At 34.8% G+C, this 72,089-nt stretch overlaps 4 protein-coding genes and 1 pseudogene across 7 annotated transcripts; 4 read left to right on the top strand and 1 right to left on the bottom strand.

The window, feature by feature from the left end:
- Positions 1 to 569: 569 nt before the first annotated feature.
- LOC148570209 (uncharacterized) lies at positions 570 to 2,075 on the top strand (annotated as a pseudogene).
- Positions 2,076 to 7,431: 5,356 nt separating this feature from the next.
- Positions 7,432 to 12,685, top strand: LOC107630041 (cold-responsive protein kinase 1). The gene is made up of 7 exons (XM_016333061.3): positions 7,432 to 7,669; positions 8,466 to 8,563; positions 8,744 to 8,859; positions 8,939 to 9,149; positions 9,410 to 9,647; positions 10,472 to 10,622; positions 11,899 to 12,685. Exons 2-7 carry the CDS (start codon positions 8,491 to 8,493, stop codon positions 12,256 to 12,258), a joined length of 1,149 nt encoding a protein of 382 aa, XP_016188547.1. The 5' UTR covers positions 7,432 to 7,669; positions 8,466 to 8,490; the 3' UTR covers positions 12,259 to 12,685.
- Positions 12,686 to 14,645: 1,960 nt separating this feature from the next.
- On the bottom strand, positions 14,646 to 15,272 carry LOC148570208 (serine/threonine-protein phosphatase 7 long form homolog). Its single transcript, XM_088506905.1, has one exon. It carries the CDS (start codon positions 15,270 to 15,272, stop codon positions 14,646 to 14,648), a length of 627 nt encoding a protein of 208 aa, XP_088363031.1.
- A 12,514-nt stretch (positions 15,273 to 27,786) lies between these two features.
- Positions 27,787 to 38,323, top strand: LOC107630042 (interactor of constitutive active ROPs protein). Its single transcript, XM_016333062.3, has 10 exons — positions 27,787 to 28,330; positions 30,510 to 30,578; positions 31,771 to 31,824; positions 31,954 to 32,017; positions 32,150 to 32,224; positions 33,247 to 33,504; positions 34,169 to 34,214; positions 34,304 to 34,382; positions 34,477 to 34,609; positions 38,033 to 38,323. The coding sequence occupies exons 1-9, from the start codon at positions 28,031 to 28,033 to the stop codon at positions 34,567 to 34,569; spliced, it is 1,038 nt and encodes a 345-aa protein (XP_016188548.1). The 5' UTR covers positions 27,787 to 28,030; the 3' UTR covers positions 34,570 to 34,609; positions 38,033 to 38,323.
- Positions 38,324 to 40,807: 2,484 nt separating this feature from the next.
- Positions 40,808 to 46,930, top strand: HEI10 (RING/U-box superfamily protein). Of its 4 annotated transcripts, none has more exons than XM_021118617.2 (11): positions 40,808 to 40,934; positions 41,151 to 41,203; positions 41,323 to 41,364; positions 42,325 to 42,439; positions 42,582 to 42,654; positions 42,948 to 42,993; positions 43,124 to 43,154; positions 45,581 to 45,836; positions 45,914 to 46,077; positions 46,207 to 46,477; positions 46,551 to 46,930. In XM_021118617.2, the coding sequence occupies exons 4-11, from the start codon at positions 42,370 to 42,372 to the stop codon at positions 46,555 to 46,557; spliced, it is 918 nt and encodes a 305-aa protein (XP_020974276.1). In that variant the 5' UTR covers positions 40,808 to 40,934; positions 41,151 to 41,203; positions 41,323 to 41,364; positions 42,325 to 42,369; the 3' UTR covers positions 46,558 to 46,930. The 4 variants fall into 4 exon arrangements, with proteins under 4 accessions (XP_020974276.1, XP_020974274.1, XP_088365604.1 ...); XM_021118615.2 differs by having other exon boundaries at positions 41,151 to 41,216; XM_088509478.1 differs by having other exon boundaries at positions 41,151 to 41,364; positions 46,234 to 46,477.
- Positions 46,931 to 72,089: the final 25,159 nt, after the last annotated feature.

Here is a 72,089-nt window from a genome sequence, read left to right as displayed (position 1 = left end):
TCTGCAGGCGGTTCATTGCACAAGAAGAAGACACCAGAGGAGACTATTGAGCTGATTGAATTAGTTGCAAGCAACCAATATCTCTACTCATCTAATAGGAATCCTGTGAACTCTGAGACCTCTCAAAAGAGAGGTGTGTTGGAAGTAGAAGCTGTTAATGCTCTTCTTGCTCAGAACAAGCTGATGTCTCAGCAAATAAATCTACTTACTCAACAGATGGGTGGCATGCAAGTCTCAGCTATCATCACCCAAAATCCACCACAGGAAGTCTCCTATGACATGGCAGGTAACTTTATGCAAAATGATAATTATGATTATGCTCAACCTTCTTCTGAACAGGTGAATTACATGGGGAGTGGTCCTAGAAATCCCAACAATGATCCATATTCTAAGACATACAACCAGGGATGGAGGAATCACCAAAACTTTGGTGGAGGGACCAACCTCAGAGACCTCAGAACTTCAACAATAGTTCTCAGGGCAGTTTCCAGCAGAACAATGATTTGGAAGCAATATTGACAGGTTTTAGACAGGAAACCAGAGCATCCATCAAAAACCTGGAGATTCAAATGGGTCAATTAGCCACAAAGGTTAATGAAATTGATCAGAGGACCACTAATAGCCTTCCTGGTAACACAATTCCAAATCCAAGAGAGGAATGCAAGGCTATCACCGTAATAAGTGAACAAGTGGCAAGTGCGGAAGCACAATTTATGCAGGAAACCAAGGCCTCCATTAGAAACTTAGAGGTGCTAGTGGGCCAACTGAGCAAGTAAATACTTGAGAGGTCTGCAAGTACATTTCAAGGTGATACAGTGGTGAACCCAGGAGAAGATTGCAAGGCTATTCAATTGAGAAGTGGTAAAGTAGCTGGCTCTGAGACCAAGGCCAATGAAGAGCTAGTTGAAAAGGAAGCTCCAGATGAGAAGAAGGAAGAAGTAGAGCACGCCCCTCCAAAGCGTGCAGACAACACATTCCCAGACTCTCTTGACACTTATCCTACACTGCCAAAGGCTCCTGAGTACAAGCCTAAGATGCCGTATCCTCAGAGACTTCAAAAGGAGACCAAGGACAAGCAGTTTTCAAAGTTCTTGGAAATCTTCAGAAAGTTACAAATCAATATTCCTTTTGCTGAGGTTTTGGAGCAAATGCCTATCTATGTCAAGTTCATGAAGGAGCTGTTGTCAAAGAAAAAGCGTTTAAAGGGAGATGAGACAGTAGTCCTGACTAAGAAATGTAGTGCTGTCATTCAGAATAACTTGCCAAGGAAGATGCCAGATCCAGGGAGCTTTCAAATTCCATGCACCATTGGGAGCACAACCTTTGAGAAAGTCCTATGTGATCTAAGGGCAAGCATAAATCTAATGCCCTTATCTGTGATGAAGAAGCTGCAAATCCAAGAGGCACAACCCACAAAAATAGCATTACAGATGACAGACAAATCTATGAAGCCTGCATACGGATTAGTGGAAAACATCTTGGTTAAAGTGGGTAAGTTCTTCCTCCCAGCAGACTTTGTGATTCTTGACACAGGGGAGGATGAGAATGCCTCTATAATTCTAGGAAGACCATTTCTAGCCACTGGAAGAGCTCTGATTGATGTAGAAGTGGGTGAATTAGTGCTTAGAGTGCATAATGAGCAACTGGTCTTTCATGTCTTCAAAGATGTACATTCAACAGGTGAAGAAGAAAGGTGCATGCAGGCTGAGCTTATTGATCCAAACCTTCAAGAACCCCCTGATGATGCACAGCAGAATTTGCAACTCAAACCTCCTGTGGTGACAACCGATAAAATTCCGCTTGACATCAAACCAAAGTTTGGTGTTGAAACTGCATCATCCACCAAGGAGGAGGTCCCCAAAAAGAAAAAAATACCCAAAGGATGGAGAAACAAAAAGATCCCCACTGAAGGTTTCTCCCCAGGAATGAAGGTGGTGTTGACCAGCAATCCAGCAAGGGTTTATACAGTAATCAAAATCCTCTCTCTGGAGCATATTGAGCTACGTTATGGAGACACAGGAAAGAAGTTCAAAGTAAGGGGTGAAGAGCTGAGCCCCTATGATCCTCCTCCTTAGAGGAGCTGACCGTCAAGCTAGTGACGATAAAGAAGCGCTTGTCAGGAGGCAACCCGATAAATTCGTATCCTTAGCTATTTTTCGTAGTAGTAGTTTTCTTAGTTATATTATTTTATTTTTTTGAGTTCTTACTAATTTTCTGATCATGCAGCTATGTTCTTCCAGGAACCGAACACCTCAAGCTATATTTCAAAAAAAAAAAAGCATCCGACGCGCCAGCGTCGCTGACGCGAACGTGTCATCTAGGGGTGCGAGAAAAAATAAAAAGTTACAGAGAGTTGCGGGGAGTGGCGCCAGAATGGAGCCTTTCGCACAAACGATCCCACGCGTTCGCGTCGTTTGTGATTTTCGTCATTCACGCGGTCGCGTCACCGACGCGATCGCGTGACCTGCAAATTCGACGTAACAGAGCATTTTGGGCAGAGAGTTGTGCCAGCTTAGGGCAAGAAGTGTGCTAAACGCACAAATTTGGTCACGCGAACGCGTGATTGATGCGTTCACGTCAGTTACACATATGGCCATCCACGCGATCGCGTGCCTGACACTAACGCGTCATTATGAAGAATGCGCAACGCACGCGATCGCGTCATTGACGCGAACGCGTCGCTTGCGCTGCCCAGTTTTCTTTCTCTCTCTCTCTCCCAATCCTAATTCTCTCTTATTTTCTTATCCTTTTATTTTTTTCTTTCATTTTAATATTTGTCTCTTCTATTTTCAGTTCTTATTTTCTTGAGGACAAGCAAACCTTTAAGTTTGGTGTTGACGCTGCACTTATAGGTTTTCTAGTACAAAAGGGAGGTGAATCATCTTCGCGAAGGAGCACAACCTGAAGAATAAAGCGACCGCTAGGATAATTAAGGTGGTTGAGTTCCTTTCATTTTTTATTCCTCCCCTCTTTTTCTATGTTATGTTCCGGTTTCCTGTTATTTTGCTTTGTTTGTTGCATGATCCTTTATTAGTTAGAATCCTAGGATTAGTTTAGTTTTCCTATTGCTTTAATTCTGAAAAGATGTCTCATGTATTACTCACTGAGCTTAAATAAAAAAAATATAGGAGTAATATATTGCATGAGAGAGTGGGTCTATATTGAATAATAGTCTTATTTACTTAAATGTGGTGGTATTTTCTGTGATTATGAATGCATGACATGAACAGTGCATATTTTTTGATAGTGAAGCTTATGAATGTTAAAATTGTTGGCTCCTGAAAGAATGAAGAAAAAGAAAAATGTTATTGATAATCTGAAAAATCATAAAATTGATTCTTGAAGCAAGAAAAAACAGTGAAAAACACAAAGCTTGCAAAAAAAAAACAAAAAAAACAAAAGAAAAAAAATTAAAATAAAATAAAGAAAAAAAACAAGTAGAAAAAGCCAATAACCCTTTAAACTAAAAGGCAAAGGGTAAAAAAAAAAAGGATCCAAGACTTTGAGCATTAATGGATAGGAGGGCCCAAAGGAATAAAATCCTGGCCTAAGCGGCTAAATCAAGCTGTCCCTAACCATGTGCTTGTGGCGTGAAGGTGTCAAGTAAAAAACTTGAGACTGAGCGGTTAAAGTCGTGATCCAAAGCAAAAAGAGTGTGCTTAAGAACTCTGGGCACCTCTAACTGGGGACTCTAGCAAAGCTGAGTCACAATCTGAAAAGGTTCACCCAGTTATGTGTCTGTGGCATTTATGTATCCGGTGGTAATACTGGAAAATAAAATGCTTAGGGTCACAGCCAAGACTCATAAGGTAGCTGTATTCAAGAATCAACATACTGAACTAGGAGAATCAATAACACTATCTGAATTCTGAGTTCCTATGGATGCCAATCATTCTGAACTTCAAAGGATAAAGTGAGATGCCAAAACTGTTCAGGATTGCAGTTGTAAACCCCACTATAAGAAGAGACGTGAGCTTAATCGAACTCTCATTCTCATGCAAATTCACATCCTAAGCTTATATTATTGTTGGTTGCTTGAGGACAAGCAACAGTTTAAGTTTGGTGTTGTGATGCGTGAGTATCTTCTCTATCTTTTCCTAGTGAATTTGCATCTAATTTGTTGAGTTTAATTAAGAATTAATTATATTTTAGCCACTATGGATGCTATTTTGAGTTTTGTGCAATTTTATTTAATTTAGGTAGCATTCGGATGGATTTGATAAAGTTTTTGCAGAGAAAGAGAAGAAGCCAAGGAGATGACCAGCGAATACCGACGCGGACGCATGGCTCACGCGACCGCGCGGAATGGAGGAAATCGCAATGACGCGATCGCGTGCCTAACGCGATCGCGTGGACTGGAATCTGCACAAATGACGTGAACGCGTGGACGACGCGGACGCGTCACATGCGCCACATGCAGAAAATGCAGAAAAACGCTGGGGGCGATTTCTGGGCTGTTTTAACTCAATTTTCAGCCCAAAAACACATATTAGAAGCTGCAGAATGGACGGAACAAGTGGTCCCCACCCATTAACTGAAGATCTGTTAATTAATTCAAATTGAAATTCAAATCTTAAATTAGTAAAAGATATTATTTTAAGTTTAATTTTAAATATTAGATTTTAAATTTATTAGGATTAGTTATAAAAAGGGATCTGATGCCATCAAATTGTAACTCTGTACATTTGGACCTGAATCCTTATTTTCTCTTTTCCATGAGCAACTAAACCTCCACTGTTAAGGTTAGGAGCTCTGTCTATTTCTATGGATTAATTTTATTGCTTTTACTATTTTAATTTATGTATGGATTTATAATTTAAGAATTGTTTTCGCTCTTTATTTCATGAATTTGGGTGGAACGGAAGTATGACCCTCTTTCTATTTGAGTTCTTGTAAAACTTGGAAAAGCTCTTTACCTGAACAACAGCTTGAAAACTGCTTCTCCTAAATTTTAATTATCTGAATTCAATAGGATACGTGACATATAATCCTTTTACCTCTTGGATAATTAGAGTTTTTGTGGCATATAAACTAGAAATTGATTATCACCCTCTAATTGGAATTAATTGACCAAGGAATTGACAGTTAATGAATTTTAGAGGAGACTAGGAAGGTCTAAGGAATTAGGGTCTAGTCACATACAGTTTGCCATAAATTAAATCCTGCATAATTAAATTAGTTAGTAAGAAAAGTTAATCCGAAAAAATAGATAACTCTGAACCCTTAACTATCTTTATCTCCATATTTTATTCCCAATTTATTTATCTGCCTGTCTTTAATTTTTTTTTATATTGTTTAATGTCTTTTGAACTCCCAAACATTATTTTCTGTTTGTCTAACTAATCCTATCAAACGCTATTGTTGCTTAATCCATCAATCCTCGTGGGATCGACCCTTACTCACGTAAGATATTACTTGGTACGACCCGGTGCACTTGCCGGTTAGTAAGTGTGGTTGTAAATTACCGCACCAAAGGGGTGGTATAAGATGTGGGCAGCTCGGGGAGGACATGAACTCCATATACGTCATGCATTTGACATGCCCCTATCATAGTAGTATTTGAGATGGTACTTTTAATGAGCGCACATAGATTTAGTTGGTTAGAGCGACTAGCAATTGGTGGTTGGAGCAGTTGTGCTAGATGATCTCCCGATCCAACACATGGATACTCCAAATTTCCATCAGCCAAAGGATTGAAAGCTTCTCCAAGTGCGGCCTCTGAGAGGGAGAGGGAGACGAGGTATAGCTCGTCCTAGGCATTGGGCTACAATGGCTGGTCATGACAGAACTTCTGTGAGCCCACCAGCAGGTGTACACGAGGTACATCAAGAACAACACGATGAGCAAGTGGTTAGAGTGCTTTCAGGACTCGTCCTTCTAATATTTCTTCTAACCGCCCCCACTTAAAATGGTTCATTAACAGTATCTACAGAAGTTCTTCCACCCAAGTCGACTAGAAAAATAAATAATTCCAACAGATAGACATTTGTTCAACAGTTGTGCTAGGTCCTAATAATACTTATGTCCTTGTCATCATGTAGCCGATACCTAATTCACAAAAACCTAAAATCTTATCAAAACCGTCATCAAATTAAAAAAATAACAAAATAATAATAACAATTGTAATATTCTATAATGCATGGACACTGACACGGACACAGGACACGACACGACACGGGACATGTGGACACGCGAATTTAAAATTCTTATAAGACACGGGGACACAACATATATATAAAATATAAAGTTCTTTTAGATAAATTGTAATGATATTTTAGTATTTTATTGATATTAAATATAAATTAATTTTTTAATTATTTTTAATATTTTTTAATTATATAAAGTATTTAAAATATATTTTCTTTTAATAATTAATAATATATGCTATTTCTAAACTGATTTTAAGAATACATGTTAAGAATAAGACCAGACACACTGATACGTGATGATATTTAGGTATGTCCAAGCGTGTTCGGAGAATAATTTTTTATTTTTCATTAAGACACTGTTGGATACAGAAGACACGCGTATCGAACGAGTGTTGATGTGTATCGTGTCCGAAATGTGTCCAATACGGAGACATGACAAATCAAAGAAGTGTCTGTGCTTCATAGATAATATATTGGTATCCATTTCAGACGGATATTTGTAGTAGATTTTTTTCACTCTCTTGGTGTGAGACCTATAGAATGCAATATCAAATTCTTCAATGTTGTTAGACTTTTGACTTTAGGTGACATATATGCAAATAGTGGTTGAACAAAACTAAATACGATAGATCATTCTTCATCATATACTATTTCACCATCATAATAAATGGATAACAATGAAATTCCAAATATTATATAGAGTAAACTGAAGATCAAAATAAAGAGAGAAAGAAGAGTTACTAGTAGTGATTTTGGTTCCCAACCGGTCTCGGTGGAATTTTATTGAGGAGGCCACTTAAAGTTTGCCGAGAAAAATGGCGAACCTTGTGAAAATGACAAGGTTCGCCAAAGAGAGCGACAAACTTACTTCTAACGGAAAAAAAAAAAAAGATAGCTTTCAAAATATAAAGTTAGAATAATTTTTATTTGAAAATAAATATTTTTTATTTTATAAAAAAATTCCAACTTTACATTAAAAAAAGTATATGTGAATTTTCATCATCATTTAATGGTTTATCCATAATACTATAACTAATAAAGTTATAAAATATAACCCAATATAATTAAAAAATAAATCCTCTCAATTTTTTTTAATAATTAAAAGAACAAAATATAATATCTAATTTTTTTTAATATTTTTTTTATCTTATTTATAAAATTAACAAAAATTACACTCTTATATATATATATATATATATATATATATATATATATATATATATATATATATATATTTTTTTTTTTTTACTTGTAAAATTAACAAAGTACTCTTTCAATTATTTTCATTCTCCCGTAATTAACCAACTTTGGATGTTTGCATTGGAATCTAGTCAAATGGAGGGACGTTAACGTGATTCACATCACAGACACGTCTCCTCATACGCCCTCCGTTGACTATTAATTATTCACAGATAGCACACTCTCTTGACCAATTTCATCTCTGTCATCTTTCTGCTTCCTCCTTTCTTTCTTTATCTTTGTATCTCTACTACCCATTCTTCTTTCAATCAGCTTCTAAGGTTTGTTTCAATCTTTTCGCCCACTTTATTATGCTCCTTTCTCTTTCTTTGTTTATTCCTAGTCACTGATCAATTGTGGATTTTGTTGCTTGTCTCCCTTACTTTTACAGCTCATCTTTCTGTTATTCGTTTTTTTTTTTTCATCATTAACTGTTTTGTAATGTTCTACTTTCTTTTTATTTATTTTTCCTTTTTTTTTTGTGTTGTTTCCAATTATCATTTAGTGTTAGTGACTAATGCCAATCATAAGAATAGTTTCTATTTTTATATTGCGGTCTTTTAAGGAACAATATTTTGTGGAAAATATTCGGAATTGAAATTATTAGTTCGAGATAACTAGAATTGCCGTGGCGTGAAAAAAAAAATTGCATAAATTGACTTCATAACTCAAGAGAGTTTGTGGCTTTTATCAATTTCATTGGTATTCTCTTGTTTTGTATTTAATAGTAATTTTTATTTGTTTTATACATAATGGGTCATGCTCACATCTTATAAAAAATGTTGAAACTATTTTCTATATACACATTGGTCAGATCAGTTAAATTCGCATATCTTGAAATGGAATATATGATTCTGATCTCAGCCTAAGTAACCAAATAGTAGATTCTGCTTCTTTTTCAACATTTTTATTTTGGTACTTTCTTTCAATTTCATTCAAGCGTCCCTGAGAATGTTTGAACTTTGAACCATGAAATATTTATTCTGCTCTGCTGACACTAGAAATTTCAGGATTATTTTTCACTTGTCCAACTTTATACTGCTTAAAGAATTTGACGCTGTTTTATGATTCAAACAGGTGATATTGGGTATTGCATTCTGTCATGACCTGTTTACCTTTCATATTTGGTAGGAAGACAACTTCGGCACCAAAACGAGATCCAGATATTGATGAAGGTAACTCGGCTACATGTTAAAGTAGATAAGAGTAGATAATACGAACTTGAGTTTGTTTAAATTTGTTAAATTTGATTAATATTATATTGGATATGGTTGTAGACAAGAATTATGACATTTGATATATTCCAAGGAGCAAAAATCCAGTTACAGATTTTAACTGAATACATTTGTGAACAGAACTTTCAGGCATTCAAAATGTGAGATTATATTCCTACAAGGAACTAAAACTTGCCTCTGACAATTTCAGTCCAAGCAATAAAATTGGGGAGGGTGGTTTTGGTTCTGTCTACAAGGTAAAGCTAATCCGCTATCATGTACTACTTGCATCACCATGTCAATTTGCATTTTTTTTTCACTTTCTGATATTTTCAGGGATTGTTAAAAGATGGAAAAGTTGCAGCTATAAAAGTTCTGTCAGATGAATCAAGACAAGGGGTGAAGGAATTCTTGACAGAGATTAACGTGTTCTCGGAAATACAGCATGAAAATTTGGTTGAGTTATATGGTTGTTGTGTGGAAGGAAATCAGAGAATATTAGTCTACAATTACCTTGAGAACAACAGTCTTGCACAAACCCTTCTAGGTAAAATTTTTATTTTCATGTCTATTGTTGTTTTATTTCTCGATGATTAGTTTCGAACTTGGGAGATGATAGCTAGTGCCACCTCTCAATCAATGTAACTCAATTTGCTCCATTTTTTTCTTTACCGAGTTTTCCTTGGAATGATGAAAGGATTTGTTTTATTGCTATAGTAGAACTTCAATTTTTTATGCTAGCTAGTCTTTGTTTCGTAAACCTTACCCTTATTCTTTTTCGATAAACAATTTTCGTTTTACTTGAAGGTGGAGGTCACAGTAATACCTATTTTAATTGGCGAACTCGAACTCGGATATGCGTTGGGGTGGCTCGAGGTCTTGCCTTTCTTCATGAGGAAGTAACACCACATATTGTTCATAGGGATATAAAAGCAAGTAATATTCTCCTCGACAAGGACCTCTCACCCAAGATTTCAGATTTCGGTCTTGCAAAGCTTATTCCTTCGTACATGACTCATGTCAGCACACGAGTAGCGGGAACAATGTAGGTATTCTAATAAGGCTTGTACAGAAAGTTATATTAGTTTTATTTTCTATTGATAATGCAGTAGCAAGACTTGATCTTTCTTCATCCACATCAATTTCTCAATTTGCACTGGTGTTATCTTTCTAGTCAATGCAACTTTAACACTATTTGACATATGCACTAATTAAAGTTTATAATTTATATCATATTTTCTTTGCTCAATGTTTTCATGGTATCATAATAAACTGCTTTGACTTAGTCAATGTTGTGCATGAATTTGTAGTTTGAGAACTGACATAAAAGTTGGCTGTTGTCAGAAACCACAACCAGAAAATGGATGAAACTTAATGTATGATTGTGTTAACACGTGCAAGATGAACCAGTGTGGTTCATATTAGAAAGATGAAAGAACAGAGCAAGCATGAAATTGAAAAGCTTCCTGCATATTGTAGAGGCTTAAATTCTTCAAAAACAACTCGAAAATATAGCCTCCCGTATCACTCTGTACAGCTAAGCAAAATTAGTTGAATTTACAAATATGTGTCAACACGTTTTTCCACTTTGTCCCTTTCTCTGGAGTGTGGGGCTTCTTAACTGCTGGTATTAATTTCATGTATCACTCAGAATATGATTGAGATCATTAACGCCGATGCTAAACTGAATTGTTTTTACAGGAGGCATGCATATTTTCTTCAGAATGTTATTTTATATAATGTTCATTTCATTCATTGATTACCTTTCCTGTACTGGCTTGAAATCTTTGCTTTCCCTGTCTAAATATTTCTGTTATCTCTCTTCAACAAATTATTTTTATGAATTTATGGCTGTTTGCATTATTTCAGAGGTTATTTGGCACCGGAGTATGCAATCAGGGGGCAGCTGACACGGAAAGCAGATATTTACAGTTTTGGTGTCCTCATTGTGGAGATAGTCAGTGGGAGAAGTAATACAAACACACTGTTACCGAAAGGGAATCAGTATATTCTTGAAACGGTATGTATGTGCTATATGTTTGTAGTTTTTACTTGTGCATGTGCTTGAATATACATTGTAAGAGGGGAATAAAACCAAATAATTTATTGTCTTCATATCATACAAATCATGAAAGTTATGTTACTCTTGCCGGTAAGATAATGATTCTAACATCACTGCCGGCTTCATAGAAACATTTATTGACATATTGGACCCATTATATTCAGCTGCATTGTGACCTGAAACTCATATTATATGAAAGATGATGATTGAACATAGTAATGCAGAGATAGGAAAAATAGAGAAAGAAGGGTATAATATTGATAAGTGGAAAATCTCAGAATAAGCCAAAATGTTCAAGAGCCAAGTACAGAGCACTCAGTAGCTCTCCCACTCAAATGGCCCCCATATGGCCTTCAGCTCACCTAAGTTTGTTACGCTCTAGCCCGCATGGCCTTGAGGAGACATTCCCTATTTTACCCTTTTCTTTTTTCCTTACATACGCTTTCAATCTTTGCCTTGCTGTTCCCTATCAGATGACGACGAGAACTATGCCCTTCCGTATTAACAAGTAACAATCACTTTGTTTCTTCAACTGTCATCTGTTTGAACTATTAAATATAAAATCATTCAGTGTCTTTGGTTAATAGCATATTAGCATGAGTATTTTTCGAGGAGTGGTTCATGTTGTATTGTGTTTGTTCAGTTTGACTTGAAGTTAAAAGCAGTTGGCAAGTAACTTTCTCCCTAACTAGTGGCCAAACCTAAGTTCGAGCCTCTAGTATGGAGGAATCATTATTTGGAGATCTATGCCTCCTACAAAAATCTATAATACTCAAAACAGAATTGCTTCTGATAAAATACTTGTTGTTTCGACAAAATAGTAGTTTCTTTTGCTGCGGGGATATAAAGAATGATCTTAATGATCTTAAATTATGACTGAAATTAAAGTGCTGACATATTAAAAGCTTTATAAAACGTGAGTTGTTGCAATTTGTCTGAGTCATAGGGCTAAATATATCAAAGTTTTTTTTGTAGAATATATTGAAGAGTGCTATGGGGCCAGCAGGTTTTGTGATTTGTAGCCATCAATTAGCCATCATTAGTATTTTTAATGGTGTGAGATTACATCTAATAGTGTGAGACTGCTTACATTTCTTTTGCTGGTAAAGTGCTGGCCAGATTTTAATAAAAGCGATTCTCATATATACTTTTCAGCCTGACATCCTTAGAAATTGCATTGCATGTAACATGGGAACTTTAAGGCCGACTCTAACTCAAGATTCATTCCTTACAGACATGGGAACTTTACGAGCGAAGGGAATTGATAGAGCTGGTGGATATATCACTAAACGGGGAATTTGACGCCGAGGAGGCTTGTAAGTTTCTCAAGATTGGCCTTCTTTGCACTCAGAGTAATCCGAAGATTCGACCATCCATGTCCTGTGTTGTCAAGATGCTCACAGGAGAAATGGATGTCGATGAAAGTAACCTAACAAAACCAGGCTTGATTTCAGATTTTATGGACCTTAATATTAGAGAACAAAATAGCAATGATATAAAGACTTCGTCTTCAAGTAAAGATACCACTATATCACTACCTGCTTCAGGTGCGGAAAATACAACGGTCACTGTGAATTATGATCAAAGCTTTTAAGCATGGGTCCTCTTTGATTGGAATTTGGAACTTTGATTCAATATACCTGAGCCACGTTCTCACGTGTAAATTTTGTAACGGTTCCAGTGTTCTTGTGTTTCTTCTTCCGTACAATTTTTGGTGACTAGGATATTTTGCCAAGTGCTATATTGTAATTTGTAAGGTAAAAATTCAGGTGCAGTTAACTTCACGTGAAGTTGATAATTAAGAGTGGTTAAATGAAAATTTAGTTAAATTAGTCAAATCATTTAACCGCTCTCAATTATTAATTTCACTTCAAGTTAACTGCACCTAAATTTTCACCAATTTGTAAATATGTATGTTCTATGTTGTAATTCGTTGATCTAATTGAATATTTTTTCAACTTTTATATTTGGTGTAAATCTTGTCTTAATTATATAAAAAAAAATATTGGGTGATCGGGTAATATTTGCAATCAAATCCAACCAACTACTTCTAATCATATTTTACCATCTTTTACTTGTGACTTGTGAGTTTTGAGTTTTGATTTACCACATCTTTTCATTCTCCTTTTTCTATGTTGTCTCCTTTTCCATCTCTTTTTTCTTTTTTTTTTTTCTTTTTTTTCCTTCCTACACTTTCTTTCCTTTTTATTTCTTTTCTTGTTATTGTTTTTTATAATTTTAATAAAAAAGAAAAATAGAGAAAAGACAAAAATGAAAAAAATAAATTAAAAAATACATAAATTTTTTTAGGTAAATATATAAATTTTTTATGAAAAAACAGGAAAAAAAATTAGAAGAAAAATGGTAAAAAAAATATTTCGACAGAGAAAACAATTTTTTTCAAGAAAATTAAAAAAGTTGTGGATCATAAATTTTGTATTCAGGAGAAGGTAGACTAACCTAATGTAACATATTATTTTTCCCATTTATTCTTTCATGGCACTTTATCATTTTTTCTTGGTATTCTTTTTTTTTTCTTGGTAAAACAAGTGAAATTTTTTACTATAAACATAGCTTGGAAAGAAATACAGACAAAAAAAACTTATAAGAAAAAGAAGCACAAAACATATTTAAAAAAACATATAAATTAAAAAAATAGAAATTTGTAGATGAAAATAAATGAATTTACATTTAGTGTGAAGGTAGACAAACTTCATGTAACAATTTTTTTTTCCTCTATCTCTTTATGGTTTTTTATTTATTTATTTACTTTTTCTTTTCTCTTAGGTTAAACACATGAAACTTTTGATAGTAAAATAGAAAATATGTTAACTATAAATATAATAACCCAATTTTTAGATTTTTTTCTTATTAGAATTCACAAAAAGTGTGTATCACGGTTTGTAGCTGAGTTTTTTAAATATTATGAAAAGGTGTGTGTTTTTCTTTAATATTTTTCTTTAGGTGAGTTTAACACTGCTATGGGAGAAAAGAAATTTTTTGTCCGAAGATACAAAACGGCGGAGACGTTTTGTAAGTGATTTAAATTTTTTTAATGAATAAAACCAAAATGACATGCCGTTTTGTTAGAAATAAATAATTAAAAAAATAAGCAAAGCTGAAAACGGGCGTTGCCGTTTTGTCTAGGGGGCAAAATTTTTTTAATTTAAAAATAGAAAACGGCGGTGCCGTTTTGTGTTGAAACAAATTTTACCGTTGAGAATGGTCAAAATGGTGGTGACATTTAGTACAAGTATGAATAAAAAAAATTTAAATTAGCTATATAAGATATGCTAGTGTTATGCGAGAAACACGTTGAGTAGAGTAGAAAGTGAACAACACAAAGTTATTTGCCTTCAAATTTCTAGAGAGCTTAGAGCTCTTTCTTCTTTAACAGTTGAATTTGTTCTTACTTCTTTAGCTACTGAAGTTGTTCTTCATTCTTTAGCAGTTGAAGTTGTTCTGCATTTGTTGAGTGAAATAAGTTGTGGGTAAATGTAACAAGTGTATAAAATGAAGAGTTATGTTAGTTTAAGAATATATTTCAATGGCCAGATTTTATATGATACACATGAGGGTGTGAGTTTCTTGTGTGAGAATCCATATGTTATTATTGTTCCTCTTTCAATAACATATGAAGGACTTAAGAGTGTACTCTGTCAGAGTGTAGGTCAGCAAGGCCTGGAGTGACCAAATATTTTATATAGACAACCTGTATTAGTATTTGGTGGTTTCGTTCAATTTCAAGTAATGCACGTGGCTGATGAAGCTAGTATACAAGGAATGTTTTTGACCTACCATCAAACTAGAGCACGAGCCTCACAGAGTTCAAAGAAATTGAAGATATTGATTTTCCGGAACCCAATATAGACTGGATGGGTTATAATACCGAAAGTGATGAAGAGTTTGAAGATAATTATGAAGTTGTTGGTCCAACTGAAGATGTAGAAGAAGATGATATATCAGTTGAGGGAGATGTTGCTAATGTACTAGTGGATCAACATTCATCGGGAGAGCAAGTGGAAAGCTAGTATCCATCGGCAGTGGTCCTATTGATGTTATTCGTAACCATGCCCATACAAGGAGCAATGGCATAGGACCATCAATGTCCTTGCAATCATACCTAGATGCCCGACATAAGAATTGATACATGTGTGAAAGGCAAGTTGAACCCCAACTAAACTTGTGAATATGAGAAAAGTCACGAAGTAACGGCAAATACTTCCAGTGCACACTGATTCCAGACTTGTCACTAAATAACATTGTTCCAAATAGATACATTATGTGACATTTTACATAAATTTTCCTACTTACTGCGTCAGTCAAATGTTGGTGTCGCTTTAGAGTGCGGAACCATGCTAGCTTGACTCCGCTTCCTCTATGGTCATTCGGGCCAGGAGCAATACCAAATTGGGTCATGCACTCGTTCTCTAACCCACTTGTTCTGTGGTCAGTTGATCCAGTAACTGGCAAGTCGTGAGTTCGGAGTCCAAAAATCATGGCGACGTCCTCCAACGTAATCGTGCACTTGCCGTGTGGAAGATGAAACGTGTGCGTCTCAAGCCGCCACCTTTCAACTAGTGCATCTATAGTTGGACCGTGAGACATTATTCTTCCAATCTGAGATATATGATAGAATCCGCTCTCTCTGAGTTGTTCTTCCACCCTAGCATCATATGAGTCTATTTGGTGTAAGTGTCTAGTGTGCAAATTTCTTGAACCCTGAAAACAAAAATAATAACTAACCGTCAATAACCAGAACTAGTCAATATTACTAAACTAATACTCGGTTTAGTAACAAATATAATTAATAATTACTAAAAATCCAAATAATTTATAATTACTAATTGAATTATTAATTATTAAGTATAACAGTAAACACAAAAATTACTTACATATACAGGATGTTAAAGATATTCTGAAATATTCTCGTAAGCACGTGTAATAACAATAATATAAAAAGAAATTACTTATATTTTTCTTTTTTCTTTTTTACTAAAAACAATAATAATAATAACTCTTAATCTATTTACTAAACACATATCCTAATAATTACTAATTATCCAATCTAAATATATTTCCATTATTTTTCAATATATATTGCAAAAATGTCTAAAATTACTAACATACTAAAATTTAATAACAATGATTTTGTTTTTCAATAATTAATTGAAATAAAAAAACATAACAGTATATATATATATATATATATATATATATATATATATATATAATTAATAATAATTCAATTTTATTATTAAAAACTTCACACACTACACATATAAATTAACTAAAAATTTAAACTAATAAAAACTGAAACACCTAATATTTTATATAAAAAAATTTAAAAAATAACCCATGCTCATTAAATAATAATTAAGGCTATATATTTTAGTTAAATTTTAACCTAAAAACCTAAATCACTAAAAAATTATATCCGAATTGAATAAATAATTCTGTTTTGAAATCAATTATTTTAAATAAAACTAAAATTATTAAAATTTTTTTCTAATAAATTATTTAAAATATATCTAAAATTACTAAAAACGTCTGTTTTTCAAAAAAATAAAAATTAAAACAAAACTAAACTAAAATTTTAAAGCGGCCTTTTTCTCACATAAATTATATAAAATCAAACTAAAATTAATAAAAATCTGTTTTTTTTAAATTAATTAAACAAAATTAAAATTAAAAAATATATATTAACATTCAACGAATAATATACATTAACGATAATTTATCAACGCTAACAATTAATACTATGGATTGAAGAAGAAAGAATGAAGGAAGAAGAGAATTGGCGTTTTCATCAACATGTGAGAAGAGAGAGGACCTGTCACGTGTTGATCATGCACAACAAAACGTCAATGACGTTTTGATCAACACGTCAGTGACGTTCTCCATATAACGGCGTTGACGTCTTCTTTGCGGCATTTGACAGCTCCCATAGCGCTGTTAAACTCTCCTGTTCGGTCATTTTGGTGGGTAACACCACTTTTGGCCCAATATTAAAAAAAAAAGTTTACAGTTTGTCTCAATTTAACAAGTTAGGTCTGAATAAAAAATAAAAAATAATATTATAATAATATTTTATTGATAAAAAAAATGCCAAAAGTAGTCTTTTAGACAATATAATTATTGGGCCAAAATTTTACTGGTATGAAATTTTTACTAATATTCTTTGCTCTAATAAACTGTATCAAAATATTTAAAAAATATCTTAGAATTAAAATAATTTATCATATCAATGTCATAAACACTGGTATATAAAATAATTGATCAGATAAAATAAAAACCTGTATTCAAATAATCACGACTCGTAATAATTATCTCTTAGAAGATATTTTGAGCTAAACTTTATCCTCTTCTCTCAAAAAGTTCAAGCATCCTCTCTGGCTCCACTATCTTCATTCAATTTTCATCTTATCACCAAGAACATGAGAGGGAAAAAAAAAAAAAAAGGCCAAATTACACACATCCATGCCAAGCTTCATTCATGAAGGATTCAAGGCTATAATCCAAATTTCACACTGGTTAATCAATTCCTGTCTTTCTCGTCTTCACATCCGTACCAATGTCTTCAAGATTTGTGAACAAAATCTCCTCTTTTCCTCTCATTAAAGGTTTGGCTATAATGGTTCATAAAGAATAATAAACAGAATAATCCATTTAAAATTTTCTTTATTCAGAACGTGCCTTTAGGAGCTTCAAGGAATTAATAATCATAAGTTTGAAGCTCTTTCACTATAAGAAAAATGTTGATTATCATTAAATTTATAGGAGCATTAACGAAGATAATTTGCCGATAAACTTATTACTATCAAAATAAGCCGATAACAAAACTCTCGCTGGTAACTAGTTACCGACGGATCAAATTTTGTAATCTGACGATAATTATCAACATATTTTTATGACGGATTGTGCGAAGAGGGTGGCCAAAGAAGTATTTGGATACCAGTGAAAATGTTCTGCCGGTAATTTTGATACCACACTGTATTGTTTTGCGTTGATTTACCATCGGATTTTTTCACCGATAAATTCGATAGTAAATTTAATTATTTTTCTTATTTTTAAATTTTTAAACACAATTAGTCAAATCCTAAATAATGGAAATCAAATAAGGATTTTATTAAATATCAAGAATACGTACAAAATAAAAAGTTAAATAAATAATATACAATTAAATAAAGTAAAATAAAACTCTAATTACTAGGAATCCTGATAATCGTCGTTATCATCACCTTGGTCCTGCTGAGGTGGCAGTCTAAGTAGTGATGTCGGTGTCCCTCTAGCAGCGCTGCTACCATCAATGAGCATTTGCTCTTGGTATACCGTCATTTGTTGCCGCATCTGCTGAATCTACTCCAGCTTCACAGTTCGCATAAATCCAACCATTCTCTTATTCCTCAAGTCCTCAATTGACAATCAAAACTCAATTAATTTCACCAAATATCATAAACATAATATCAAATTAAAAAAAATACCCAAATAACTAACAATAATAGTTGTTGGAAATGCCTAATCAAATCTCTTTCTCTTTCATTTGTTTGATTTTATTATTATTACTTTATCGATATGTAATTTATTATTTTGATATTTGATTAAATTGATTTAAAGATTGGAATGATCTCTTTTATTGTAAATTTCTTTCAATTTTAGAATTAGTAAACTACTAATTTAGACATCAAAAGATTAGATAACATTGATAATTTAGTCCAAAAATAATAAATACATCATTCATTCCTAAAAAAATATTTCAAAATATTTTAAAATCTAAGTAACAAAAATAGGTCATTTTAAGACATTCTGTCAAATAATGTTCATATTTAATTATGTGTACATTTATTTTTTATTTAAGGACTAAATTATTAATATTAGATTGACGGGTTACTCATTCTAACATAAAATTAAAATTGAAATTTAGAATACTAAAAATAAGAATTTGAAGGTAAAATAAGTTAGGGTTTAAGGATTACCTAGAGATAGTGGCGGCATAGAGGACTTCTCCAGCGTGGTGCAGCACGAATGGTGCGGCGGCAGTGATGACAACCTACCTGGAGGGAGGGAGCAAGGATGCGTTTAGGGTTTCCTTTAACTAAAATTGAAAAAAAATAATATGGAGAGAGAGGAGGACAACCTACCTGGAAGAAGGAGCAGCAGCAGCAGCAGAGCAAATGGCGCGACACAGCTCCTCACGCAACGCAATGAGTTCCAGTCGAATCCACGAAGTCCTTGGAGGCTATTGGTGGTGGCCAGCACTGGCATAGGTGACTGTCGGAGGTGGTTGGCGTTGTGTGTGTGTGTGTGAGAGAGAGAGATGTTGTTTTGAAATGAAGGGGGAAGGAACATGGTTTGAATTTAGGACATATTTACCGTCGGATGTAACACCCTATCACACTAATCTTTACCTCATGTCGTAAAGGAAAAGGTGATAACGCGTCACGATAGTTCTAAAACTCATAATATAGTATATAATCAAGAAATAGTATAACTAGAAGCTTGATGAAAGAAATAAAGGATCAAAGACTCATAGAATAGAGATACAAAGTACGAAGCGTTCACACATAATAACTAAACACGTTGGCACAAAAAGCACAAAACATAATATATAGAAAACCTTGTAGATAGCTCCAGGATACACAAGGTAATAACTAAAATAGACAAGATATATATATATATATATATATATACAATATGCAATAGAGAACTAGACATAGCCTGCGGAGTTTAGGTTGGCTAGTCAAAATAGAAATAAGCAGAGTTTTTATATTTAAAATACCTAACATCCTATCTCTCAATGTTTTCAAAATAAAAGCCTCTAAGGCAACAAAATATATAAAAGTGAGAGACTACAAGATAAATCAAAACGGAAAGCTGGATCATCCTCCACTCTGTCACCATCCACAAACTCATCGAGGTGGGTTGCGACCTGCATTTGAAAAACAACAACATATGGTATGAGAACTAGAGGTTCTCAGTATGGTAACAGTGCCCAATAGATAAGATATAAGGTTTTGGGAAGCCAAAGGCAATCCTAGAACTCCACATCGATACCGATATTCAAACTTAATGAAATATATATACAAATCATAAATAGGGTAATTTAACTTAAGGAATTTCTAACTAATTCTAGTCACCGCTATCCCACAGCCTTCGCTAACCTATCTTCCATGGGATCCCATCGCCACCGCCTACCAAGCCTCCTCAATCCCAGCAAAAAGCACAATTAATGCAAACAAGTAAAGCACACGTAATATACATATACATCAAGTGAAACAAATAGCAAGTAAGCATGTGATTCATTTAGGCATAACTCAAGTAATTAAAGCAAGCAAGCATGTAAAAGATGCATATGATGAATGCTTATCCTATTTGGCTTGTGATATCACTTTTCGGTTCAACTATCAACCCGACACATTCTTTCGGATGTAGCCTTTCTGCCACGTCCAGGGATATAATGCCCTACTCACTTTTCTTGGCGCTTCCTGGTGCATAATGTCCAGCCCACTTATTTCTATGCCCCGTGGATATAGTGCGCGGCATACTCTTTCGGGTTATAGTGCTCGATTTCACTCTTGCGGCAGAGAAGGTTATATGAGTGGGAGACTGCCACAACCCTCACATCTGAACATAGGCGGGAGACTGCCACGCCTCTACGCCGGCGCCACTATCTCGACAAGCGAGATTCACCACCGTCCTTGCCCAAGGCACATAGTGACTTACCAAAATAATGTATCATCATAACTTAACCCAGAGATATAGTGCTCTACACACTATCGTTCCAAGGATATAGTGCCGGGTATACTTTCAATATCTAACAAGTCCATCGTTCCTTTTCAAGTTCTAAACTCATCATAAACATCATCAATTCTCAATTCATATTCTCATTCCATTCTCAACTCATTATCAATGTACTACTCCACAACTCAACTCTCATTAAGTTCATCCACCCGTTTCCCAAAACCTAAGTCACCAGCTCTAAATTCATAACTAATTCCCTTTTTAATTCACTCATTGTGTTCTCCTTTAATTCAAAGCCTAAATGATAGCTAAGAGGTCTTAAACAAGTGTATGTTATGGAAGTTTGCAAGCTTGCCGGGAAGGTAAAACAGTTAAAACAGACTTTTGATTGAAAAATAGGACCTATGCATATGCATTGATAGTTGTGCATATGCACGCACAATAAAAATTTTCCAACTTGTGGCTACAAATGGCAGTGTGCGTATGCATACACCAAAAGGCTTTTCCGACTTGTGCGTACGCATGATGTTGTGTGTACGCACAACTTGCAATTTTTTTAGGGTGTGCTTGTGCACGGACTGTGTGCGTGGGCACACACCATAGTTTCAAGTTTTCTGCATCATCATAGAATTCAAATTTTTTACTATAACTTCCAACGTTTATAACTTTCTCCACAAAACTCTGATTTTCCTCATCTTTATACCGTTTTAAAGCTCTCACAATCATCTTTAATTTAAATTAAAGTTCATTCAATTCTAAACTCCAAGAGACAAGTTATGACCTGTCAAAGTTAGTTAAAAACAAAATTTTATCCAAACCTCAAAAACACCACATCTCTCAATTCAAAACCAATTTACTCACAAACTACACAATGCCAAAACAGCCCAAAACTCTATATCAAACATTCCTCAACCATTCCTCAATTATTCAACCTATATCACATCAATGCTCCTGAATTTCCATTAATCCACATCAACATCACCTCAATATTTAACATTAATCATAATCAACATCCATACTCAACAAAATATCATCATAATCATTTTTCAACACATACAACTCATTTAACCTTCATCATAATTCATATATCTCACATTTGAAAACTCCATATCATCATCACCATCATACAACTTATCTTCAAATATAAAATTCACATACAATTAATTACACACCCAAACATTTAATCCTTTCTTAAAAGCTACTAGCCTAAGTTTCACGAAACATTACATATTAACTAAAGGAAACCGAAACTATATCTTGATGTGCATATGCTTACAAGCCTTGCAAAATCTTATTTTTTTGTGAGTGTTCTTTTTCTATCTTTGGACAAACTTTTTTTTATCAACTATTAATTCAGTTTGAACTACTTTCTTTTTCACTTTAAAACCTTCTTTTAAGCAAAGAATATATTTCCATCGAACACTTTGCTTATCTTTTGTTTTAGTTGAATTGCTGACACTAAAACCAACAGCATATGCGTACCTTTTGTAAAATTCTCCTCCATCTCCAGTCGTATCGAAGACCATGCCAACCTTCAGTTTCAATTCATCTTCATATTTTGGAATCCATTCTTCTAATGCGTTTAATGTATTATTTAAGCTATTTGAATGCACATCTGAATCAACTTCATTATCTTGAATTTTCATTAAAATATACCTAACAAATTAAAATTCTTTCTAATATGCATAAAAAAAACTTAAATTTAATTAATTTTACACATTTTATAAAATAAAAACTTATATTTAAATAAGTAAAAAATAAAAAGCTTTCACATAATTAAAAAAATATATACAAGCAATATTTTAAAGAAATTGTACTAATATAAAAATATTTTATTTTTGAGATCACATTCATTTACACTGAATAAAAAACACACATACAACTTTGTCTACTTTGAATATGAATAAAAGGTGACAATAGTAACTAACAACTCAGATACCAGAGGGAGCAGCAATGAAAACGTAGAGAGGAGCTGTGGCAACAACTAAAGTGGCGAGTACAAGGAGGAGCGATGACGGTGACGAGACTAGTAGTGAAAGAAATAACGCATCACAAGGAGACGTTAAAAAATTAGGAATTTAATTTTTGGTATCCAAACGCCATAAGAGAAGAGAAAAGGATGTGAGAGGGAACCCACTTTTGGTTAGAGAAAGAGAGGAAAAAGTAATTTTAATTTTAATTTTAGCTTTTAAAACAAGTTTAATCTTGCCTGTTAAATTTAATCCAATAATAATAATTGTATTCTCACATTCTCCTTATTTAAATAAATTAAAAAATATTTTATTTACTGAAATAAATAATTTTAAAAATTTTTACGAAAATATGTAGGATGACTTATCTCGTTTACAGTATAAACGAGATAAGTTTACATGTATCTCCTTTACACTGTAAACGAGATAAGACAGTGAGAGTAAAGACACGTGTATATTGATGCGTGAGTATCTTTCCTATCTTTTGCTAGTGAATTTGCATTTAAATTGTTGAATTTAATAAAGAATTAATTATATTTTAGCCACTATGGATGCTATTTTGAGTTTTGTGCAATACTGTTTATTGTAGGTAGCATTCGGTTGGATTTGATGGAGTTTCTGCAGCACAAGAATCAAAGGAGATGGCAGCGAGGAGCGACGCGTACGCGTGATTTGAAGATTTGCTCAGCGATGCGTGCGCATGACCGACGCGTCCGCGTGACTCGCAGAAAAGACCATCGACGCGTACGCGTGACTGACGCGTACGCGTGACATGCGCCACGTGCAGGAAACGCAGAAAAATGCTGGGGGCGATTTCTGGGCTATTTTAACTCAGTTTCCAGCCCAGAAAACACAGATTAGAAGCTGCAGAATGGACAAAATAAGTGGTCCCCACCCATCAATTGAAGACTTGATTATTTAGTTAATTTTGATTTAAATTCAAATTTGAATTCTAGGAAAAGATATTATTTTAATTTTAAAAATTAGATTTTAAATTTATTAGGATTAGTTATAAAAGAGAGAAGAAACCTCTCTTTTGAAGGAGGTCCTGGGGAGGATCTCATCCTATTCCAAATTTACATTCCGTATTCCATAACATTCTACCATGAGCAACTAATCCTCCATTGTTAAGGTTAGGAGTTCTGTCTATTTGTATGTATTGATTTTATTGTTTCTCTATTTTAATTCATGTCTTGATTTATATTTAAGAATTGTTTTCGTTCTTTATTTTATGAATTTGGATGAAACGGAAGTATGACCCTCTTTCTATTTGAGTTCTTGTATAACTTGAAAAAGTTCTTTACTTGAACAACAGCTTGAAAACAAATTCTCCTAAATTTTAATTATCTGGATTTAACGGGATACGTGACATATAATCCTTTTATTTTTTGGGTAATTAGAGTTTTTGTGGCATATAAACTGGAATTTGATCATCATTCTCTAATTGGAATTAATTGACCAAGGAATTGGCTTTTGATGAATTTTAGAGGAGACTAGGAAGGTCTAAGAAATTAGGGTCTAGTCACATATAGTTTGCCATAAATTAAATCCTACATGATTAAAATAGTTAGTAAGAAAAATAATTCCAGAAAAATAGATAACTCTGAAGCCTTAACTATCTTCTCCATATTTTCTTCCCAAAGTATTTACTTGCCTTTCTTCAATATTCTTTATATTGTTTAATGTCTTTTATATTGCATCTCAATACCATTTTCTGTTTGTCTAACTAAGCCTATCAAACACTATTGTTGCTTAATCCATCAATCCTCATGGGATCGACCCTTACTCACGTAAGGTATTACTTGGTACGACCCGGTGCACTTGCCGGTTAGTTTGTGGGTTAGAAATTTCGCACCATATATTTTGTTTATAGTGTAAACGAGATATACGTAAAATTATCTCGTATACACTGTAAACGAGATAAGACAGTGTGAGACCTATATATAGATGCCTTTTACAGTGATTTTCTGGGCCCCATTTTCAACCTTTCCACCACTTTCTCCTCTCTTCTTTCATTTTCTGACCATATTATTGAGTAAGACGAAGATGACGCGCGCAGATACACGTGATCCGGACATCAATCGACTGAACGCGACATGACACGTCGCTGGGATAGCCAACTTTGCGGTTAGTTTTGTTATCTTGACATTTATGTTATCCCATATATTTATAGCCATGGTTAGGATGCTTGCCAAAAATTAGAATACAATTTATGGTTTAGGTGGCTAAATGTATCGTTAGCAACAGGTCACTGATAGGGTATAATTTTAGGAATGTGGTTCTGATTTTTTTGTAATGAAGTTTTTAAGTACATAATTATTAATTTAGATATTAAATATTGGGGTAGATGTTTTCTAACCTTTGAAGTTAATTTATTAGTTACAAGTTTCTTAATTTATTAATTTAGTTATTAACTATTCAAGTAAAAGTTATTTTTTAGTGAACAATTATGTAATTTTGTATATACCTAAATTAAATTATTAAGTAAAAGTTTGTTAATTAGATTATTAATTACTTTAGTTAATATTTTTATTTTAAGTAACGTATTGAAAAAATGTTTATTAATTAACTAAGTAAATATTAACGTAAAAAGTTTTATTGACATAAATTCAGTTAGTACACATGTGTAAATTTCTGTTAAATAAATATATATAATAGTTAACTCAGTTTGTTATGTTAATGCACATATACAATATTTTTCTAATTGTGATCATTTATTTTTTGTCAGAGGCCTCGCTTACTTCTGCCTCGGCAAATGAGTCACACACTTCCACCACCAGACGCCATTGTCCTGTATTTGAGGGAGGCTAGTTTTGGCGGTGCCTCTTAGGGACTTCGTGTTTGACAACTCCCTAATACGACATTCGTGGAGCACTGGCGTCCGGAGACCCACACGTTCTACCTGCCATGGGGTGAGGCCACTATCATCCTGCAGGACGTTGCGTACCACCTCGAGCTACGCGCATACGGGGAGCCAGTGGGGTGTTTTCGTAATTTCTATAGATAGTACAGCACCGAGACATGGGAGTTGGTGGAGTGACTACTCGGTGCTAGGCCTCCAGTGGTTCCGCAACAGGGAGCGCAGAGGAAGGAGTCTTTCTCATTGAAGCTTATATGGCTTCGAGACCGAGTCTGCCATATGCCCGAGACGGATGATCCAGAGACACTTCAACAGATAGTATGCGAGATGTTACATCTTTGTTGAATCTACCAGCCTAGTCTGCCATCTCTTGCAACAAACCTTTCAAGGCATCCATGTACCACTCGTACCCAACCTTGCTTGGACAATAAGCAGCATTTATGAGGTATCGCTTGCCCTCGGCGGACTTGAAACGAGACATAAAATTTGCGGTCATGTGTCTAACACAATAAGTATGGAACGTCCTGGGAGGTTGCCAACCACTATCATTGGCCCTCAGTGCAGCCTTGATCGCTTGGGATCTGTTAGAAATAATCAATAGGCCTTCCTGTGGGGTGACATGTCGTCTCAAATTAGTCAAGAAGAAAGACCATGACTCTATACTCTCAGACTCCACAATTGCAAAAGCAATAGGAAGGATATTGTTGTTGCCGTCTTGTGCCACTGAAATAAGCAACACACCACCGCATTTGCTATACAAATGCGTGCCATTGACAGAAACAAACAGCTTGCAATGCTTGAAAGTCTCAACACAGGATGGGAATGCCAAGCATACTTTGTCAAACATTCTACAGTCGCGGACCATAAGGTTCCCATCATAGTCTGGTAAGACCCCGAGCTCACATATTGTTTTGGGACAACAACTCTGCAGTGCTTATAACAGTTTCGACATCTTGTTATATGACTCCTCCCAATGTCCGTATATCTGTGAAATTGCCTTTTACTTCGCCATCCAAACCTTTCTATATGAAGATTTGAAGTGATAGAGTTGCCGAACTGCACCCTACAGGACAAGGATGCTAACGGATGGGTTGGACTGTATCAACAGCAGAATGACATTGCAGATGAGGCTATTGTCCAACTGTCGATGGTCTTAGGACATGGTGGGTGTTAATTGCTAAACACATATGTGCTCCACTAACCCTCTGGACCTCCCTAACGAAATAAAACATTCATGATTGGAAACTACACCAGATATAACAATCATAAATGAGTAAATACGCCACAATTAAAATTGACCTCACCAGTATCTGAGGTTCTGTCAGAAGGTTACACGGAGACTCCAGGGACATCCAGTTGCAACTTGGCGACAATGCATATGGTACTTTAATTGATCAAATTCGACCACTCAGTACTCATCACTTCTGCGAATGCTGTAGCTCTTCACACCCTGCATCACTGCATCTCTGCTTTTGAATTTGTGGCCGACCCAAAAATCCACATCACCATCTAGGTTGTAATCGTCTTCCCCGATGTTGGAAAACGAAAATTTCTCATGCATCGCATCTAGATCTAATGCATGATAGTGGCTTGGTACATCTGTTAGTGCCGGAATCGGGTGGGGAAGAGGCAAAACATAGCGCACCGCTGCCTCTGCCGGTGTCTCTGGTACGAACTCCTTCTCATTATCATCTTCAGAAGAACCACTCTCGTTGCTATCCGCAACATACTCTTCGTCGGAGTCTTCATCATCCACATCTATATCTTCCACTGGACTAGCAATATGAATCGGGGGTGGTGCGAGAGGTAGGTCATCTTACACGAAGGTCGAGTGGACAGATCCACCGCCACCAACATCACCAACTTCGGCAGAAAGCTCAATGACTTGTTCTGCCATGATTCTCCCATAGATGTCAAACATGAAGCGCACATGCTCGTCGCCCTGAAGTCAAAACAAACGAAACCGAAAAACTCCATTTTCCAACGGTGTTAGCAACATATACCCCACCCGTCTGATCTCTTTTCTCCCTACACCACCAACGTTACTCAATATCAGATTCTTCAACTCGGACAAGGAACTTATTCGTCGAGTGTGGAATACTAACGGATTATCACACTCAAATATTACCCTATTATTACTGTTTCTCATACGACAATTGGGATACACACAGACACACCACATATCCGCTACTATTGAACATTTTTGCCTATTTTTTTGGAAGAAAAACAAATGAGAAGAAGATATGAAATGTACGTGGAGAATGCAAAGGGTTGTACATCCTTTTATAACCGTTGAAAATTTATCTTATTGTATTTCGTTTACAGTGTAAACATTATAATTTACCACGTATCGTAAACGAGATAAGTTTACATGTATCTCATTACATTGTAAACTAGATATACACATGTCATCCTCACTGTCTTATCTCGTTTATAGTGTAAACGAAATACGTGTAAACTTATTTATTTTAGTAAATAAAATATTTTTTTAATTTATTTAAATAAAAAATCTTATATATATATATATATATATATATATATATATATATATAAAATAGTAATTTAACTTTTAACCATTGTTCCGCTCCTTCTTGTTGCCTACTTCCCAGTTAACTTTTGTTAAGTCTCAAAATTGAACAACACCCCTACTCCAAATTTGTGTGTCCCCATTTTCTCTCTCCGGAATTCCCCCTTTTCTCATTCACACTCATACTCTGCATCTCTCCTTCTGTAGGCAGAGGAAAGGAAACGGGGGGCAGTGGGTGACGCCGGACACCGGCCGCCGAGGGGTGCCAATGGAATCCAATGAGCAGGGTGGCGCGGGGCAAGGAGCAGGAAACACGGACTTCCATCTCCCCGACGAGATACTGTCCGTCATACCCACTGACCCGTACGACCAGCTTGATCTCGCCCGCAAGATAACCTCCATGGCTATCGCTTCCAGGGTCTCCTCCCTCGAGTCCGATGCCGGCCGCCTCCGTCAGAAGCTTCTCGACAAGGACCGCCTCATCTACGACCTCCAGGAGCGCGTTTCCGCCCTCACCCATGCCTGCCAGGAAGCTGATTCCAGGTGCAAGGCTGCTCTTGATGAAAATGTACTTCGCTTCTCCCTTTTAACTATTCTCTCGCTATACATTTTCTTGCTCTTGTCTAGGAGTTTGGAGGGGGAGAGAGAGAGAGAGGGAAAGGGAAAGGAAAAGTTTCTAGTGTAAACCCTTTCCCTCCCCGTCCTTCAAACCGTCAATTCTCGAACAATTCCTAAAGGGTTGTTTCTGAGCGAAGATTTTGGAAGAAAGGGCGGGAATGAAGGATTTTTATTTTAAATTTTACACTACTAACTTTGTTCAACTCGCGAACAATGCCAACGTTTCTTTAGGGTTTTGTTGGGTTTAGGTTATATTTATTTTTACTTAACGAGTAAAACCTCATCCCAACCCTGGCCATTTCACAAAAGAACGAATAGCCCCCTCACCAAATCGTTCAATTGGGACAAATAGTCCCTCAGAATCGACGTTTTCCTCCATTGTGGCTACCATCTCCTCTGCTCCGCAACTACCATGGTGGTCACAATCTCCCTTCTGCGGTCTCCTCCTTTTTCCTCATTCTCCTCTTCCTCTGCCTCAAAAACTCAGGGAAAAACACTGCATAATTCCATCTTCTGACTCTAATTCCATATTCTCCTTCTGTTCCTGGACATTTCTCGAAGATGCTACAGATGCAGTGGGAGAAATTGGTGACGCAGTGCTTTTGGGCGACGTAGAATGCCAGGGCCAGATAGGGTGGTGGTGGTTTTGTGAATGGAACTCGAAGTCGGAAGAGACAAGCAGTTCCTCTGGCTCCTGACTATGGGAGTTGCAGTGGTAGCCGCAGGCAAAGCACTTGATGGAACTTGGAAGTAGGGTGTCCAACTTCCTCTGCGGCACTTGAGATGGAGACACTTAAAGATGAGGAGATTGTTTCTGCTTTTTCTATATATTTGCCAATGGAGAAGAAGAGGAGAAGGAAAAGTAGTGAGGGGGCTATCTTTATTTATTTATTTATTTCAATCATTTGGTTGAAGTAAGAAGTTATAATTGTGATTTTAGTTGGGTATGCTTGTGGTGAGAACAGCGAAAGGCTAGGACATTATCCTTGGCTGCTTGTGGGGTTAAAAGAAGGAAAAAGTGATTTGTTCTTTCTGGATTTTGTTTGGAGACACCATTAGCTGGTTATCATTAGTTAAGTAGGAACTAATATAAATAAGGAAAAGGTTAGAGAGAAAGGAGTCTTTGGCATTTGTTAGCAAGTCTTGGAGAGTCGAGGACCCCCAACCCTTAAAATCAGTGTAATCTGTCAAGGTTTCTTGGCACTTTGCCATTAATCCTACTAGTGTATTAACAAGTGCTAACCCATTTTTTGGTTTATTAAATGTGTATAATAACAAATGTGAGATTTGTCGAGATGGTAAATAATTTATGCTTCAATTAAGAGGTCTTGGTTTCAAATTTTAGAAATAGCAAATATATGTTTTATGAATTATATATGATGAATGGTATTTTCAAAAAGAAAGTTGTGCACCAAACATGTTCCGTATATATATATATGACAATAATACAAATTACTGTCTGTTTCTGTTTTTGATTCCAGTTCTACTGTTTTTATATTGTTTTATGTGAGTTAAGAATTGAGAAACTTAGGAGGAACCATGGAAGAACGGTTAGAGAGGTAATTGGAGCAAATGAATGATATAAATGCTTGAAATAACTATTATTAGTCATGGTTGGTTAGTTGTGCTTGCTAATTATTTGATATCTATTTCAACTAAAAAATATTAGCCAAAAGAAAGTTTTATATTCTAGCATTTTGGTATCACTTGTTAAGCACCACTTTTAGGAAACCATACACAAGGAGGGAGAAGGGAGATGAAAGAGCAGGTCATAATTTTTTCTGTATATCACATCTCATCTCATGGTGTAAAATTCTAGCAATTCAATGTAATGATATTATTCAAAGCATGTTTGGGAGGGAGGGTTTTGGAGTAAAAGGAAGGAAACTTAAGGTGAAGTTTTCATTTTATAAAAAGATGTTCTAATTCACAGTTTTTTAAACGAAAAAGATTAAAACAACATATGATGATAGAATCTATTTGTTGTCCTATCTTTAGATTTACAATGTTTGTGTAACTTCCTTAATTTAAACATGAATATAAGACTTTGTTTCCTCCTTCTTTTCCCCAAAGTCCTAAACCAGTTCAAGGTTTATGATATATCTTTTGTCTCTATCTTTTGGATACAGATGAAGCTTTCGAAGGAGAGAGACCAATTAGCAGCAACAGTGAAAAAGCTAAGTCGAGACTTTGCAAAGGTTTTATTTGATTTTCTGGCTCGTTTTCGATTTCCTTTGTTTCCTATGTGTGTTCTTGGCCTGTTTTTACTCTTTATAACTTGTCAGTTGCTCCGTAGTTGTTGTAGATGCTCCACTTAGTTTCACATTCCTTCTTATTGTATTAATCGTATGAGAAATATTGACTCCTTGGTTCTGTTTTCATATGTTTCATTGGCTTATTGCAATTGTATCCTTACTTCTGTATACCATAAAGCAAAATATTATTACTTTTGCATAATATTAGAAATTTTATTTTGTTTTGCATAGAAGTGTTACTATATAAAGGATGTTTGATATTGGAGAAAACACAGACGTTTGGTTTCCATTTGGAAAATCAACTTTACCTTCAAACCCCACCTAAACTAAAAGCTACTATTTGTTGCTGAGTTTGGTTTTTCTCATTGGGCACTAAAAATTAATTTTTGAAGTTAACTTTCTAATTATATCCCTAAACAAGTGAGTTACTCTTGCTTTTTTTCCCCCAAATAAATTCCACTCTTATGTTATTAAATAAATATAGATTTAAGTGACAACACTTTTTTGATAAGCGAGACACAGGGCAAATGTGTGATTCTTTGAAGATACCCAAAAAGTCTGATACAATTACAAAGAGATCTTGTCATGGGGCAGTACAATAAATAAAAATTAGAAAAAAAAAGAGTACTGTGCTTTTGGAGCTTATCATTATGTTATCCTATTATGAACTCCGGTCCAAACAAGTGCCTTAGATTTCAAAATAAGTTGATTCAAGAGAATCCTTTCAAAGTTTGGAGAGAAAGTTTGGAATTCAAAATATGGTTTTCGTGAAAATATGTTGGGGGAGTGAAGAGTTCATGTCCTACTGGCGGGTTCATTGGATAAATGCAACAATTAAGCAAAGGAAGATGGGACTCCAGTTCAAATACCTGTCTAATGTCTATCATGCACTTGATCTATCTTTTGCTAACATATTGTTTGGAGCTTCAAAACCAACTGCTATTTGGCACACACGAGCATGTGCTACATATATATTAGTAAAATAACGTTTTGTGTTTACTATTTTATATTACTGGGTGTGTGTTTTCCTCCTATATGTCTGGATAACTTAGTTTAGATTGTGAGATATCGTCCTTTTTACCCTTATTACTATGTCTAAACCTAACGGCTTCTTTTCATTTTTCCTGTTTGATAGTTGGAGTCATTTAAGAAACAACTGATGCAGTCATTGACTGATGACAGTCCATCTGTAAGGCATCAATATATTGATTTGGTCTTGTTATTTTAATTGCTAGTTATGGTGGTGCTGAAAATGACCTGTACTGTCCTCTTAAATGACATTTCTTTCTTCCTTTCATTTTCATTGCTCGTGGGACAGCAAGCCGAGACCATAGATATTGGAACCTGTGACCAATCAGTTCCAAAGGCATATCCTGATAAGGGTACTTCCTAGTTCCTACTACGCTGCTTATCTTTTTCACACATACGACATACCCTTACTGTTGACTTTATAATGTAGAAGTCAAAACTACTAACCTTGTTAAATTGTTTATTTGCTTGTTATTGTGTTGCAGATGATGTTGCAAGTGGCTATACAGTATATCATTCATATGGTGGTCCTGCAGATGTTGGTAAAACAAGGGATGAAGGTAAACAAGTTCTCAAAATATATAGATGATGTTGCTTTGGATCTTTCTTTTCCACCATTCAACCATGTTTCTCCTAAAGAAGTGCTATCATGCATAAAGCACAATAAGTAAGTTATGTATGGCTGTGTTGTTTAAGGTGGACAAAACATTGAGATAGAGACACATGGACACAAAGTTGATTTTTGTTCCAAAGACGGGACAAGACACTAGGGTGAGTTTATTTGCGTTTTCATTTTTTGTTTTCATTTTTAGTGCTTCTGTTTTCAGATTTTGTAAAGGAAAAAAAAGAGAAAACAACAAAAACAATAAAATGTGTTTTTTGTTTTCACTTTCGATTTTGCATCTTCCTTCACAAAATCCTAAAAACTGAAAACACTGAAAATAAACAGAAAATGAAAACCCAAACCAATTGCACACTAAGATGTTTGTCATGGGACACAAATTTTGTATATTTTGTGTATCTCTTAGAAAGTGCGGACATGAAGGACACAATATTTACCTCATTGCCCCCACTAGATCACCACTGAGCTGCCGGAGTGCCTATCAGGCTATAGGGTAATCGTGTCCACTTAAAATATTTTTTCCTATCCCACGCTACTACCAAATAACAAAGACAACTTTTTTCTGTCCTTGTCTCAGTGACTCTGGCCCCTCCATTTTCCCTACCAAAATGATACATAAGGGAATTAAAATACTAATCATTTTGAAAATTAATTATTTTCTATCTTCTTTTGAGCATTATATATCGATACTTCAGTGGCATATATAAAGTTTCTATGGTGAAAAATGAAATGTATTGCACTGAAGTAAACTGAAAATTGGAAAACAGGATATTTTGCTGTAAAATGAGTAGTTTGGATAATAATTGCATTTGACTGGAAAATTTTTTCAAAAATGAGTTTTAAATCCAATATAATACAGCTGGAATTTCTATGAAAATGAGCTTTCAGTTGGCTTTAAATCTGACTGATACTTATTTATTTCTTTTTGCTGTGGTTTTCTTTTCTTTTTGGGTTTGTTAGCTTCCAGGTATTCTGGTCAAAGGTTTTCTTTGACCCCATATATCACACCACGCCTTACTCCAACAGGAACTCCAAAGGTGATCTCAACAACTGAATCTCCTAGAGGTTATTCTGCTGCTGGTTCACCCAAGAAAACCTCTGGTACTATCTCTCCTACAAAACTTCCTTATGAAGCACGATCATCTCTGTCTGCGTGGTATTCATCTAGTCAGCAGTCATCAGCGGCAAACTCTCCACCTCGGGGTCGATCTGTTCCAGGTTTTGAAGATTGATTGTTAATCTACTTTAAATAATTCCTTTTTACCACCTTCCATCATAATAAAAAAGGTTGCTTGAAATCTGTCAATGCAAGCACTCAAGCTTCTTTTATCCAAGGATTTGGGGTTCTTTTTATGTTTGGGATGTTATCCACATAACTCTGCTAGTTAGGGCATTGTTTTATAGGAAGCTGTTATGTGTACCTTGAGAATGATATGAGCCAATGAGAAGGATCGAATGCAATAGAGATGGGACCCAACATACAATCATGAAGAGTTCAACCTCTACCCTTTATATTTATAGCAGGAAGAATAAAAGAGAGAAGAGAGGAAAAACTAATGCTGAGCGTTATACTGATATTTTAACTAATATGCCACCTGGCACTGGTAGTGGGAGGTTGTGAGATCATAGGCTGATTCTGTTAGAAGAGAGAGAATAGAATGAGTTATATAGGAGGGTGTGAAAATTAGAATTTCTGGGGCAAAAGTAGAGATATGCTTATGACTAGGAGGCAGACCCTATAATTTCTGGCATTGTCATTTGCTAGTTTTCTTCCTTAAAATTCAGTATACTACAAATAGATAAAGAAAAGGCTGAATCTCGTGTATATTTTGTTATAAAATTATCTTCAGTTGTTTATCCTCATAACACATAATTTGTTTAGGTCGTACCCCGAAGATAGATGGAAAGGATTTTTTTCGTCAAGCTAGGTGACATTCATTCTCCCTGTCATGCAGTGACATCTTACTTTATTTCATTTGAGAGGCTTACTGAATTGATTATTGCTTAACTTATTCAGGAGTCGTCTTTCATATGAGCAGTTTAGTGCATTTCTTGCTAACATAAAGGAATTAAATGCTCAGAAGCAAACACGAGAGGTAAATAAATATTGAATACTTGAAGTACGATATCTGGAACATGAAACAATTTCGAAGATGTTAATCATTGTTCAACATGGTTTTTGGTCTTTAGGAAACTTTAAGAAAAGCTGATGAGATATTCGGGGCAGACAACAAAGATCTTTACCTATCTTTTCAAGGACTTCTTAATCGGAATGTACGTTAGTTGATACTGAAAGCAACTTGGCCAGGAATCATTTAAACTGGTATGCCGGTCCTTGGTTACTGTTACTCTCCTTGTTGCTTATGTTGCTATGCATATCTTTTGTTATCTTAAATATAGATGAATTTGCATTTGCTGGCACAATAAGCAAGCATTTATATTATCTGCATAAGTCTTCTGTATTTCATGCAATGAGTTCAGCCACATTCCCTCACACCCTTAAAGCCCTTAAAATAACTTTTCTATATTGGGAGAATGAAAGGCTGTAGTGTAGAAATGGAACAAAGAAAGAGAAAGGAGGGGATTCATAGTCAGGGTTGGATCAAAAAGGACAAGATATGGGATGAACCTGAAGAAATGGTGGTTATTTAGAAGACCTTGTTTCATTTGATGTAGATCCACGAATACAGGGCCTCAAAGGTTAGGTGTGAGAGACCCTTTCTAATTCTCACACAATCTCAATCAACTTCTTTAGTGACTACTTTTTGGTCTTTTTCCCCATGTATCTACTAACCAGCTTGCATACTTTCTAATAGAAACTTATCCTTTCAGCTATGCATCATTTTTCCCCATGTATCTACTAACTGGGCTTATTATTCCCTGATCCGTTCCCCATTTTCTAGCACCAAGCCTATGTAATGTTTCTCTTATATGGTATAAGGGAGAGAAATTAGAAAGTAAGAGACTTTCAGAGAAAGAGAGAGAGAAGAGAAAGAGGGGGGGGGGGTGTTAACTAATTCTGCCAGCTTGGCAGAGTAGTGGTGTTGGTTAGAGAGAAATGAGATTGTATATAAAAGAGGAGAAGAGAGTTAGTGGAAATCATCTTAGGAATCAGGCTAGACAGGACCTTAGGAGAGTGGTGCTCTCTGTAATGCCCCATCTTCCATTCCATCGTCTTCTTTTCTCTACTCTAACCTCTATTTTATCTACTACCATACACTCTAATCTGCTCTATTAAAAACCTACTCGATCTGGAACTTTGGTTGGTTCTCACGCACAAATAACGGATTCTGAATGGGTGGTTGATACTTGACGGAAAATTGTCCTTCTAAGGTTGTCTGGCAAAGATGTAAATTGTTGAGTAGCGCAAGCGGAGCACTACTCCAAGGTGGCTTGGGTTCCGGCTAGTGATCGAGTATATGTGGCGTTGGAGGCTTTGGACGGGAAGGCTCAGACATGGTCTTAATGGTGGGGGATTGGACTATGTTTCCAACTTGGACGAGATTCCAATCGGATTTGCTTTGTCGATTTCCACCTAATGTAGTCCAGAAAGCATCGAGTCGACTACATCAAGTGAAGACACAAATTATAGCTCGCCAATATTTAAGCTCAGATCTGAAGGTTACAGGGAACGTGAAGGTTCTGGAAGAAAGGGATGAGGCGAAAGAAAAGACGAGAGGGAACGAGATCGTCCTGCATCAGTTGTTGTTACCACCTGAATTTCCGGTGCGACCATCCAAAGCGAATGACGAGGTTGCTGTGCGGAGGATGACACTACACAACACCTCCCTAGCAATTACACTAGTGTGTGTGTGTGTGAGAGAAAGCGAGAGAGAGAGAGTTGAGCTCAAGGAGTTTCAGCTCCTCAGCTTCCATTCCACTGTCTTCTATTGTCTACTGTAACCTCTACTTTATCTACTACCGTACACTCTATTCTGCTCTCTTATGCACTGCATTATCAAGTAAATGGACAAAAGTATACATGAAAGATTTTGGGATGGACAAACGTACACACCGAAAACATCAAAGTATACCCAAGTGATGATTTTGATGGACAAAAGTACACTCCAAGCCTTACAAACCCACTAACGATATGACACTTTTGTCTGTCCAAAACAATCTTTCGGTTGTATTTTGATATTTGCAATCTTTTGTGTGTACTTTTGTCCACTTCAAACTCTTTCATGTGTATTTTTATCCATTTACTCTTGCATTATATATTAGTTAGCTGGAATGGTGCCAGAACCTTAAAGCCTATTTCCCAAAATGGATGCTTGACTTACCTTTCCCTTTTTAATTTTTATTCCAAATTACCAACACACAAACAGTCTGATTCCTGCTGCCAACATTTTATGATCTCTCAGAGAAAGGAAGGAAGTAAAAATTTCAAGCATCACGATTATTCACTAGACCCATGAAAACTTGACAAACCAGGCGGCCAAGACCAAAAAAGCAACATAGTTTGTTCCCACCAATTTAATAAGCTCCTCTGAAAAGAAAAATCCTGTGAAGCTTGCATAATTGATTTTTTTTTGTGCTGCCACAAACAAAATTAAGCTTTGAACCATATCTGTTGTTGAAGGTCTGTGAATTGAGCTCCAAGCAAATACTCCAGATAGTTGTGTATACTGCACAACACAAGATTTTCCCTCTTGTTGAGACAGAAAGAAGAATGACACAAGGAATAGCAAAAGAACAAACAATAGAACTCTATGAAGCATAACTTTCCGATCTCCAGTCATGTTTGAAGGAAAGTCCTATATGAAAATCAGGAGCTCATGAAAAAGATAATGAACATCTAATCCTGTTCCGTAAAACATTTTTCGACAGAATCTGTAACTGAAAGTATGGGAATTCCGCTCCATCCATAATCTTATTCCTGAGACCAGCAAACTTAGTCAAGAGAAACTGATCTAATGTTGCAATGCACAGCGAAGACACCAAAGATTCCAAACAAAGAATTCCATTCAGAAAAAAAGAAAATAGCCAAAGTAAATACAGAATTGATTATGATCTTCCCCACACGAACTTGAATATGTGGGGAAATAGCATTGTCTGGCCTTCAAATCTGCAACATGTCTTTTGTAATAATTCTTTATATATATATGTATAGGAGCAAGAAATAAGATTTATATCTAAACAAACTTGGTGAACAAAGAGACCAGACCATTTATCGATGGTAGAAGCCTAAGAAGCATTTTACGGAGACCTGAGAGTAGCACTAATTCAGGACCCTCATCCAAGTTACAAAGATGGTAGAAATTCCAAGAAAAGGAATAATCTTATGCTATATAGAAAACCTGGATGTGGAAGTTATCTAAATATATGAGAAGCATCGCTTACCTTCAAGGAAGGCAAGGGTTTTAAAAAGCTTGCATAACATTGGGAAATGTAACTTCCAGTAGAATGAGTAGCAAGCATATCTGCATTAGCACTGCCCATTCTTGCTATCCAAGTTTGTTGATTGGGTAAATGCTATGGTAAAGACTAAAGAGTGAAAATTGTTTCTTTTAGTAAAGTAAAAAACCAAAAAAAAAAAAAAAATTATAATGTGCAATGCGTATGTTCTTTATATATTTGGTAAAGATCTTCATTCTCACCCAATTCTATTCTTCACGAAAAAAATTATCTTGTTCATTTTGTCCTTTTTATTCTTAGGTCTCCGGTTAACCTTTTGTTCACTAGTCATTTAACTTATTCTCTAGATTGTACGTTCTCATTCACTGAATTGACTATATTTTTGCAGATTTCGAGCTTGGAACATATGACTGGCGTCGGAAGTGACTCTATTTGGGTTCCTAGTTGTTCTGCGTCCACTATAGGGTTATAATATTTTCACCTTCATTGATGATTACTTATGCTGTAGTTGGTTATATTATTGCAGAGTTGGTTTAATACTTGCTAATATTATTTCTCTTCCTTTTTTGCTATCCACAAGACTCAAACTCAAATTCATCGTCCATTTAAGAAAAAGAGCGTATAGAATACTTGAGTTTTCTTCGTAAATAAGGAGTGAATATGGCCACCACTTTGAAAATGTCGTTCCCATACATTTTTTCCTTTTGTTGGGGTTTTACATGAATATCTTACAAATGATAGTGGCATTATGAAACGGGAGTGATAATGTTGGCTCATGAATTTTAATTAATATCTGACAATAATTATATAGTCAATTTTGTAGTTGATAGATAATTAATCATAATTGTAATATTTTTTTGGTATATATCATAATTGTAATATTAATTGCATTATATGTAAACCACAGTAAAATATTCATGTGACTTTTGTTCAATCTCAATCTTGGAAGACTAGGGTACCCAAAAATAAATTATGGACAACATAACAGTAAAAAAAGAAATTTTTTTAACAGAATTAAAAGAAAAGAAGCTAATCCTGATTGTGAAGATTGAAAATGTACTTGAAGCTATACATAAAAAATTTTTAAATATGCAAACTCGGTATGTAAATTCAAACTTTTTATTATAAAATAGTTTATTAATGAGACATATTTGTTAATTATATTGCATGCTTGTATAGCGAGTTCAAATTGTTGAAGTGCATGCATGTTTCATTTATCTGCATCTATTTGATATGATTAAGGTACCCTTTGCTAGTTAGATGAAGGAATTTTGATTGGATACCAATTATTAAGGTACCTTTTACAAAGAAGACGAATTACTAAAACTTTAGATACCAACTAATTTAGATAGTTTATATGAACATATGTGTAATTTTTCTATGTTGGCATGCATTATTTTGTTTACTAACAAAGTATTTTGTATCATTTAAAAGAATACAATCTAAATTAATCATATTAATGTTGTAAACTCTATTGCCTAAAAGTAGAACTTCAATAGCATCAAACCTTTGTACTATACAGTTTTTAAAAGTCAAAGATAATTTTATTATCTTCATCACACAATTGACTTACACTAAGCAGGTTATTCTTAAGACTTTTGACAAGTACTATATTATCTACCGAAGAAGATTCACTCTTACCAACTTTGCTGATACTAACACCTTTTCCTTTGTTGTTGTCAAAATACTACGCTTTCTCTTTTTGTAGGTTCGATTGTGATGAACTTTGATCATTGATCATGTGCTTGAAGCATTTGCTATCAATATACCATTGCAAATTCTTTGACTTCAAACATGCCTATAAAATAGATTTAACTAGAATTAGACCTATGTGTTGTGCAAAAGTAATATATATATATATATACACACACACTTTCATAAAATAGATAAACTGATTTAAAATTTAATGACTATAAAATTACAAATTTATACATAAAATAGACTATAAATAAAACTATAAAAAGATTGAATTAAAGTTCATTCATTTGACTTCATATAATCATCTTTTATCTTTGTTCATTTTAAATAGCCATTTTTATTTATTTTTTAAAATCTTTTTAAGGTGCTTAAATACTAAAATATAAGCATGAAATTTGTTCATACTCTGACCCAAATATTAAGCTATGTCCAAACCAAGCTAAAGGGCCCAATCCAGGAGATTGATCCTTGTTGCTTATCCGACCTTTACAAAGAGGTCGAAATCACCGCTGGCAGGCATTTAACACTTATCCAAGTGAATAACTACTTTCGTAAATCTCTTCCTCACTTTCAGAAGAGAGATCTCCACAACCCCTAGATAAAAGGGACGGTTATCCACTAATAGTGGATCCACTCTAACGGTGGTTATTAGCTCAACCCCTATAAATGCCCTAACACACTCAAGTACATCTAAGTTCTAATATTCTAAATCTGCTTAACCTCTTACTGACTTAGGCATCAGAGTGTTTTTGCAGGTACCACCCCCATTCCTCAAAACACACAACTCGGACGGCGGCTCCCAAACAAGAACAAGTCGGAGACCACATTCTTTTGACGTTTGGGCTTTCCATCCTAGCCCAATCTACTGGTTCAGGTAACTCCCGAAACAAAATTATTAAATGAAATACACGTACGTCGAATACAATGTTTTAATAACTGAGAATTAAACAACTTTTAATTTTCTAACTTCATTTTTTATGAGTCATGACACTATATATTTTTAATAATATTATTACAACTATTGTAAACTGTTGAAAGGGAAAGAGAAATAATATATAAATAACAAAGATAATATATAACTTACGAATATAATTAGGTCAAAAAAGGAAAAACTAAAAAAATGTAAGAACATTATACATCTAGTGGTTTAGAGAGTTCATTGTCCAATACATATGCTTAGCAAACTTAAAAAAATAACTATAGTTATCAACCAGATTCTTTAAATATTTGTGCAAAGGATTAGTAAGAATGGACGAGAAAGAGTATATCACTTCTCTTCTTCCTTTCTTGTGTGGGAGTTGGATACATTATTCGTTCATTCTAAATATTTTCTAACGCAATTACGAGCTTTATAATAAATAAATATAAATAAAACAAAAAGAAAAATAAAATACCGGCTTAATCAGTTAATTGGCTATGTTTCGTATTTTCTTTCATAATTTCGCTTACAATTTGCGGCCTACGGATTCAAACCGTCTCTTTTCGGATACACACACTCCCATAAAGGAACCTTTGGCGCCAAAATTCAATATCAAATTCCACATTTCTCTCTGTTCCTCCAACTCTTTTATCTGCATTCTGATCGCTATACGGTACGGCATTTTCTCCAATCTTCCATTAGCTTTATGTTTCAATTCCAAGGTGTTCTTCATGGAAAGAAATTACTGGCAATTTAGAACCTGTACCAAACTTTTTCTTTGATTTGCGTTCGAAATTTGAGTCATTAGTCACTAGAATTTTGGATCATTGTTGTTTCGTACTCTCTTCTGAGCTAATAACCTTCTCTTTAATTTTTCGTTTTGTTCTAGATTTCAGGTTCCGTCAGGTACACGAGGAACGAGATAGTGATAACTGAGTTTCGGTAAAATTGTCCGGTTCGGAGATGCTGCCTTTATTTCATTTTAAATATTGTTATCGTTATTGATTTTGATTTGAGCAACTGTTCATGGTGTGCTTGAAGCAAAAATTATGCTTCTGCAGGCCGTTGATCATAAATAAAATAATTTCACGATTACATGTGAGGTGAGTTAAGTTACATGCTCATTATTATTATTAGTATTATTATTATTATTATTATTATTATTAGAAAAATATTAGGAAGTCAACACTTTTTATTAATATTAGCTAATATTTTGAATCAACACTTTATTTTTGTTATATTAGGATTTAAGATTTATGATTTAGATATTGGTATAAAAATACTTTTGTTGGCTAAGTGTTGGCAAAAAGTTAATAAAGTTAGTGATGTAACATTATTGTTATTATTATTGGAGATTGTATTGAAGTTACAAAACTCTTACTCTGCCAGTAATATTATTATTATTATTGTGGCTAATCACGAAGACGATATTATGTAATGCTTTTTATTTTGTTCTTTTAGTCGCATATCATTAATTCATGAGATTCATAAAATTTTGTTGGGAGTTAGAGATGCTGATGAAAAGGCAGCACTTTATAGCTGTCTAGTTTAGTGACGTTGAAATTCGCACATTATTTCACTGAGGAAGTGAAAGCCTGTGTTAGTAACTTGTCTGATAAGTGCCCAAATATGTTTATGCAATTTTGTGCTTCATAGGCTATCACAGTCCTGTGTTTGAACTTATGTTTTCATAAGCATGAGATAGAGTTCTGAATTTTTTCTCCCCACTTCTTAATTACTCATTTCGGATTTAATTTGCAAGAACATCATTGTCTTTGTGGGAAATTCATTCATATGTTTCTTGTTACTAGTACTACTTCAGGTTGTCTTGGAGTCTTGTTGGCCTGTAGTGCATTTTCCATAGACAGTAACCAAACTGTGTCTTTGACACTGAACACTCAAAATTCACATGTTTAGTATTTGGGCTGATGCTTTGATATCATTATCATTATTTTATTTATTTTAGGTTGATTTTGCTAGCCACTTAAGTTCAGATCTTTTACCTTAAGTTGAGTAAACCCATAGCCTAATTCACAAAGAATCCTGATGTATTTGTGTTGTAGGTGTATTTGCCATTAGACATGTGAAGCCTGTATTTGAAAGCTGAAATGAGATGCAATGCATGCTGGCGAGAAATAGAAGGACGAGCGGTTTCCACTACATGTGGTCATCTGTTGTGTATCCGCAAGAAATAGACTTTTGTGTTTCTCGTTTGTTTTATTGGTTAATCTAAGAAATATTGTTCATGGCAAATGAGGTTGGATTTTCTTTTCTGTTATTGAACTGATTGGTGGATATATTACCTTAACATAGTACAAAGGTACGGATGATGCCAATAAGATATTGAGTAACGATGGAGCATGCCCCATCTGTGATCAAGTGCTTTCAAAGAGGTATGGTTTTGATCTGCTGATTATTAAATAAACACATACAATGTTGTTATTCACCTGATCCAATGGTTTTTCAAATTTAGGATTTGTTCTCATGTATTGTGGTTCTATCGTGATTCTATATTATATATTGTCAGTTTTGAATCCACTGAATGCTATACAAATAAAATTTGTCATTGGTTGCACTAATATTTTCACAACTTAGCATCCATATTTGTGCTGCAATTTCATGTTCCTATAATGTTTATGAAAATTAAAATTTTGTTGGAAATTTCATATTTCTCTCCTCTTGTCAGCCTCATGAAGCCTGTAGATATCAATCCCAACGACGAATGGATAAATGTAAGAATACTTCTCACTATAATGTAACTACATGCAGCAGAGATTATTTTTATCTTTTATTTTTTATTTTATTTTATTTTTTAAATTTATATAGCTTTCCTGCCACTCATTGTGATATTTTCTGTTGCAGATGGCCATGGCTGGAATATCTCCACAGATATGTATCCTTTATGCCCATTTTTTAGAGGGTACCTGATAGAGGTCCATCATAAAGAGAGTCTACAATGCAACAGTAAGAAAGATTATAGGTTATAATAACATAATTGATAGACGAGTATTAGAGGAACTGCAGGAACTATTAGTTACAGGAGGTTTACCAAGTTCCAGATGCAATAGAGATTAGAGTAATTGGTTGGGTTTGGGAAGGGAGCAGTGTCAATATAGTGAACACAAGATTAGACATAAGCCATAAGGAGTTTCCCTGTGATAACGTGTAGAAGTGTGGAACAAGTTTCATGAAACTAATGGAGTCAGAATGTAGAGGGAGGATGAAGCATGGGCTATGTTTAAGATGTGATGAGAAATTCACTCCCAAACATGTTAACCAATTCAAGGTCATGCAGCTCATGCTGTTAGAGGAAGAAACACATGAAAATTAGGAAGATATTGGGACTAAGGAGTAAGGAGGAAGAATTGTATTATAGGAAGGGAAATTGGTGCTGTTTGATCTCTCTATAGCATGACAATCCTCACAACAAAGAGATCTCTCGAATGATGGGGGATGTGCTAGACAAGAAAGTAATGGGAGATGCGTGAAAGGTTAATATTGGAGGAGAGTGATAGAAACTAATATGTTGGTAAGAAGGAAATAGGACAAGTTTGATAGAGAGGTATATGAGAAAGAATGACAAAACTATAGCTATTTTTGGAGGCAAGAGCCTTGAACTACAACTAGTGATGGGTAGATCAAACACTTTAACCCACTTAGAGTATCTGTTGGACACTAAAGGTGATTTATGTTTGCAAGGGACTTATTGAGACAGGTGGAGACAATGAAGTGGGGTCCTAAGGTGCTAACTTAATTGTTGATATGGCAAGTGTGAGATAGAAGATCCCATGATCCTAGGAGAATCTCAGTGTTGAGCAATCTGTAGGTAAGGTGTGAGGATTAAGAAAATACTGGAAATGGGCTTGAGAGAGAATAAGCTGTTCTAAGTTCTTAGACCTTGTTTCTTCTATTTATTGTCTGTATAACACTTTATCAATTGATACCCCATTGGTGGACTCCGAGAGTGATAGCATGCAAGCTTTTTATTTCATATTCTTGCAACTTTGTAGTCAAGGAAGGTCCTCACACTGTCTGCTGTCTGGAAAGCTAGTGCAAAAGAGATGGTGAAAAGGCCAAAGGTGATAGGTTACTTTTCAAATTGGAGTTGGAGAAGGTGGTCCCCCAGAGAAGGTCTACGAGAGGTTTGCCTTTTGAATTTTTATTTCTTCTGAAAATCAGGCGGAGGGAGGGATGAAGACAATGAATAATAGGGAAGATGTGATCAATTTTGGGGAGGTTGCTTTTGAAGTGGATAGAATTGTCGATAATCCAAAGCATTAAAGAGAACACAAGAAGTGGTTGAGTCCAACTAGGTAAGGAAAATGAAAATGGAGAAGAGTGAAAAAGCTGAGTCCAGAGAAAAAGGAGACGAAGGACATGATTTGCAAAGTGGACGATCACCTTGTGGGTTTTCCAGATGTGGGATTTTAGCAACCTCCATTTCTGTTCATTGAGGCATTAAGGCCATCTTTTGTGAACTTCATAGGGATACAAATTTGGCTGAATTGAAACAGAATATGTCTACTGCATAGCCAAGAATGAAGGTGCAAACAGATTAGAAAAGTTGGAAAGAATCTAGAACTTTGGGGATTGGTTGTATCTAAAGTTCCAGCTTTGGAGGGTCAAGACTATAGTCAACAAATGAAATGAGGAGGTCAACCTTTACCAATAGTAATGACAGCAGATTGAGAACTACGGCCTTGGCTTTTGGAGTTGTTAAGCAGATCTTAGGTGAAATACTAGAGGGGAAGGTGAGAAATCTTGGGAGCTACACACAGTGCTAATCAGGGGAGTTCCCATGTTTCACGAAGAGGAAATGGTGAAAGTTTTGGGGAGTATTGATTGCAAGCTTATAATAAAGTCGCTCAATATGGGAAAGGAAGGAGGATTACAAGGGATAATTCTTCAAATAAAAGGAATGTGAACAGAGAAGAGTCACTTAGGTGTCATTTAGGCGTTGGTTAGCTACATAAAAGAGGTTAGGGAGAGAGAAAGGAACATAGATGAGATAAATGACAATAAGTAGAGAATGTGGTCTCTGGAGTACCTTATAATGCCAGTTTCATCATCCTCTGGTTCAGAGGTCACCGCTATGATAAATACATGCCATTTGTTTACTCTTTTCTCTACTTTCTCTATTTTCCTATCTGATCCAGTTCACTAGAACTGTACAATAAGATAAAATGAAATTGGTTTCATATGTTTTAACCTTTTATATATAATCTGACGGTTTGACTCAAGAGAATGAAGTGTTATGTTCTGCAATTCTAGAAATTAAGAGGGTATATTGGACCATGTGTTTTCCCTGAGCATATTTAGTGATGAAGAGTGCATACAGAAGTGTGATGTTCTACATTGGCCAAAAAGAACTGGAGATGCAATTTAAGATGAACCGGATTGTTGCTCAATGCCGGCAGAAATGTGAAATGATGCAAGAGAAGTTTACAGAAAAATTAGAGCAGGTTCATACGGCTTACCAAAAAATGACCAAGAGATGCCAGATGATGCAGCAGGAAATCGAGGTCTTAACCAAGGACAATCAAGAACTCCAGGAAAAATTTGCTGAAAAATCCAGGTCAATGCTGATCTCTTTTGAAACTTATGCAAATCATATATCGGTGTTAATGCCTTTTAGCTGTATTGCAATTTCAGGCAGAAGAGAAAATTAGATGAAATGTATGACCAACTAAGGAGTGAGTTTGAGTCAGTGAAGCGGTCTGCCATACAGCCTGCAAGCAACTATTATAACAGAAAGGATAATGATTTGTTCTCTAATCCACCTAACATTATGGATGAGAGACAAACTGGCAGAAAAGGTAACCCTTTGCATTCTAGTTTCTAAGTAACCTTTTCAATTGAAGAAAGGAAAAATGCTTAAATAATGAACTATATGGCCTGCTTTCCAACTTATATATTTCCAAAAGTAGGTAACTTAATTGTCACAGGTCTGGTATTCACTCCTGACACTCCAGGGCCAAAAGAGGATGTGTGGCCTGCAAGACAGAATAGCAATAACTCTGGTGGCCGCTTTGATATCTCTATTGGCTCACCAGCTAAACAAGCAGTCAGTCCAGGGAATGCAGGGAACAGAAAGGTTGGTGCTCACTCAGTTTTTGGAGCTGGTGGCACAAGCAACCCTTCAATGAATCTGAGGAACTTGATACTTTCTCCAATAAAGCGGCCTCAGCTCTCACGTAACCGGCCCCAATTATTCACGTGAGGAAGAAACTTATGTCTTCTACTGTTACTCTGTTATCTAAATTCTGAATATTGTACTTTGGTATTTCAGGTTATAACCTCAGACGATGCTCAACCATCTAAGACTCAAGTTAAGCTGTCTCTTCCGGGTTGTTTCTGGCTTTAGCTTTTTTTCCCTTCCTTTATGGCGAAACAAAAAGGCGAAAGTAACTCTGTTGTCCTTCTTTTAATGAATTCCTAGTTTTCTTTGGATACATATTCGTTTTAGCACTTGCATGCTCTAAGCTGCCAAGACACAAAATGCATATATTATTTCTCTTTCCCTGCATTCGATTTGTAGAACGCAAGATATATAATATTAGCATTACATAGGGTCGGAATACAGGATTTTTATGTCGGTGAATTTTCCCATCCATGTCTTTATGCTATGTCTGGCAAAGGAAATAAAATGAATTGGAAGTTGAATGCAAAGTTGAGTATTTTTTTATTGGTTTATAGTGATTGTTGGATGAAATGAAAATGTAAGTAAAATAAATATTAATTCAACTAGGTATCTTTTAAATTATTCTTTTAGTCGATCTTTTATTCTATTAATTAAAAAAAATTAAAACACATTTAGATTTATTATTTTTTTATTTAAAATATACATTTAAAAAACAGTTTAAATCAAATCAAAATCCAAAAATTCAATTTTAAATATTCAAATCTATTTTAAACTCTTAAACACTAACACATTCAAAAAAAAATCCCTAAAATCTCAAAACACACATCAATCCTAAAATTCCACTGCGACTCTCATCCTCGTCGCTGCGCTCCTCATCGTTGTCGCTTCTTCTTCTGTGACGCACTCCTGCTCCGCCACGCTCAACCTCCTCTCTCGCGATTATCATATACAGGCTTCTTTCTTTTCTTGTAGAGAGGATATAATCTTACTATTTTTGTTCTTAATTACTTATACACGTTAAACTCATTAACGAGGGCTAACAAAAGGGTCAACCAGCTCACAGATAACTTTTGGTTAATGAAATTTGTTAGTATGTCTGTGGTTTTTTGTTTTCTTTTTTTAATGTGTTTGTGATGATATTTTTTTTGTTTTTTGTATTCTTCTATTTGATTTGGAATTTGTAATGTTATCGTAATTTGAATGTGTTTATATTGTTTATTTAATTTTGGATGTGTTTATGTTGTTCATTATGTTTCAGGTTTGTATCATTCTTACTATCAGAATGTCACGCTTCTGGTTGCTCTACTCTAATAGAGTGGAAATTACGACGACTTTCACATATATATAATATTGCTGTTTTCTTTGAAAAACCGGAAATACGTTTTTTTTTTCTCGCACACACATATATACAAATTATCATAATACTATTACATCCACAAGAATCACAAGAATCACAACTCCTATCCCTCTTTACAAAAATATAAATCTCAACAATAAGGCAAGGAAAAAACTTCTATGATAATACAACCATAAAATGTAGAAATCATGTTGTAAGCTTCCTCATCTGCTTCCTGATAACAAAAGTCTGTAGGGGTTGAGAACATCATCTTCGCAGGTTCTCAATAGAGGGTTTAAGAATTGTCATAAGAGGATACATATAAATCAAAGAATAGATTTCAAATGATGTGATTATCGTTCGTCTTATAAATCTTTTCAAAACCAACAGTTACTTACTCAGAACCCAAATTCATGCTTCCTTTATAAAATTTTAAAAGTTACTTGAATTGTATGAATAGCCAACTTGTTCCAAACATAAGTTCATTAAGTCTATACTGAACCAGTTTGATCTTTCATACTTTTCCCTACCTTAAACATAATTCACTCACGATCTCCGGCCCATCACCTAACCAATCACAGCTTCTGGCCTAAACAAAAATAATCAAAATATAAACCACCACAAGTCAAAGCACGTATTAATCTTTACTAACTTACCAAGTCACGGGCTCCGACCCAACCAGTCACGGCCTCCGGCCCAAAATAATCAAAACTTGGCCTCCGGCCTAAAACATATCAAAACTCGGCCTCCGGCCTAAAACATATCAAAACTCGGCCTCTGGCCCAAAACAATATCAAAACTCGATTTTTCACAAACCTCCAATCATCACATCAAGAACATCCCTCAGCGTCACCATTTCCAGCATAAGGGATCTCTCAATTGTTCAAACACATACAAAACAATACAAGGAATACACAATTAAAGAGAACAAATAAAGTAATTAGATTAAGTAGCACATAGATACAATTAATAAAAAAGACAAGTCAAATACAAGATGCACACCCAATCAATACACACAAATACAAATGATGCATGCCTGACCTATTGGCTATGAGCTCACATGTCGGTTACATTACCAGAACCTGACACATCCGGTAGCTAACCCAGGCATTGTCTCTCTGTTTTACTTCCACACTCTTTGAATATAGTGCCTGACACATTCTTGGTATATAGTACCCGACACACTCTTGGAATATAGTGCCTGACACACTCTTGGGATATAGTGCCTGCCACACTTTATACAAACGAAGAGAGAACCACGAACAAGCGGGATTACACCACCATCCTTGCTCGGATTACAACTACAAGTCAACCTGGAAGCTTGATAACACCATTGTCCTTGCTAAACATAATCCAATATGCAAGCGAGATCACACCACTATCCTTGCCTATCACATTAGACCCCGATTAAGTGGGATTAACCAACCATCCTTACCGGGTACCTCGAACAAGCAAGATTAACCAACCGTCCTTGTCCGAATCACATTACAATGCGCAAGTGGGATTAACCACTGTCCTTGCTATTGCAATTAATCTCGAGTAAGCAGGATCAAGCACCATCCCTACTAAAAAAAATCACGAATAAGCGGGATTAACCAGCGTCCTTGCCCTGGTATAACTTAGGTGAGTGTGCAAGCGGGATTCACCACTGTCCTTACCACATTAATCATACTCATTGTCCTCACCACTGCGGTCACTCAGACCATATTTCATCATTATCATTTACTTAAATCACTTTCATAAATTATTATGTTCTCTAACCCCAACTCCTTATTAAGAAATCAATTTTGTTTTCTCATGAGTAGGATAACACCACCGTCCTTATAGCTATGCGCAACCACAGAACAAGCGGGATGAGACCTCTGTCCTTGCCCAATGCAGGTGCCAAAGCAAATTAACTCAACACACAAGCGGGATAACACCCGAATCTTGTCACAAACAAATATTCAATCAATACACGAGCGAAATATCACTCAAACCTTACCAACTCAGCCAATCAGGCCCTCACCAGTCTTGTCATTCATTTCTTAAGTCAATTTCATATTCAGTCAGTTCTTAATCATAAGCTCTCGTCATCCCATTATTATCTTCGATACTCTGACCCACAATCCTATTCAACTTCATCGAATTCATTTACTAATCATGCTCATGCTTAATCTCAAGCCTAAAACAAGTTATCGAAACTTAAACAGGGGTTACAGAGGTAAAAAAGCAGACTGAATATGCAAAAACAGTTGAAAATAACATTTCTTAAAAAATAGCGCAATCATGCGTACGCATGCCTCGTGCGTACGCATAAATTCCCTTTTTGTGCGTACGTGCAAAACGCGCACGGAAAAGATTCATTTCAGAAATGCAAGTTGTACGTACGCATGGGTCATGCATACGCATGACCTTGCTTTTGTGCATATGCATAACATGCACACAAAACTCTTTCGCTTCTGTAACACCCCTCATGCGTACGCATGACCTCAATTTTCTGCAACATTCAGACTTCAGTTTAAAATATCAATTTTCAATCCGTCATAACTTTCTCTACAAAATTTTATTTTTCTTCATTCTTGAACCATTTTAAAGATCTTTTTACTAACTTTAATCTAAGACAAATTTCATTCGATTCTGAACTCCGAGTGCCAAGTTATGGCCCGTCGAAGTTGATCAAAAGTATGTTTTTACATAAAATTCTGCATATTCAAAATTTAACCATTTCTTCAAATCTTTCCTTTTGAAACCAAAAACCCTTTTTCTCCATTTCAATGCCAACACTCTATCATATTCAATCCCTTCAACACCCTTTCATTCATTACTCATCAATCTCAATAATTATCCAAATCAAACACCATTCATATATTAAATACCAAATTCAATATTACCATCACAATCATAAATCACACCAAATTCACTTATTCTACTCCATCAAACTTATCCAAACTTACCATATAGGAGATCCCTCACTCTATCACGGTCTTAAGGCCCAAACTCTCACATCAACATCATTCAACTCAATCTATAGCTCATCACAAGGTAATCAAAACTACAAAATTCATTTACTAATCAAACATACAGTTTCAGTCATCATTTAATACAATATTTACACTAAATTATCATTCAAGCACATCATCAATCATACATACTAATTTATAAGACTCACATAATCACCAAAAGTAAAATTTTCATATCAATATCGATTCATAACAATCCTTGTATAAAAAATTGGTTTTCTAGAAAATCTCTACCTCGTTGACGGTGGTTTCCAACTCTTGAATTCCCTTCTTCAATTAACTCAAACTCCAACCAATAGTACCAAGCCTCCGTCAAGTGTTTCCAAAAGCAAGCCAAGCTCCAATTCCACGATAGCAATTCAACCCAAGCTAGCCATCACTCTTATTCAATCTAATTAATCAATTTATTCACATTTTAAGCTAGAATTTTATACATAATTAGGAAAAATCAAAGAAAAAGAGTTCTCTTACCTTAACCCATATGAAATAGGAATGTATCCCACTTGGAATTCATGCTAGAGTACCCTTAAACAACCAAAATCACAAGATTTCAACACTAACTACCCAAAAATGCAAAATAGTAGAGAGAATGGAAAATTGGGCAGGGATTTCAGATTTACTCACTGCAATACTTACTTAGAAATGAAGAGGATGCGGAGAAGAAGCATGGTCACAAACAGCTCGTCAATTGGAGCTCTATAGCAAAAGTTATGGAAAATTGAAGTTTATGTGGAGTTAGGGTTCTTCTCCTATCTGCCCCCCTCTCTCCCTTTCACTATGATTATATGTTGAAATGGCTTCTAAGGGTTTATATATGTGAGCTTGGGTCCATTTGGGTCCGGTTCACTCATTTTCGCCTGTTGGTCCAATTTTGGTCAAAAACCTTTAAGATTAACATTTTAATTCATATTCTAATCATTTTCACTTCTCCAAAATATAAATTTTATATTTTTAACCTTCTTTGCTCTTATTTAATTTATTGATTAATTATTTATCATTTTTTTGCATTTTACAAGGTCCGTATATAAATTTTTTAACATGAATTTTGGATGTGCTGATAAAAAACTTAACATGCATTCTTATAATTTTGGATGTGTTTATGTTGTTCATGTAGTTTTAAATGTGTTTATGTTATTCATTATGTTCCAAGTTCGTATATAAGTTTTCAGTGCAACTAGATATTATTTAAATATTATCTTTTATTCAGCTTTTATAGGAGAGAAAAAATAAAAAATAAGTAATTTTCTTGATTTTTTGAACAATTGGTACATAAAAGTGAATATTTAAATTAATTAAATAATAATAAATTTCTAAAAAGACTGACTAAAGACTAAATTTTAAAAGATAAGTAACATTTTTGAATAAATATCAATTTAAATCACCATTTTGGTTGAAAAGAAATTCCCTTTTTTACAAAATAACCATTGAATGAGAGAAACAAATTATATTATGACTTTTTTAAAGATTATTTTTTATTTAGTAAAATGGATTAAATATGAAAAGACAAATTTTTATAAGATTCTAGACATTGAATTTTCATATAATCTTTTACAAATATATTTAAAAAAATGATATCTTTTGTAATAACCTGGATTTTAAGTAAACCACTTTTTTAAATTTTTATTGGTGAACAATAAAAATGTTTTTTTGGGATCATATAATTATCGGATTCAAATTCAATCAGTATGAAATTTTTATCGGTATTCTTTTCTCAAAAAAATTATACCAAAATATTTGAGAGATATGGAGTTGAGATAATTTATCTTATCAATGTCATTTATACTGGTAAAACTGCTAATTGATCAAATAAAGTAAAATACATGTGCTCAAATTATTACCATTTTTGACAGTTATCTCTTAAGAGATATTTTGACCCATATAATCACTTTTAGCTCTCTCTCTCTCTCTCTCTCTCTCTCTCTCTCTCTCTTATTTTTATTTATTTTTTTATTGTCATCATGAATACGAGAGAAAAGAGAGCGCCAAGTATGTTTATCCAAAGGTCATGCTTGATTCATAAAAAATTGAAGGCTCAAATCTAAATTCCACTTCGATTAATCAATTTTCTTAAGATTAGTAAAGAAAATTCTCTCATTTCCTCCTCTCTAAAATTCGGCCCAAATATACCAAAGGAAGCATGATCAATTTTTTCATCTTCACTTATTTAAGAATCATGTTCTAGGACCTCCAAGAAGCAAGAATCCCAAGCTCCAAATGTGAGAAAATGTCTCGCTTTTCTTTCATGGGAAATTCGGCCATCATGGCCTTTTGGAGTCTAACGAAGATTTTGATTGAAATTTGGTGTAAAAAAAGTACCATTTTGTAAATATGTCATATAAGGATAAAATAGTCACTTTATAAAATATTGAAGGTAAAATGGTAATTTTGAAGCATAAAAATTTAAAATTTATTATAGAAAAGATTTTGAGTGAATGATAATTTAAGATCAATATATGTTAAGATTGGTATTTAAGATAAATATTAAGGGCAAACGGGTCCTTAAAGAAAGAGAAAGGTTAGAAACTTTTAGATTTTAGAATGAACACCCCTTTTTGATCGTATGCTTGGCAAAAATAGTGGTTTTGTCCTACTTGTTTAGTACTTTGATAGAATGTGGGAACACTCACTGATTGTTTGAATGCATACTCTTTCTCACTTGTTAGCATATTATAATGTCAAGTTTTGTGACAATTGTCAATTGTCATAATGTACGTAGTTTTGTTTATTAGGCACGTATGCAGAACATATGCAATTAAGAAAGCATATCTGGGGCTTATTCTTAGGTAATTTCGGGTTGTGGATAGTCAATTAACATCTATGTTTGTGCTTTGTGCATATTCACTGTGCTTGTATTGTATGCTTGTTCTCTATTTTTTGTGTTTTGTTATTAATATTTGATTCTTTCCTATTACTGTTACTTGTTTATTGATATAGATTGTGGTATAGTTAAAAAAAAATTAAGACTATGCTAAACTAATGACATCTAAGACTTGAACCTAGGGTTAGAACAATAAAAGGCACGACTATCAAAAATGCCAGAACTTTGCCCTAGGACTGATGTACAATTCGTCCCCTTCATTAGTACCCTGCTGGCACTGAAAACCATAGGTTCACACCCCATTCCCTTTACTGTTTCTACAGATGGAACCGACAGTGCCATTCATTGAATGCTGATGTTGCCTTTCGTAGCGACACAAACTTTGGAATATGTTTGACTGGTTGAGTTGTGGATCACTTTGTACATTCCATGCACCTACAGTATCTCTCTTTACTTCTTTATACATGCTTCAATTTAGAGGCTCTATATGACTTTCTAATTTCTGAGATACGTGTTCCAGTAATCCCTACTGTCGCTAGTTACATGTTCTTAGAGAGTATATAACTCTATCTCACTCCTGTCTTAGAATGTTACACATTCTTTCTTTGTGTTATCATTTCCTTATCAATGCTAGAGATTTGTTTTAGTTACCCTCTTTGTCTAAAGCAAACAACCTCAGCATGCATTCCCATATATGGATAGTTCGTTCTGATTTTGCCCTTAGTTTGAAAATGTCATGTTGTATTAACTAGCGGGTTTGTTCCCAATACTCTTTGAAGAACTCTCCAAAATTGTGAAGTAAAATTCGAATATTAGGCGGACACAAATAGTAGAGTATATCTCCAGCAGTCCCTTCATTCTCTATCGCCCATATTGCAACATAACTTAGAAAGATTCTCAATAATACCGCTACAATTCCTATTATAATCTTGGTCTTACTTCCACTAGGGCACTTCAATGAGTTATGTTGAGTTAAAAAATTAACTAAAATATTTAGTGATGATAAACATTATTTTTGGGCAAAATAAATAATTAGTGTTATTTAATTTAATTACTTATTACCAATTATTTATTATGTGTTGCAGATCTTAATTCAATATTAACCAGCCCAAATGAAATGCAAAACAATTAGCAAGAAAAATGGGCTGAAAGCAAAAATCAGAAGCCCAAGAAAAAGCAAATAAAGAAGTCAAAGAAATTGGATGGGCCAAACAGATTACATGAACCAAACCGATCCAAGCCCAAAGTGAATTTCAATTCCCTCCATCTTGCCTTACCAAAAGCAACGTTACTCTCCTCTCTGAGCAAGTCAAATCAAAGCTTCAAAAAAGTAAGAAAGAGAAAGAGAGAAAGAGCTTCTTCCCTAAGCTAGTAACCAAAGAAGCAAGAGAGAGAAAGTTTAAGCTTGAAACACAGAAGCTAAAACAGAAAATCCAAACCAAATCAAGCTTAGGTTAAAGGTAATCCATCTCATCTTGCATGTATCAGATCTTCTTCTCTTCTTCCCAACTCTATGCTCTATCCAAAAATGGCATTCAAGGGAAAGTTGTTCTCTGCCCTATTCTGCTTTACATCTACAGTCACAAGTGATACTTGGGGACCAAGTAGTTTCTCAATGGCTAAGATCAAGTTGACCATGAGAAGATTTCTATGGTTGCTGTTTTATGGCTTTCGGTCAAGGTAAGGAAGTCAGAAGGAGAGTTTCTACTCTAAGGTTTATTGAAAAAAAGTGAATCTGTGGATTGGTGAAGCTCAAGGCTCAAGGTGTTGACCTTGGAAGAAGAACCCAGCAACATGCAAGGAGATAAAAGAGGTTTGCTGTTCATTCAGAAACCAAGGAGAGAAAACCAGAGTTTGAGAGTTGTGTTCTGCAAAGAAGTTCCTCTACTTGGATAATGCTTTCTTTCAAAGAAGCATTCGGCCAATACTGAAGAACTGTGAGGTTTGCGAATCTGGTTTTGCACATAGCAAAGAGGCTGCTGATGAAGTCAATCTCCTTCATGTTTTACTGATTGTGATGTTCTTTTCTATGTATATCTTTCTGTAATTTCTTGTGAGAAAAGGCATTGTGAAGAAACTCAAGTAAAAGCCATGAGTGGAAAAAGGCTGAGTGAAACACTTGAGAGAAAAGCCTAGAGTTATTTTTTGATTTCTTTAGGTATGTTTATGTCTTGTATCTTGTACCTGTAAGGTATCCCTTTCTTAGTTGGGTTAGCACTAAGAGTGAATAGTTAGGTATTAGCATAGCCAATGTCAAGTTAGGTTAGAACTTGAGTGTGAAAGGATTGGGTCAATCCTGTGAAATTGGTGTATGTAATACTGTTAACTATAGTGAAATTCTTCCATAGTTGTGGAGGAGACTGGACGTAGGTTGCATAGCACAAGGCAACCGAACCAGGATACATGCTGGTATTAGCTTTTCTCTTCTCTGCTGTGTTCTGTTTTCTGATATTCATGAGACAAAAATAAATTGTCTCATAAATTTTTGCTACTGAGTACAAACAGAATCAGAATTGAAAGTTTGTTTTAAAAGGATAATAACAACAACTTAAAATGAAGGCATAGATTCAACCCCCCTTCTCTAAGCCTACCACAACCTTCAATTGGTATCAGGAGCTAAGGTCTCAAGAATCAAGCTTAACCGCTTGGAGCAAAGATCCAATGGCGAACAACTTGGGCACAACCACAGTTGCCTACACCCTCACTGAAGGCCAGTCAAACAACCGGCCACCTTTCTTCAACGGGAAGAACTACTCCTACTGGAAAGAAAGGATAAGGATTTTCATCCAATCTATTGACTACAACATATGGAAGATTGTTGTGAGCGGTCCCAAGATCCCAAAAAAATAAGTGCTGATGGAGTGGTGACTCCAAAAGAAGAAGCTGAATGGAATGAAGATGATAAGAAGAAGATAGAGCTGAATGCTAAAGCAATCAACCTTTTTCACTGTGCTATCTGCTTTGAAGAGTACCGGAAGGTGTCTAGATGCAAGACAGCCAAAGAAATCTGGAAAAAACTCCAGGTTACACACGAAGGCACTAAACAAGTCAAAGAAACGAGGATTGATATGCTGCGAAAAGAGTACGAGATGTTTAGCATGAAGGATGGAGAAAGCATTGATGAAGCATTTGAGAGATTCTCAATCATAATCAACAACCTTGATGCTATGGGTACAAACTATGCAGAACAAACCTTGGTGAGAAAACTCCTTAGAAGCCTCACAAAAGAATGGGAAAACATTACCACTGTACTAACCGAGAGAGAGTGAGTCTAGTGATGGTATTTCAGATGACGAGCTTTTGTTTTTTGCGAGGAGATTTAGAAGGATGATGAAGAACAAAGGCAAATACAAGGGTTCAAGTTCAAAGGAGCACAAGTTTGACGTGAGCAAGGTGACGTGTCATCATTGCAAAGAGGCTGGACACTTCAAGCTAAACTATCCAAAGCTCAAAAAGGAGGACAAAGGAAAAAAGGAAAGGAAGAGAGTACTCATGACATCTTGGGAGGATCTTGAGAATGACTCAAATGAAGAAGAAGAATATGAAAGAGATGACAAAGACTGCTTCATGGCTGGAAACAACAATCTTGATGAGGTAAACTATTATGATTTGACCATTGAGGACTTGCATGCTATTATTGATGATCTCACTTTAAACACATCAAAACTGCTTGACAAATACAATGAATGTAGATCTGAAAGAGATGTGTTAAGAGTTGAAAATAATTTTTTAAAAGAAAAAGTGAAAGAAACTGAATGTGCTTTGGACATCATTGAAGAAAACAGATTTCTAAAAACCGAACTTGAAAAATTAAAAGGAAAGCACATTGTGGATCATTCTCATGAGTTAATTGCTGAAAATGAAAGATTAAATGATATGATTAAAAGGCTGAATGGTGACTTAGCAAAATTTGCTCAAGGTTCTAGCAACTTGGACAAATTATTTGCAAGTCAAAGACCATTATTTGAAAAATCTGGTTTAGGCTACATAGCCAAGGAAGATGCAGTTTCTAATAATTCCTCTATAAAATTTGTGGCTTCTTCATCAAATACCAAATTCATACCAAACAAATCGGGTATTGGATATATTTCAACTTTTGAAGAAAAATTTGATGAAGTATACACAAGTGAAACTGAACCTTCACCAAGAAATAATCCGAGTTCAAACCGGCCAGGGTTGGGTTACATTTCGAAAAATGAGGCTACTTTCAAGAAACCATTTTTCTACAATAAAACCTCTTTTTCGAAAAATCCAAAGAGTTTTAAAAATTCTGGTGAAAACATTTTTGCAAAGAGGAACAATTATAACAAAAATCAGTTTGTTAAAAGAAATGCATCTCCTCCAAAAACTAGAAAATTTCAACCATTTAATCACTTCAAGCAATTTAACTCACCTAAATTTCAGCGACACACATCAGAAAATCATTGTGTTAATTGCAAAAAAATTGGTCACTCATATGAAGAATGCTTCATTGAAAAGAGAGTTGTAGGAAACAAAGTCTACAATGTTATTTGTGATTTCAATGCACTTGGACAACCAAGATAGATTAACTTCAAAGGATCCAAATCAATTTGGATACCTAAGGCTACTTGAAACTCATCATGCAGATTTGCCTAGCATCCAAGAACAAAAAGGACATGTGGTACATGGATAGTGGATGTTCAAGGCATATGACTGGAAGGTCAACCTACTTCATCAAACTAAACAAGTATGATGGAGGTTTTGTGACCTTTGGAGATGATGGTAAAGGTAAAATCATTGCTGTTGGAAAAGTAGGTAATGAACAATCTACTTTCATTGATGATGTACTTTTGGTATGTGGTTTGAAGCACAACCTTTTGAGTATAAGTCAGCTGTGTGACTTAGGATATTTAGTAATTTTCAAAAGACTTGAATGCTGTGTTGTTAAAGAAAGAACAAATGAAGTGATGTTTGTTGCCAAGCGTTTTAATAATATGTATGGACTTACTCTTGATGAACTATAGGATCAAAATGTAGCTTGTCTTCACTCTAAAGAATCTGAAAAGTGGTTTTGGCACAAGAGATTGGGCCATGCAAGTATGTTTCAAATAAACAAACTTGTAAAGAAAGAATTAGTAAGAGGTCTTCCTTTGATAAAGTTTGACAAAGACATCACTTGTGATGCTTGCCAAATGGGAAAACAAACAAAAAGTTCTTTTAAACCAAAGGAAGACATCTCTACTAAAAGATTACTTGAGTTGTTACACATTGATTTATTTGGTCCAACAAGAACTCAAAGCCTAGGTGGTAAACATTATGGTTTAGTAATTGTGGATGACTACACTAGGTTTGGTTGGGTTTTATTTCTTGCACACAAAAATGAAGCCTTTTCGGCCTTTGAACCTTTTTGCAAGAAAATTCAAAATGAAAAGGATTTGAAAATCTCTTCTATAAGGAGTGATCATGGAACTGAATTTGAAAATAATTTATTTGAATTCTTTTGTGAGGAATTTGGAATATCTCACAACTTCTCTTGTCCAAGAACACCACAACAAAATGGTGTTGTGGAAAGAAGAAATAGAAGCATACAAGAGATGACAAGAGCTATGCTTTGTGAGAGTAATGTTCCAAAATTCCTTTGGGCTGAAGCGGTTAACACGGCTTGCCACATTTTGAATAGAACAATCATAAGAAAATTTTTGAAGAAAACCCCTTATGAACTTTGGAAAGGCTACCCACCAAACTTAGATTACTTGCACATCTTTTGATGCAAATGTTTTGTTTCAAATAACAAAGAAAATTTGGGAAAATTTGATCCAAAGGCTTATGAGTATTTGTTTGTAAGATATTCCACAACTAGTAAAGCATATAGGGTTTATCATCAAGATGCTAGAATTATTGAAGAGTCCATACATGTTACATTTTGTGATACTAACTTAGTGCAAAGCATTTTGGAAGATTGTGATGCAGGAAATCAGGCTCAAAAGGAAGATGCAATCACTCAAAATCATGAAAAGGAAAATTCTGGTCAAACTGAACTAGAAACTGCACCTGCTAAAAATTCGAGAGACAATTCCATTTTGTCTCATGAATTTGAAGGAAATCCTGGAAACAGCAGCACCTAGAATCCCTTGGTGACTGAATCTGCCACCAAATCCACCAGACCTCGTGAATGGAGGTTCTTGAAGAACTATCCCGAGGAATTTGTCATTGGGGACGTTTCTCATGGAGTGCAAATACGATCTTCAACTAGAAAGGCAAATGAAGGATCAAACATTGCCCTTCTCTCACAAATAGAGCCTCAAAACGTCAAGGAAGCACTTAGTGACCCCTCTTGGGTTAAAGCTATGGAGGATGAGCTTCTTGAGTTTGAAAAGAACCAAGTATGGACTTTGGTTCCAAGGCCAAGTGGAAAGAAAGTGACCGACACCAAGTGGATATTCCGGAACAAGTTGGGAGAAGATGGTAGCATTGCAAGAAACAAGGCAAGGCTGGTGGCACAAGGATATGACCAAGCAGAAGGAATAGACTTTGATGAATCTTTTTCCCCTGTTGCCCGAATGGAAGCCATAAGACTTCTCTTAGCTTATGCTGCATTTTGTGGTTTTAAATTATATCAAATGGATGTGAAATGTGCATTTTTGAATGGAGTGATAGATAGAGAAGTATATGTGGAGCAGCCTCCTGATTTTGAAAATAAAGAGCATTCTAATCATGTTTTCAAATTATCTAAAACTCTCTATGGTTTAAGACAAGCTCCTAGAGCTTGGTATGAGAGACTTAGCTCTTTTCTTTTGAAAAATAATTTTCAAAGAGGCACCATTGACACAACTCTATTTATCAAGAACTCTAATGATTCTTTTATTCTAGTCCAAATATATGTTGATGACATTATTTTTAGATCAGCCAATGAATCCCTTTGTTCTGAATTTGGAAAACTCATGACAAGTGAATTTGACATGAGTATGATGGGTGAACTTAATTTTTTTCCTTGGGCTGCAAATTAAACAAACTAAAAAAGGTATTTTCATTCATCAAGAAAAGTATGCCAAGGAATTAGTTAAGAAATTTGGTATGGAAAATGCCAAACCCATGGGAACTCCCATGCATCCTAATTCTAAATTAGATAAGGGAGAAACTGAGAAAGATGTTGATGAGACTAGGTATAGAGGAATGATTGGTTCTCTTATGTACTTAACTTCCTTTAGACCCGACATTGTGCAAAGTGTTGGATTGTGTTCTAGGTTCCAATCCAAACCAAAAGAGTCACATCTTTCTGCAGTTAAAAGGATCATTAGATATGTTCATGGCACATCCAATTTTGGTCTTTGGTATCCTATGATTGATGATTTTTCTGTAGTTGGTTATTGTGATGCAGATTTTGCTGGTGATAGAGTTGATAGAAGAAGCACTTCAGGCTTATGTTGCTTCCTTGGGAAGTCCTTGAATGTTTGGTCTAGTAAGAAACAGCCAACTGTGGCTCTATCCACTGTTGAGGCTGAGTATATAGCTGCTTCTTCATGTTGTTCTCAGCTTTTATGGTTAAAAACACAGCTTACCGATTATAAATTAAATGCTGAAAATATTCCTTTGATGTGTGATAATATGAGTGCCATTAATATTTCTAAAAATCCAGTTTTGCACTCTAGGACTAAACATATTGAAGTGAAGTTTCACTTAATAAGAGAGCATGTCCAAAAGGGAGATATTAGCATTCAATTTGTTAAATTGGAGGAGTAATTAGCATATATTTTTACAAAACCATTAGCTGAGGATAGATTCTGCATGCTTAGGACTTGTCTAAAAATTTTGAGTTATGATTCTTTATTTGAAAAATGCTGATGTGTTTGCTGGAACTTTTTGTCTCATAATCAGGTATGAGACAATTCTGGACAGAAGAAGAGCGTTTCCCCTTTAATCAGCGTGATCTGGACTTATTTCAAATGCAAAATGATTTGGGCTAACCTCAAAAATCAGATCTAAAATGGTCCAATGTGTTTCCAATAAATCCAACTATCCCTGGGCCCATATATGAATGTCACAATTTTTGTTTGGTTATTATTTGTTGATGGGCTGTGTGATTTAAATATTTTTTTGAAAAGATTTTTTTCAAAAAGGACTTTCAGTCTGATTTTATTTTTTGGTTTTTTTTATTTAAAATTAATTTTTAGTTTTATTTTAAAATCAAATAAAATCTTTCTTTTATGAGGTCATGTCTTTTCAAGTCTTTTCAAATGGTGATGCAGTTGCATGGTTTTGGAAATCTACTTTTGGGTATGGTTACCAACACTCCCTCTCTTCCTTCCATAACTTCTCCTCAAACTCTTCAGTTTCTTCCCACTCTCTTTACTGCTTCTCTTCCCTCAAAAGTCTAAATATCAACAAATGAGGAAGAAAACCATTGCTAAAAGGCATCCTCGTGAAAAAATCTTCAAGCCTCTCACTAAGCCTTTAACCCGCTCTCACGACCAAACTTTTACTCTATCTCCCTCTCCTCCTACCTCTCCTCCTCGATGTGATCCCATGGCAAGAACCAAAAATCCTTCTAGGGTTACTCCTTCCGCCAAGAAGACACCACAAACGAAAGATCCTCCATCCAAGCCAGGGTCATCGAAACCGAGTTCATCCAAGGGGAAGCGACCAGCCGCACCTGAACCTCCACTTGAGCCCACACAAACAAAGTCTAGGTCTGTTCCATCACGTTCTCAAAGAGGTAAAACTCGAGTTCCTCTTAAGTCAGTTAAAGAACCAGACATTGGCCCTTTTGATCACAAAGCTCACTTTTTGACTTCTCATTCGAACTATAACCCTTATAGATTCAAATCTGCCATGAATAATGATTTTTATGATGGGGTTATCAAGTATCGTACCCTGTGTCCCTCTTTTCTTGCTGATTTGCCATCTTTGAAAAGAAAAGGTTTTCCATTTGTTGATAACTTGATTTTTCTGGACTGGAATTACCTTTTTGACATCAAAAAGCCTGTTTATCCCCTGTTGGTCAAAGAATTTTATGCAAACATGACTTATCATGAAGGCACTGCTCACTCATTGTAAAGGGCCGAGACATAGTTTTAAATAATGAAACTATCAGTGATGCTTTGAAGTATACTGATGTTGGGCCTTGTGCTTACACTTTGGTTAAGTGGGATGAAGGTGTTGGAATTTCATATCATGATGCATTGGTACACATCTGTGAACATGTTTCTTTAATTGATGGCATTACACCCACTCACAAAGCCCTGGGATATGAGCGTGCTCAATTGCACCGAATGGTCAACCACATTATTCTGCCTCAAAGCGGCTCATATCAAAGGGTTTCCTACACTGATACTCTTGTTTTATATGCCCTTCTCACCAAAACTGAAATTTCATTTGCATACTTGATGGTTAGATATATGTTTGACTCTGTTAGGAGTGAAAAGGACAAAGCACTTCCTTATGGCATGTTTCTAACTTGCATATTTGAGTATTTTGGTGTTGACTTGACCAATGAGGACTATGAAAATAGACATTCATACCTAAAAGGGGGTGGTTCAGTGAAATAGAACAAAGGACCCACTAGATCTGAAAGAGTTATCCTAGATGATGAAGATGATGATTTTGTCCCTGAGGATTCTCCTGCTCCTTCCACTGAGGGTACTTCCATCTCCACTGGGAAGAAATCTGCTCTGCTGAATGTGGTCAAGGATGTCGCTCAAGAGTTTGTTTCCCAATCAAATCACTTGATTGAAATGAGAAAAGAGCAAAGGAAGTTAGCTAGCAAGCATGAGAACTTCCTAAAGAAATCAAGGGATAGGGTGGTTGTGCTCATGACCTTCATTGATAACTTTAAAAATGATGAAGCAATTGCCACTGATGTTGAAGAGGAAGCTGCTTCGGAGGGGAACGGTTCTGATGCCTAGGATTTGTCTCATGAAAACTGCTGCTGCTGCTCTCTTTTTGTCTCCTAAATTCTGTTTATTTTGCTACTATTGAACTGTTTTATCTTGGATAACTGTAATGACTCTAAATACTACTGCACCTTTTAGTTTGGCTAGACCTTTGGACTATGATCTAACATTTACTTGCAGGATTTGTATTTTGTCTATCCGCCCTTGATGACAAAAGGGGGAGTAATAGCTTTAGGATAACAGATTGCAATAGGATAATATTTTGGCATGTTACTAGTACGTGATTTCACATGCAAAATCCTTTTGCTGATGATATTAGCTTGATGTTGGGCTGATTGTGTGATGTTGCTTATTTGATACCCTTTAGCCAAGATAAATATGTATAGCTCTTTATTTTGCTTTCTTTAAGTGTAATATAAAACAGGAACAAAGAGGAAAGCATAAATTCAGGGGGAGCTAATCTTGAAAAGGAAATGGGGAGCACCATAAAAGCAAATGACAATCAAAGGGAGTTTCTAAACCTTACTCAAATTCATTTCTTTTCGATTATTGCTTAAATCATGTTTGTCATCAAGGGGGAGATTGTTGAGTTAAGAAATTAACTAAAATATTTAGTGATGACAAACATTATTTTTGGGCAAAATAAATAATTAGTGTTGTTTAATTATAATTACTTATTACCAATTATTTATTATGTGTTGCAGATCTTAATTCAATATTAAGCAGCCTAAATGAAATGCAAAACAATTAGCAAGGAAAATGGGCTGAAAGCAAAAATCAGAAGCCCAAGAAAAAGCAAATAAAGAAGCCAAAGAAATTGGATGGGCCAAACAGATTACATGAACCAAACCGATCCAAGCCCAAAGTGAATTTCAATTCCCTCCATCTTGCCTTACCAAAAGCAACGTTACTCTCCTCTCTGAGCAAGTCAAATCAAAGCTTCAGAAAAGTAAGAAAGAGAAAGAGAGAAAGAGCTTCTTCCCTAAGCTAGTAACCAAAGAAGCAAGAGAGAGAAAGTTTAAGCTTGAAACACAAAAGCTAAAACAGAAAATCCAAACCAAATCAAGCTTAGGTTAAAGGTAATCCATCTCATCTTGCATGCATCAGATCTTCTTCTCTTCTTCCCAACTCTATGCTCTATCCGAAAATGGCATTCAAGGGAAAGTTGTTCTCTGTCCTATTCTGCTTTACATCTACGGTCACAAGTGATACTTGGGGACCAAGTAGTTTCTCAATGGCTAAGATCAAGTTGACCATGAGAAGATTTCTATGGTTGCTGTTTTATGGCTTTCGGTCAAGGTAAGGAAGTCAGAAGGAGAGTTTTTACTCTAAGGTTTATTGAGAAAAAGTGAATCTGTGGATTGGTGAAGCTCAAGGCTCAAGGTGTTGACCTTGGAAGAAGAACCCAGCAACATGCAAGGAGATAAAAGAGGTTTGTTGTTCATTCAGAAACCAAGGAGAGAAAACCAGAGTTTGAGAGTTGTGTTCTGCAAAGAAGTTCCTCTACTTGGATAAAGCTTTCTTTCAAAGAAGCATTCGGCCAATACTGAAGAACTGTATCTGAGGTTTGTGAATCTGGTTTTGCACATAGCAAAGAGGCTGCTGATGAAGTCAATCTCCTTCATGTTTTACTGATTGTGATGTTCTTTTCTATGTATATCTTTCTGTAATTTCTTGTGAGAAAAGGCATTGTGAGAAAACTCAAGTAAAAGCCATGAGTGAAAAAAGGCTGAGTGAAACACTTGAGAGAAAAGCCTAGAGTTATTTTCTGATTTCTTTAGGTATGTTTATGTCTTGTATCTTGTACCTGTAAGGTATCCCTTTCTTAGTTGGGTTAGCACTAAGAGTGAATAGTTAGGTATTAGCATAGCCAATGTCAAGTTAGGTTAGAACTTGAGTGTGAAAGGATTGGGTCAATCCTGTGAAATTGGTGTATGTAATACTGTTAACTATAGTGAAATTCTTCCATAGTTGTGGAGGAGAGTGGACGTAGGTTGCATAGCACAAGGCAACCAAACCAGGATACATGCTGGTGTTAGCTTTTCTCTTCTCTGCTGTGTTCTGTTTTCTGATATTCATGAGATAAAAATAAATTGTCTCATAAATTTTCGCTGCTGAGTATAAACAGAATCAGAATTGAAAGTTTGTTTTAAAAGGATAATAACAGCAACGTAAAAGGAAGGCATAGATTCAACCCCCCTTCTCTAAGCCTACCACAACCTTCAAGTTTCAAAATATTATGTTCTTTATTGCTTGATCTTTCTACTTTGATACGTGAGAACTCGAATATTAGGCGGACACAAATAGTAGAGTATGTCTCCAGCAGTCCCTTCATTCTCTATCGCCCATATTGCAACATAACTTAGAAAGATTCTCAATAATACTGCTACAATTCCTATTATAATCTTGGTCTTACTTCCACTAGGGCACTTCAATGAGTTACAAAATATTGATGTTCTTTATTGCTTGATCTTTCTACTTTGATACGTGAGACATCCATACACAATAGCAGTATCATTTTTCTAAGATCTCTTGCCTTAATCTCCATAATAAATATGCCTATCTTATTCTCATTTCACTACAATCCTTCTTTGTCTTGTTGTACATTTCCTTGCATTTTTTATACCCATGCATGACAACAATTCGAGAAATTAAGAATCTTGGGTTTGTGCCTGTTGGCATATTATTCCAAAATCAGGTATGTCATGCAACTCCACCTTGCCAATTCCATCCGAGTTTCCTTCAATCAAATCTCAAAACCTTCAAACATTACTACCAATCTTGCATCTTTGGTTACTATCTAGGGGACACTTAGGTTCTTACTATTCAAGGTATCTACTGCCATTTTTGCTTCTACTAGAGAGTGATTCAACTTAAAATCATAATTTTTTAAAAGTCTCATCCATCTCTACTGTCTCATGCCAAGCTCCTTCAATTTAAGGATGTACCTCGGGCTCACGATCTGGAAAAACTTATTTTCCATACCACAACAATGTCTCCATATCTTAAGAAAAAAATTCAACTGCTACTGACTTTGAGTCATATATTGGATAGTTCACCTTATATAATTACAATCCTTCACAAAACATACACTATAAGTAGTCCAGAAATTTCATTTCCCTTACCCTAAATTCGCATCTCACAAGCTCCTTTTCCCCGTTTCATAATATGATTTCCAAATGATCCTAGTGCTGTCTCCTTTTATTTTCTATTTTCTGTGAACAAAAATAAATAAAAATTTAAAATAAATAAGGAGGACATAATACATAAAAAAAATTAGTCTATGATATTACGGTCACACAAGATGCAGGATGATCAAAGTACATACAAATAACTTATTCTTAATATCAATGGAACACAATCTTTAGATAAAGAAAGAATACAAAATACTTGAGTCATACAATATAGTCATATAATATAGTCTATTACACAATTATATGCATTAACTGTAATATGCATAGCCATAGCCATGGTAGTCATAACTATAAGGGCGCGGTATTATGTACTAACTAGTCATTTCGGAATTTTTTTACCGATTCCAAATCTATTCGCAGCAATTGAGGTACAATTCATACCAAACAATTAATATTATGATGATCAATCTTAATATCTCATGTTAAGTACGAACATTTTTAAAATAAGAGCTCATAGACATTCATACTAAATGTAACTCAAGGGTACCCTAGCATCATGAAACAAATATATAGAGCATGCTGTGAAGCATAGTACAGTCCAATCCCAAGCTCACCAAGGACGAACTGCTCAAATATCAATTATAACATCACAGCTCTTAGCAAGTCATGCTACAACCATAACAGTGCTAATCACCAGGAGTTACTAACCGGTCAACCGAAGGGACTCATTAAATATCTACATAGTTGTTTATAATATAAGCCTGTACCGCTGAATGTGAACAGTTAATTAATTAAGGAGGATTACCATCATACATCATAAGGCAAATAGAAGAATAAATAGTTAATTTATATATGACAATCATGACATTTATATACATGTGAATTTTGTAAGCAGTTGCTCTTTATTTAACATGATGTCAAGAAATCACATATCATACGTTACTAGTGAATTGTTATACATATAGTACATTTATATAAATACATATGATATTCTTAGTCTAGGCTAATGCTAGCTCCCCTAATTTGGTACTTCGGCTAACTCAATAATAAAATTTTACCTCTTAAGATAATGCTAACAAGGAGAGCAAAAAAAAAAAAAAAACTCTAAGTTTCTAATGTTGTACTTTTTTGGGTGCTATCAAATTACCAAAAGGTAACTGTCATTCATTATCCGATCTTACCATGCCTTCACTGTATTACCCTTAGCAAAAGAAGGTTTGTATGAAGAATTGAATTCAAAGAAGAATGGTCCACCACGTGGGGTGTGCACACAAACACGAGTCTTGTTGTAAATAGGTGAACTTCAACAGCTCGTGTTATCATAAGAAAAATGGTTTCAACGACCTCTATACATACATCACCACTAGTATCACCTATAGGGATAGTGAAGGGAAGAGGGCCAGAGGGGTGAGAACCTATGATTCCCAGCAGGGCACTAACGTAATATATTGGTCCTAGGGCAAGTCTTTAGTATTGGGACTGTTGTACGCATAATCGTTGTTGGCCCTAGGTTTATAATTTTAGGTTTCTTCCATTCTTTATAGTCTTAGTCTCGTTTTATAACATTCATTACCTTTTTTTTACAGTTTCTTACAATTTCTATTTAAGTTTAGCTCTAGGGTTATCCTCATAATAGTCAATTAGTAACAGTAGAAAATCACAGAACACAACAGCAGAGAATCAAGTACAACAAGGAATCACAAAAAATATGTGGTAAATAATCATGATGCACGTATGTCCTACGTAGGCCATGAGTTACACATTGGTTAATTACCTTCAACCCGACATTTTCTAGGAATAAGTCTCACATATGACTTTCCAATTGCATATGTTTTGCATACGTGTCTAATGGCCTAAGGTATATATATTTTAACACTCGGCAATTGCCGCAAAGTTAATCTGCTAGCAATTAGGAAATAGTATACATTTTGTGGCGTTCTTACTCACAGTCTCAATCAAAGCACTAGATAAGTGGGAAGAAACCGCTATCCTTTCCAAGTACACAGTCTAAAAAGGGCATTTATTCTAAAATTCTAGTATTTCTATCCCTTTTCTCTCGTTCGCATAAAGCTTTTAAAATTATTGCTTATAAGGGATTCTTTCATTCTCAATATAGGATTTTTTATCCTAAATCATCCAGTTAAATACATTTTGTTATTTATTCATCATTTACAACCATCTTTTCTCATTTTAGTCATCTTTTATCACTTTGCTATGTAATTTTTAAAGTATTTTTTTATTAGGCATTTTATCTCTTTCTGACTTAATCTATCTTATTCTATTTTGGTTTATTTTATTCTATTTTATTCTGTTAGGGATATCATTTATCTTTATTCTTTATCTTAAATTATTATTTTATCTTTTAATCTTTTAATAAAATGATAATTATGACCTTTGAGTTTTAAAATTACTATTTATCTCTCAATCTTTTACTAATTGATATTTACATCCTTATATTTTCCAAATCATCAGTCTATCTTTAATCTTTAATCAAAATAACAATTATATCCTTAGGCTTCCAAATTACTTTTTTATCTTTGATCTTTTATACAAATTGTATTTAAGTCATTTAGTCTCTTAAATAACCATTTTAATATCAATCTTTTATGAAATGACCTTTATATAATTTCTTTCAAAATTACACTTTTACCTTATTAATTTTATAAAATAACCTTCGTGTCCTTAGGTTCCTTAGTCACCATATTAACCTTATTCGTTTATTAAAATGACTTTTGGACACCCTGCCTCACCAAATTATCACGTTACCCCTAGACTTTTATTAAATGAACATTGTATCTCTCGTCACTCAAAATTACTACTTTGTCTCTAAAATTTTACAAAATGACAATTATATTTCTTATTGCTCCAAATTACTATTTTGCTCTTAATCTTTTACAAAATGATTACATTATCCCTGATGACTTTAAATTACTATTTTATCTCCCAAACTTTTATAATTTACCATTTTAACCCTTATGACCCCAAATTACCGTTTTAACACTAATCTTTTAGAAAATAATCGTTTTATTCCTTAAGGCTCCAGGTTATTATTTTAATCTTAATCTTTTGCAAAGAAATCATTTTAACCCTTATGACTCCAAATTATCTTTTTATCCTCAAACTTTTAGTAAATGATTATTTTACCTATGCATTTTATTTTAATTATATTTTTATTCCAAAACTTTTATAAAATTATGTTTTTTTTTTTTTTTACCTTCGTTGTTCATATTGTCACCCCAAATTTTATTATCTGTTTGGCCTTTACTCTTTTCTTACTCTTATTTTCTAGCTCTTTTTTAATTTGGGTGCATTTTTTTGTTCCTAAATTTTCTATAATGAAGTTTTTTATCCTCTTTATCATTCTTGTATTTTTTAGGCCTTCTCTTTGATATTTTATTCTTTCTTTCATTTTTCACTTCATCGACACGTTCTTAAGGGTCTCTCTTATAACATTTAAGATTTACATTCCTTGCATTCAATTTTTTCATTTTTACCATTAAATTCTCGTTAGCTTAAGCATAACATACTACTTTTAATAGGAGGAGTGCTAGAGGCTAGCAAATTTTGTGAATTATAGTCATTACTTAATTATCATTGGTATTTTTAATGGTGTGAGATTCCATCCAATGGTATGAAATTCCTTACTTTTCTTTTACTGGTTAAGTGCTGGTCAGATTTTAATAAAAGTGTTGGCCTCTAAACTTTCTCCTTTTAATAGCGTATGAATTCGACCATCAAACATTCAAATACATTCTAAACATTCAAATATCACTAATTACACATTCAAACATTCAAATTTCTCAAGTTTTAATCAGAAGCATCATTTAGGCTTTATGGCATATATGAAGCCAATTAAGCTAACCTATCCCTTACTTCAATTTCAAGCTTGTTAAACACTTTTTAGAAGCCCTTTAGCACTAATTGCTTCTTATATTTTAATCAAAATAATATTTTAGGACATAGAGGCCATTATGGCCAATAATGAGAGGAGAAGAGAGAGATTTACTCACCCTTGAAACTTGTAGTTATGGAATCCTTAAAGCACCTAGAACATAATGTATGAATAGAATAAAATCAAACATGATCTTTACTCTTGATGCACTATATGGCTGAATTCAAGAGATGGGAGAGAATAAAATCTTCTCACCTTTTGAGTTTGAAAATGATGTTTTCTTACTTCTTGAGGTTCTTAAACATGATCTTCTAAACAAGAAAAATAAGAAAATGAAGTGTCCTTCATGAATTTTTATGGCAAAGCCTAAGAGGAAAGGAAAAGACAGGATCTTATTGATAAACTTTGAAAAAATTTATATGAGAATGAAGAGGAGGATGAGAGAAAGAGATTAATTGGAGTGAAACTTATATCTGTATCTCTGATGCTACTTTGGGATGACAATAAAGAAGTAGTGAGAAAATATTTAGGTACGATACGTTTTCTGTTTGAAATAAATATATAGAAGACAGAACACAATGTTAACTGAATCATATTGGTGATTTTTTAGGTGGAGGTTTTCAGATGTTACTACTGCAAGTATTAGAGATCACATAACAAAAAAGAATACTGAAAAAGAGGGATCAACCTCTAATGTTGAGAAAGGAAAAGCAGGCACCTAGGTTAAGAAACTTGCAACCCGGAAGAAGCAGTGATTATTAAGAAGAGAAAAACAGAGAATATTCTGGAGAATACAAGAGAAGATATGACTCCAAAAATCAAACAGAGATGAGATGAGATTGGTTTGAAAGAAATAACTGTATTTACTGAAAACCAAAATAAATTGCATGGTTATATTGGAAAAGAGGAATTAACTTCATTGTGGGGGTGAACATTTCCCATTCGTGGCGGTAGCCGAGAATTTTGCTCAATCTCCAATGGATGTGGGACTAGTGAATAGCGTGAGTGATATAGGTACTAATCAATATCTTTGGTAACAATCAATTTACTATAATTTGAATATTAGCACTATTTAAATAAGATTAACTTATTAATGAGAAATATGCAGGCGATGGGTGCTCAGTTGATGAGCATTGGTCGAACCCGAGAAGTAGCACATAAAAAGGAAAAAGAGGATAAAGAAAATTTTAACAAAATAGTCAATGAGCATGCTTTTAAAGAAAAAGAATCGAAAGAGGACTTGGAGAAACTAAGTCAGAAAGAGCAAGAAATAGTGGAGATGAAGAATGTTAATAAAGATTTAGAAGGAAAGTTGAAAAAGAGTAAAGTTGAGAAAACAAGTTTGGAATCTGGAGTAATTCAAGTTACCATAAAGATAAAAGAGTTGGGGAAAACTAAAGAAAAAGATTGATTTGATATGTTCACTGAGGAGTAAATACCCATCGTCGTTCCTAAGATTCGCGTAATATACTCAATGTAATTTTCAAGATCCCAATTTTTTTATTGTAGTCCTCTAAATAGAGCTCTGAGCACTCAGAGTGGTCCCTGAGCATATTTCTGTTGATGAGTCATCACCGGAGCACTGACGTGGCTTCTGTTTGCCACGCTGGAGAGGTCCAAAACGTCATCATTTTGGTTTGACACCCTTGATAG

The sequence above is a fragment of the Arachis ipaensis genome, chromosome B3 (assembly GCF_059453495.1).
Source record: "Arachis ipaensis isolate K30076 ecotype BB chromosome B3, ASM5945349v1, whole genome shotgun sequence".
NCBI lineage: Eukaryota > Viridiplantae > Streptophyta > Magnoliopsida > Fabales > Fabaceae > Arachis > Arachis ipaensis.
This window is presented reverse-complemented; position numbering and strand designations above follow the sequence as displayed.

Coding starts and splice junctions, on each gene's coding strand:
- HEI10 (XM_021118617.2), top strand. CDS start 42,370: ATGAGATGCAATGCATGCTGGCGAGAAATAGAAGGACGAGCGGTTTCC. Junction 43,155..45,580: donor TGGAATATCTCCACAGATAT/GTATCCTTTATG, acceptor GAGCATATTTAG/TGATGAAGAGTGCATACAGA. Junction 46,078..46,206: donor GAGACAAACTGGCAGAAAAG/GTAACCCTTTGC, acceptor TAATTGTCACAG/GTCTGGTATTCACTCCTGAC.
- LOC107630041 (XM_016333061.3), top strand. CDS start 8,491: ATGACCTGTTTACCTTTCATATTTGGTAGGAAGACAACTTCGGCACCA. Junction 8,860..8,938: donor GTTTTGGTTCTGTCTACAAG/GTAAAGCTAATC, acceptor TGATATTTTCAG/GGATTGTTAAAAGATGGAAA. Junction 9,648..10,471: donor ACACGAGTAGCGGGAACAAT/GTAGGTATTCTA, acceptor GCATTATTTCAG/AGGTTATTTGGCACCGGAGT.
- LOC107630042 (XM_016333062.3), top strand. CDS start 28,031: ATGGAATCCAATGAGCAGGGTGGCGCGGGGCAAGGAGCAGGAAACACG. Junction 31,825..31,953: donor TGACTGATGACAGTCCATCT/GTAAGGCATCAA, acceptor CTCGTGGGACAG/CAAGCCGAGACCATAGATAT. Junction 33,505..34,168: donor TCGGGGTCGATCTGTTCCAG/GTTTTGAAGATT, acceptor TAATTTGTTTAG/GTCGTACCCCGAAGATAGAT.
- LOC148570208 (XM_088506905.1), bottom strand. CDS start 15,272: ATGTCTCACGGTCCAACTATAGATGCACTAGTTGAAAGGTGGCGGCTT.